The sequence below is a fragment of the Coturnix japonica genome, chromosome 13 (genome assembly GCF_001577835.2).
Source record: "Coturnix japonica isolate 7356 chromosome 13, Coturnix japonica 2.1, whole genome shotgun sequence".
Taxonomy (NCBI): Eukaryota; Metazoa; Chordata; class Aves; order Galliformes; family Phasianidae; genus Coturnix; species Coturnix japonica.
The window spans coordinates 2,844,056-2,905,003 of NC_029528.1; the positions used below are offsets into that span (position 1 = coordinate 2,844,056).

A 60,948-nucleotide genomic window follows, 5' to 3' on the forward strand; every position below is an offset into this window, starting at 1 on the left:
ATTTACTCTGTCACCAAGACCATTACCAAGATACCTTTCATATGATTCAGCTCTACTGCTCTATTTTTTGTACAGAACTAATGAGTGACTCATATCCCGCAAAAAGCATCACTACAGCGGGAAGAAGGCTCGGTTGTATTGTAGATGAAAGACCTATTAGCTCCTTTCTATTACAGTTTGGTTGTTTTCTGTAGTAACAGTCTAATAGAGCAAAGTGCAGCTACCTGGGGGAAAAAAAAGTGAATTGCCATTGCTTACTGTTCACCAATGATTTATTAAAATCAGCGTCAAGAACAAACCCTTCACACTTAAGCTTTACATATGCACATGATTATTCCTATGTCTGTTTTCAGGCTGCAACTGAAATGAGCAGTGATTCACAAGGAACGAGGTTTGAATTAATTAGATAATCCCCAGTATGTGATGGCCACGGCGTTCTCTGTGCATTTGATGGCTTTAAAAAGATAATGGTTATTGGCAACAGACAGCAGGTTTTTCCACTTGCTCTGGCAGCACACACTGTGTTGCAACACTGAGGAGTGTCAGAATATGGAGAAGCCCCAGGAATGCGGAGGGGATGTTTTTCATGATACAGTTCCCATCTTTTGGTTACTAATGGCAATTTTCAGCATAAACAGAGATATATCTGGAGCAGGGCTTGGCATGGTGGGAAGGGAAATCAGAGAACAGGAAAAACATTTGCAGCTCTATTGTTAGATACTCTTCCCTGTGCACATGCTATAATTCTCAGAGTGGCTGTCTTGCTAATAAACTAGCATTTAAAATAATATATAGGTATTTAATTAAACATGTCAATCAAACAGAAATGAGTTTTCCCTATCAGGAGGAACTGGATTTGATTTTGTCACTTGGAAACAGAGGTTAAAGACTCGTGTAGAGTAGAAGTTTAATTAAGAGAGGAGATTTGGATTAACATGTGAGGCAGACAGAGAAGGAAAGGTCCTTGAAGATCATCTGAGCATGACTCACAGGAGGAAAGGAACCTAAATATTTGAACAGATTTAATTCTTTTTACTTTTGAAGGAAACTATATGGTGCTGGAGCTCATGGATAGAAGTACTGTAGAGATTAGATTGATTTATTTATTTTATGAGGAGAGCATGTGTCTATTCAATCCACTTTCCTGCTCTTTATGTTCAGTTATTTCAGATATTCAAAGACAGGCCATAATGTGTCTACACTTGGGGCATTAGCAAATCTTGGGGATTTGGATGCTTAAGTCTCATTAATTTAGATGAAAGAGGAACAAGTGTCTGCTTTGGGAACCTGAAAAGGTCCTCTCTCTTTTCGTCACACAGAGGGTGTTGCCTGTGTGCAGCAGAGCCCCTGTCCTGTCCTATGACTGAGCCATTTCTGCCCAAACTGAAAGATATCCCCAAGGCTTGGGCACTCGGTGCAGAAAATGTTCAGTGCAAAAATCTGATGCTTGCAAATCATATAAACAACCAACAGAGAGCACAGCCATAGTGAGGAGAGAATGTCTTTAACCACTCTCTTCTCTGGTTTGCCCAACCAAACCCAAACCTACAGAGGCCTGTTGGTATTCTCTCCACTCACTATTGTAAATATGATTTTGCTGTTGAAATCCAGCAATAAGAGGTGCTGCAGAAAGCAGACAGCACCTGAGTATTCATCATGTTGAGGGTAGGCAGCTGACATGGTGCTTGAAAGAACTTGTATATGTTTTTCAGATTTCCCTTTGGAATTACAATGACACTTGGGATGAATTGTTGCAGGCTCGCTAAGTCAGGAGTACTTTGTGTAGCAGAAAAACCTCCAAAGTGTGTTGTTAAGTCAGAGAATTTACAGCTTTCTTGGAGAATCACTTATTTCTTTCTGAGTTCTGAAGAAAGTGAGATTCCCAGTGTGATGTGATGGGTTCACTGTTTTCACGGAATGGCAGAATAAACAGATGTGTAAAGCCCCGGCACCACAGACTGGGGATATGAAGGTTTTCCAAAAGCACCATCATTTTGCCTACTTAAAAAATAAAACATGGAACTCTGCAGCTCTGAGTGGGACAGAAATCAAGTGGGAACGTACATTGGATGTGTGATTAAACAGAAAATACAAGGTCTGTTTGTTGTCACCGAGATGTTTTCCTCCTGAATTCCCAGTGAATAAGTTTGTAGCAAGACGAATTACTTGGTTTCTCCAACAAAAAGTTTGCAAAGATTTTGCTGATAGCATTCACTTGGGCAGACTCTGTTTTTTGCTCCCTAGTCAGCAATTGCATTTGTGGGTGAGTGGCTGGAGAGGAGATGGGCTTGACACCAGGAAAGAAACAGTAAATTTTCATCATAAATGAAGTTTGATTAGTAGAAAAGATAACTGGATTATCTTCAAGAATTATTGCTTTGAGGCTTGGGGAAATTTGGTGAATCATCATCATCATCAGTAGTCCAGCAATGAATGTAGCAATGATTTCTACCTCCCTCACCCTCCAAGTTTCATTCTGTTCAGTTTCTTCTTGTGTAGGGAAGGTCAGAACCAATGACAGAGGGGCAGGGTTACACCTGGCGGAGCATTCAGCTCTTGTGTTCACTGGGTGTCGGAAACAAGAGTGAAGGTAGGGAGGTTCTGGCTGCAGGATGGTGCTTCATCTTGCTGTGTAGACTGGGGAACAGATCTGCTGTCAATCCCAAATTCCTGCAGCCGGGGGATGTTGAAATCTGTGTTCTGAATTCTTGGGTATTTCTACAGCCTGTCCAAAAATATACTTTTCCATGGAGAAAGCTGACAAATATCACAAGGCAAACCAAAATTTCATGAGAACCTACTGGATGGCCAATACTGATGGAAAAGTGCTTTATACTTTGCCAGAGATATTCTGGGGCAGAAAAAGATCCCAACTTTCCAACCAAATAATTTCTTATCCACTTATAATTCGTTAGTGCCTTCCACTGACAAATTACAGGACTCAGACACAACAAATATGATTAAACCCATATTAGTAATTTGGGAGAACTCTTAGATCATGCAATGTGTGCCACCCAGCACGTTGGATAGCATGAAACTGGTCTGAAAAGTTTTTGTTGGGCTGAGGGCTGCTTTTACCACCTTTCCTTGCAGTGCTCTTATGCTCAGTCATCTGTTTCTCCACTGAGTGAACTGCCAAAAAGAAAATCACATTTTTTTTCCTCATCTGTCTGCTTGGGCATGTTTTATGGATGTTTGTAATATATCACCTGTGATCAGAATGAAATTTGCTCATCAAAGAGCTACATAAAAAATTCACTTCTGTAGCTGAGAGAAATGTTTGCCATTTGTTGTAATCTATCCTGGGAGAAAGGTTTTTTTTCTCCCTCTACAGAAATTCCCCTTTAAAGCTGTCAAAACATTTTGAAGGTGTCTGTGGAGGCTTTAGCCCAGGCCTGCCCACATCGCTCACATCAGGAGAAACAGATTGCTCCTCAGTTCCCTCCAGCCAGAAGAGGTCCAGTTTAAGTATCAGAGATTTGGCTTTGCTTCTTTTGCTCGTACTACCCACAGTTCACCTTTCAGTTGGGATCTTTGGCAGTGCAGCAGGACAGGGGCAGCCTTCCTTTCCTTCTCAAGGCACACGTTGTTTATCTTTGATAATTGTTTTAGATGCATCTGTGTTTGCTTTAGGCTCCAGACTAGAGCTATGTGCTCCTCAGCAGACACTGGGGCTTATCCAGAGGTCTTCCATGTGTTGTTTTCATTAGCATCTTGGTTGCATCCTGCAGAAAGAAAATAAATCCAGTGCTGGAAATACCATGTGGCCAGCAGGATCCTACATTTGTGTTATACAAGCCAGCAGCAGGATTCCCCTTTTCTGGGAATTCTTTGTTCTGGAAAACCAGTGCCATGGCAGGGAGATTGATTTATGTCACCAATAGAAACCAAACACTCATCAAAACATTTCACAAACACAGAATGGCTCCAGGGGCCTTGGTGTGGAGGTGACTAATGCTGCCATCCCTGTGTCCCACAGCTCCCTCCCTCTGTGAGTGGCCAAGAGGAATGAGGCGTGGATGTGATGGGATGCTGTGCATGGGCTTTGTCACCATGTTGGGTTGATACGCTACATGGGAGCCTTCCTTTGGGGCCATTGCGCATGAAATGATCCCAAATGTCACTTGTTTCAGGGCAGCAAAGAAGTTTAGTTTGTTTTATGGAGCAAAGGAATGATGCAAAGCAACAAGTACAGAGTTTAAACAAAATTTTATATATATATATATATATATAAAACAATAATCTTCAAGCTGGGAAAGTAAACCAATGGGGCATAGGCTTGCCTTGTCCCAGTAGTCTGGTCTCTGTGGTCCTCAGATGTGCAGTGCTGGCTGCAGCTGGCCACAGACTCCTGGGACAGTTCCACCTTCCTTCTGGCCCACTATGGCCTTTCTTACATTTCTACATTAATCTGTTTGTCTTACTGCCAGCATGAGATACATTTTCCTCATCCTGGATGTTTAGTCTTCAGAGTCTTGCTGTTTTTATCCCCACGTTAGTCCCTAGTTTCCTGACCTATATGGTAAGACAAGATTACCATGTAAGACATTTGGTGTTTTCACCTCCCACCATCCTTCTCAATCCGCATACTTGGGAAAAAACTTATTTAGCAAGTCCAGCACGTCTGGACACACATTGCAGCAAATGGCTCTGCACCATGAGAGAGCCTCATAGCAAAGTTCACATCCTGGTCCAGGCGGCTCCTTCCCAAATTGCTGCTTGTGAGTGAACGCGCCGTCTATAGACATAAGCCTTACCTAATATGATCAAGATGTGATGTCTGCATTATGCATCTCTGAGAACACCATATGCATTTGCTCTATTTATAATGTCCACATCTTAATTTGTAATATTAGCGATCATAGTATTCCCCTGCTAGGTAATCAGAGGGCAGCACAGAGGAGCTGTTTACTCACGGGTTTCCGTTCCCTTTGCTCTGTTGTGCAGCCAGGCCAACACCCGCGCTCTTCTCTCAGCAGATGAAAGGGGAGGGCAGGGCCAGATGAAAGCCCTGCACAGATGTGCTGGAGCATCCCCAGCCAGCATGTGAGATCTGTCTGCCAGGAAGGGAAGCAGCCGAAAACCAGTCACTCCTTTCAGGAATCATGAAGATGCGCTGGAGATGGAAAACATAAGGATTACCCAACAGGTAGGGGCTGGGGAAGCGCTGTTTAATTGGAATTTCAGAACACAAAGAGGAGCCTTTTCTCTCTCAGCACTTATGTTTCAGTTTGTTCTTCAAGACATGTAATTCATGCAACATTTCTCTCTTGAAACAGCAGTTAAAGAATAGCACCTGGTCCATCAATTATGCTTGCTCTAAAGGTTAGGGAGGTGCCAGAACGTGGCGCAGCTCACTGGATGGTGGAACTTCCCAATTGTTGTGCTGTGTAATATAAGAAGTAGATGCAAGCTGTTAGCAGTTATAAAGGGCTAAATCCAGGGTCATTAATTAAGTGGATAATTTATACATTTTATTTCACAGATTCACAGAATCATTAAGCTTGAAAAAAGTCACTAAGATCAGCAGGTCCAACTGTCAACTCATCCCCACTGTGCCCACTAAAGCATGTTGCTCAATAAGGACACTTGTCATGTGGAAGAACATGCAGCCTTGAAACGAGATCCAGACCACCCAATGACGCTGGTTTGCACATCACTGCGCTGCCACTGGAGCTACGGTGGTGCACATCAATGGACAACCCAACACAGATGTGGGTGAATAAATGGGTGTGTGGTTGGATGTTGCAAGAGATGCATATTCAGCATTTCTGATAAAAAAACAGAGCTGCTTTTTTTTTTCTTACTTGCCAGCCTTAAAAAGATCGATTGGCTTTTGCAAAACTCTCACCAAGAAGCCTGCAGAGAGGAATCCAGCATGAGCGATCATCAGCTGAGGAACATCACAACCGTGTAAAAAGGAAACGGGAAAAGGAAAGTGTATCTCACCGCTGTTCACTTCTAACAGGAGTAGAAGTGTTACACCCTGAGGTATCAGATGCTTTTCTTCACTTCTGAAGCAGTAAACGAATGGTTTTAGTGTTCTCTGAAACTAATTAAAAATGTGTTAGAAGCTGAAAGTGACATTAGATGTTGGCCCTTAGAAATGTTTTCTGCCACAAACATAATTGTAATAAAAACTGAAGCACAGAAATAAGTGTTAGGACATTAAAAACCATAGGCTTCTGTGTTTCCACTTTTCTTCTGCAATAGATTAAAATTATGACAAATTTACCCAAAGACACAACCATTAAGAAATCATTTGGCAAATGACATTTTTTCAGACCCAGCTTCTCCAGACTGGGGAGAGCTCAGAAAAGGTCACAGCAGTGTGTCCCATGAGCGGCATCTCTACAAGCCTGAGGGATAAATCTATGGATTTGAAGCATTGTGTTGCTGGCCTGGGGAGGACATGGTTGTTGGAAATTTCCCCACTAGGCTTTGTGCCATATGAACTGTGCCCCATCACCATGTGTGTATGTGTCTTAGCTCAAGGAGGCCCCTGAGTTAGTGCTTAAATCTCATTTCAGAAGAGCGTGAGATCTGTCCTAAGATGCTCTCCTGAATGGGTGCCAGCAGTGGTGACAGGCGTCGCTGCACTGATTTGGATGGAGATGAGCACAGTGCGTGCTCCAGGACACCTGATATCACCTGCATGTCTGTCAGTACCTGTGCTTTGGGGGTGGACAGACCCTGCCCAGCAGGTCAGGAGGAGGCAGCAGGTTGTGTGTGCTGCCCTCCAGCATATGCAGCCTGTGGGTCACAGCATCAGCCTTGGCAAGCTTCCCTTCAGCAAGAGAAACTGGGGTATGCCAAGCAGACACAACAGAATGTTCAAGTCTTGCATTTGGCAAGTTACGTGCAGAGAGTGGAGCTCATCTTTAGGTAACTAATTTTACAAAAACCCATTATCTCTGTGTCTGCAGAAAGGCCCTCCTGTGTCAGTCCTCTGTATCACCGTCAAACTGTTCCTCTCTTACAATAGTGATGCAGCAATATAATTATTTCTACCTCTACTTCTTACAGGTGCCAAACTGAAGACCTGAGGGAGAATTATCTCGTACAAGATCAAGCAGGAATGCCTACTGCATGGTAAGAAGTCTGCCAGCCAGCCCTAAAGCTCTGCTCTCTGCCCCTTTCTCATAGCTGGTTTTCTGTTGCTGTTGCCAGATGTTAAAATACTGCTGTGATCTACCCTATTCAGAACTGGTATTCCTTGGTTAGAGTCCTAGAGACACATAAAGTTCTTGGTGTTAAGGGTTATTTTTTATAGAGAAATAATTAAGAGAAAATATGATGTGTCTGGCCACCAGGAAAATTATATGCCCATAAGGAGCAAGAATGGCCATTTCAAAGAAGTGTTTGCGTAACTTCGTATCATCCATAAAACCACACATTCTTAGTGAGAGGAGGGTGGAGTTGTAGTCCCCTTGAGAGGGACAAGTGTGGCCTTTCCATGACATGCGAATGCAGTTCCATATTTCCTAAAAGCCATCTGTTTCTCCATTTATGGCAAAATGTGAGCTGGAAGGAATGTTGTGATGGGCTGCTCTCCTCCCCGTGAATGTGCCTTGCTCTGCCTCATACCAAGGGAGGACCACCTCTGCTCAGCTGGGGTAGGGAGCTGGTGGGGGAGCACTGGGTGCCATCTCTGGTCATTGGGCAAAGCAGCAAGGTGGAAAGACCTTCCCGTAAGCTGGAAGTTTGAGCTTGGCCATCACCCCTGAAAGCCTCCTCTCCATCAGTAGGACACCAGTCTTGGCCAAATGAGATGTTGCCTCCTCATTGCCTGGCAAGGCCTCTCCCCTATTGCCTACACAGAAAAAAAAAAAAATAAGTAAAGCAATGATTTTTCATCTGGGCTGAAAACTGTTCCTCCCTGAAGGCAGAAAAGAAGTTTTTCAGCACTGCAGAAAATAGGTAGCACCTTTCAGGTCCAAAGATGCCTTTGATGAAACAAGGTGGAATCAAATGTCTGTGCAAAAGTAGAGCTCAATGATATTGGAAAGAAGGTGTCCATTCACACTACAGAAAGGATTTAAGTTCAGCCCAGGTCTTCTTCTGGGTCTCTAACTGTGCTGATTTCCACTCATGGAGAACAAATAATGCTTTGCTCATGTAAGAGGAGCCATGGCTGCATCTCTTTGTGAGTGACTTTGCCACAAATTAGCCAGAGGGAGAGAGCTGATGCTCATGATGGAAATAGCTCTCATCAAGAACAAGTGCTCCAGGGACATGGGACTGTTATTAGCTCTCTGTCAATGTTCAGAGCAGGAGAAACGTCTCTTTAAGAACCACACATTCCTTCAGAAGACACATTTGCTGGGCCTCTCCCTATTCTGTCTTCTCACCAACTGCTTTTCTTGAAGTGGTGAAGGAATGAGCAGTTGTAGGTGTTCTAAAGGTATGCACGTGGAGACAGCACACACAGAAGGTGTCACAGGTTTAAATGCAGCTCTTTTTGCACAGAGCCTGCACAGGCGATGCTCTGGCCAGGGAAGGAAACAGCAACTGGAGGATGGAGGGACTGTGAAATATCCCAGCAGTGGGCAGGTACTCACTTGACACCTCAGATGATTTGTTTTACAAAGGAAGTGAGTGTCTTCCTCAGACCAGCTGCTGCTGTGATGGCAGAGCCTTGTTTGTGCAGCAGGGCTGCAGCATCCCCTGAGCAGGAGCTCAGATTTTGGTGGAGCAAATCCAGAGCCAGATTCGACCGATAGTGATGGGAGCCAGGTGTGATGGAAAGAAAGAGTTTTAACTCTGTGCCACTGGGTTGGGGCATGTGTAGAACCACAATGAGGGATTTTCTGTAGCACCAGTAGGTAGGGAGAACCTGCTCAGTTGTTCAACTCTGCATTGATTTGTTTGCTGGCTGAAGATAAATCAAAAGGAGACCTGAGCCCCACCTGGGGCTTTGTGTACAGCTGAACACATTCCCCAGTGCTGATTTACAGCTGACCTTCAGCATTTCCTATTTGTCAGCTCAAGGACTGTGACATCGGGCTGCCAAATTTATGTTTAATTAATGATGAATCCTCCCCATTTCTGGCCAGCTGAGAGGACATGACTGTGCCCCAGGGACCAGGGCGCAATGTCTCCTCGCCGCATCTCTTAGAGCAGGATCTGGAAGACAAGGTTGAATTCCTTCGTGGCCTCCCATCCCACAGCCAGCTGTGTCTGCAGAAGGTCTTCTTTTTGCGCTGACCCCATATCCTCATCTCCTCTCAGCAGCAGGGCTTGGACATGTAGGAAATCCATCTTCACTAAATTTCCAGGGTGACCAGCAGGCAGCAAGGCAGACCTCTGGTTCCTGATGATGGAAAATAGAAGGAATGTGGAAACACGCTGGGGTAAGCCACCAAGTCTTTAAGATCCATTCAAACGCCACCAAAAAGTAACACAGGAGAAATGCGAGTCCCTGAGCCTGCCATGATGGGAGCACTGGGACTATGAGAGGAGGTGACCTGTGGCATGTCCCACCAATCCCCACACCAGGACCACAGTGCAAAGAGAATTGAAAACCCTTTGTGCCTTGGTAATTCACCTTTTTTCCCCTTCCTTTTTTTCTTGAATACTTCTCTGAGGGTCACACCCTTTCATCTGTTTATTTTTAACATCTAACATTTTCTGAACTTAAATGTCAGCTCAGCTGTAGTCCCAGATCTCAGTTCATTCTGGTTCTATAACCATCCTTTAATGCTTAAAGCACATATTTTGAATTAGTTAAATTAGATTTTGCTCTGTTGTCAGTGACTGTCAGTCGTGAGGCTTTTGACTTTGCAGGTTCAAGAGGCAGCACAGTAAGCTGATGTTGGAAGCATGAATTTGGTTTTTAGTAGGAAAAAATATTGCTAGGAAGATGAGGCTTATAAATGACTTCAGACATGCATCTATAATTACTACATGCATTTTTTTCTGTATACATATGTAGGGATTTTTAGGAAGCTAGTTGCTATGGTAACTTCTTTACTGCATGGTCCATATGTTTCTTAAGATATTCTTTTTTTCCCTAATGGAAAATTACACCCGTGGATACGGATGGCATTTGTAAATCTTCTAGAAAAGCAACAATTTCCCTTTTCTTCCTAAATGTCATCAGCTGTGCAATGGGTGCCTTTGAAGTTTAATTCTCCTCCATGTCAGCTCACCAAGCATGAGACGTGCGCTGCATCCAAACCTTCCTTCCTCTGCCTCAAAGCCTTTGCCTTGCTGGAGCTCACCTCTCCTTGCTGCCCTCAGTGCCTCCCTAAACATCGTGGCCATTGACTTATGAGCTTCCCTTCGCTTCCCCACTACTCTACGCTGTTCAAATTAGACAGGAGAATAATCTCAGCTCCAGATGCATGGACAGCTGAGAACATGATGTTCTCTTGGCTACTACTCCATGGTCTCAGGTTGGAAGGGGCAGAAAATCAGAGCCATCCATAGACACATCGGTACTTTTTGATGTGGTTTGTTGGCTTTGAATATTCTGTGTACTTTTAAGGCAATGGCAATTCACATCTACCGGGGCTGGAGAAAAGGAAAAGTAAACAAACAAGCCAACCCAACTCTTGCAGTATGGAAAACATTTGTTCTGCCTGGTTCAGTCCATTTTTGACAAGTCCATTTCAGTCCATTTAAGCCAAGGGACTAGAAATTCACAGTGGGAAGCTGGAGCATTGCAGCTGAGGAGCAGCTCCTTGAGCCGAGACCTGTACTGTAGTGTTCCTCTTCAGCATATCCAAGCTCATCCTGTACCTCAGCATTTTCTTTCTGCCATGGGCTAAGATTACACACGCATCTGTAAAATACAGATCTCAGTGTGGCTGGATTGGAGTGGATTTAACTCTGTGTATCTGAAGCTCACCAAAAACTCAGATCCATTAAGATGTATTCTTAACCTTATTTTTTCCAGCAGCTCTTACTAATGACTGCAGCTTGGAAGCTACTGCCTTTGTTACATCTAAAGAGACTGTGAACATTGGCTTTTCAGAAACCTTTCTTGAGGTCTTCCACAGCTGCACTTCTGTTTTACATTTGAAAGGTTTGACACCTTAGCAGTATAAAGTTATAGGTTTTATCCCTAAAACTTCCCAAATGCAGTTTCCATTATTAACACAGTTGCGACAGCCATAGTTTGTTTATATTGCTTCACCTGGGGCACATAAACTTAAAGGACTGAAAATACCTCCATGCAATAAAAGAATTTTATATAATTGCAACCTCTTGCTGTAAGGGACAGCTGGCCTTTGAAAATCGGGAACTCATTTACGTCATTGAAGTAAAATGTAAGCCTGGGCTTTAAATGGCTGTAATTTATGTTTCTGAAGCCCCAAACAAAAACATGGCTGTCCAAAGGGCAAATACCTTTCAAACACATTAATACTTATAATTCAGCTGAGGGCTGCGTGTGTCTACAGCTCCTTGATAGGAGGCTATTGGTGGCTGTGCAGGATTGCTGCATTTTCTTTGGATGTTTATTCTCATGTTATCTCTTGTTTGTTCAGATTTCCATGGGTGATTTCCTAATTCAACAGTTTTAAATGTTTCCTAACCTGCAGCCCCTGCTCAGTCAGTAGGGATGAGTCCCAAAGGTGCCACTCATCATCTCTGAGGCAGTTCATGCCCACCAGGTCAGTGTGGCAGTGGATCTGCGAGTCATATGTTTCTCATCACTGAGAAGAGTCAATTCCTTGTGGCTGGATGAAAACCAGTGTCTTGCGAGCAGAATAGTCAGAAATCACCCTGCAGTTCTTGTGCTGAGCATTTTTTTTGGTCCCTGTCTCTAAGCTTTTGTCTGGACACCATTTATACACTTTGGGTTTAGGGCTTGGTTCCAAACAGCTGTTGTTTGTTTAGCTTTCTTTTGCTAATTTTTTTTATTATTATCTTTTAATTTATAACACTGAAAATCCCTCTGGAATGGACTGACACCAAAAATGTTTGTTCTAGTCCTTGGATGAAGGCATCCACCCATGGTTCAAGCTTTTATGATTTGCAAATTCACCAACACTTATTATGGCATTGCAAAATCAACAGCAACAAAAGGAAACCCAACCACAGCTCCTGCAGAGTGAATTCCAGGCTCAGAGCATTGCTTCAAGCTCACCAACCCATCATCACAGGGGAGCCAGCACTGATTCTGAAGGTGTATCTGCAGATCTTAGCTTGACCATGGTCTGACTTGGCTCCTTCCAACAGTGCATGGTTTTGTCATTCACTTTTAATACAGATTCAGATGTATCTGCAACTGAAGAAAAATTAATCTCCTTTTCATAATACTCAGGAGTGTGCTGTTGCTGCCCTGCACGGCTCTCTGGAGTAGAGCAAACAGCAGATTTTCATAGTGCTGGATCATGGAAGTGTGAATATTGAAATGGGGTTTCTGGATCAAGGAAACTGTGCGAAGTGAATTCAAATTTCCCTTGAGCCTTGTGTGGGTGAACTCCACTTCTTTCCCTTAAGCCACCTCTTTGGGCAAACTCGGTCATAGGAGAACTGTGGATAAGTTTGGTCAAAGTCCATCAGGCAAAAGTAATGGTGGCTGTTGATGTCCCTCATGACAGCAAGCGGGAAGATATGGGTGCACACGTGGAGATCTCTTAAGAGTTTGCATGCTGACCCTTGCTTAAGGATTAATTTTCCTTCGGAATCGTACTGGAAGTATTAAGCAGGGAGTTTGGGAAAAACACAGAAGCGGCTTTAGCAAATGTGCTCTGAGCCCTGCTCCTGGGTGAGGAGGGGAGCCTGAAAGTCAGCCCAGTCTTTCCCTTCTCACACAGCTCTGGGAGGTGCTGTTAGGGCCTGGGAATGTGCTCCTGCACGTTACATCCTCCCCTGTAGGAGCACAAGGGATACTGGGGTTCTTGCAGAAGGACAAACACCAGAGGTCACTTACACTGAAATCTGGAGTAACTGAGCTGCTTGCAGACACTGCTGCAGTAAGTAGTGAATAGGGGTTGAGCATCTGTGTTAGAAACCCAAGCCTGAGATGATCCCAGAGGCACCATGGACAGTTGTGAACCTGTTTTCCAGCTCCACCATTGAGTTTGCTGGAGGAAAAAAGAGACAAAGTTTCAAGCAGACACAGTGCTACAGAGCTGCTACAAGTGTGAATGATTCCGTTCTACCCGGATGTTCAGAACTGAATGCCAAGTGGAGATATATTCCCTAAAACAAATGGAATGGCTGACTGGACCAGCATGAACAGAAGGTCCAACTTATGGTTCACAGCCCACCATGAGTGTGTGCGAGTGGAGGAGTGCTGGAACCCCAAGAACGTTTCCCTTTCTCCCTCCCTTTTCAAGGCCACAGGATGGACAGAAGTATAAGTTGTAATTTTCTAATGCTTCTAAGGATGCTGTACTGGGCAGGTTTGCAGGCAAGGAGGAGCCTGTCCCTTCCTGGGGATTAACTGATGGAGGGGTTGCTGTGCTCAGAGACTGCTCTCAGCGCAGTCCTGCCCTGTGTCACCAGAACCTTCTGTACCTGCTCCGAAACAGCTGCAGATACTGAGAATTTAAAGGCGAGTCCTTATGATCTATGGTGGCTGAAATGTCTATAAACACCTTGAGTCTCTCTAGAGTCTCTGTGCTTGCCAAACTCTGCAGCTTACTAGCATGTCTCATTATATGCTGTGCTTTCTGTTAAGTCACCCTCCCAGAGCCCGTAATTACCTTAGCCCTTAAGAATAGTCAGTTTAAAGACCTCAGTACATCTTCAGTGCTAACACAGAAAAAAAGTAGATGAAAAGACCCTAATTTAATTACAAAGTTGAAAGCCTTTAATAACATTTAAGACAGTCTCAAGATTTGGAGCCTACCTGTGGCTTTTTCTCCAGCCCTGGCAGTTATCAGAATTGAAATATTATCACAAAATACATACATAATATTTAAATATATTAGTAACCCAAGGCTATAGATCGCTCAGCTGAAATCTGCTGAACATTGATCACCAGATTCAGTGTCTTGTGGCTGAAATAAATCTGATCAGAAAATAAAACTAAACAAAGTCAGTAAAACTAGCAGCATGACTCACTGTATCTTCCTTGGCTGAAGTAGGATGCCTGCAGGAGTCTGATGTTGCTTTCAAGTAGAAATGTATATGTTGCAGAGATGATTTGGGTTTGCATGTCCTTTAAAATGGATCTATGATATTAGGTGTCCTCTGTGAGTGTATGTGTTAAGAGGATGGACAGTATACTTGATCTAGAAGAGCTATAAGACATCAAAGAGGCAGTGTTTTCTTGTGCTTTGATTTAAACAGAAATAGAAGTTTCATTTCCTTTTTGGAGGATACTGCAGGAGATGATGTGCTCCTGGCTCGCTCAAGTGCTTGGTCACTAATGGTCGGTCCATATTGGGACTGATCCCTCTGAAAACACGCAGTGTGGACACCCACTGCACAGATCTGTTTGCTAAAGCTAATGAAGATGTGTGTGCTCTGCTCACAAATACACTCAGCCTCAGAAAGCCCCCAGCTCATGGAATGTAGTTTTCATTTCTGAAGAAGTGTAATTTCTGTCAATACCAAACCAGAAGTGACACTTAAAAATGTTTGTGCCTTTCCACTCCTTTTCTTCTCATCCCCTCTCCTCCCTACAGGTGTATTGTTTGTGCAGTAACTTTTCTCCTGGGAAAGAACACGACTTTATGGCAGACAGGAATGCTGACCCACTTGCCTTCTGCTGCAGGCATCCATCAAACCTGGCCTCTGTTTCCCCTGGAGCCTTAATTTTCCTCTTGACAGCAAAGACAAATGACGGCCGCAGGGCTGTTTGCTTGTGTCTACTCAAGGTTTCCATAACATTTCTTAAAGATGACCTGTTTTTAAACACACATGGAGTTTTCTCTCTGCTGTCACCTACCAGCATGAAAGCAGAATCAGGTTTGTTATAAGAAAGCCTTACAGTGCCAATCCCCCATACACCTTCCCTCTCTTCTCTCTGTTTTAAGCTTCTTAGAGTTCCTATGTAGTGTCAGCTGTAATCCCTTTCCTCCTTTTGGGGCTGTCTTGATGATTCTGTGATGTGTTGTTTGTGGTGGAACAACAACAGAGTAAAAATAATTGGTTTTCTTGTTCTTACAGTCCCGTTTCATCCACCAGAGCAAGAAGAGATGTGTGAAGGTAAAACCAGAGTGTGCTTTCCTCTTGGGGATGGAGGTGAGGTCCTGACACCTCCATGAGGCTTAGAGGGTTAACAGGCATCTTGTTAATTACTTTCAGCTTTTTAATAGAGTTTAATTTCTGCAAATATTTCTGCAATCAAAAGTGTATGTCCCAAAGGCAACCTCTCTTCCAGTAATGCCATGTGTGAGCAGAGTGAAGCAGTGGTCACCTATCTGCAGACTCCCACCTGCTCAGAGACACCATATCCTTTGTGTAACAATGTCTTAAAGCCACTTCTCCCCATCCCCGTTGAAAATCCTGACCCAAGTGCCACAATCTTGCTGCAGAGCTGAGAAGGCAGGCGGAAAACACAAGGAAATAACTGGTTTTGTTATTAAAATCTGCAGTACGGAGCATGGGACAAAGCAATTTCAATTCCCCGATTCTCTAATTCCAGGGAGCTTTTCTTTGTAACTGAAATACAACTTTTTAATATAGTCCTTGGCAAAAAATGTGCTTCCTTTTATTTTCTTCCTTGTGGAAACTTAAGAAACCACTCTGTAACATCGCACACGGAGTAGCCTGCTCCTATGCTGGGAAACACCAACCGCTCTCATTTGGGAGGACCACTGCCAGCCCTGGCTATGATTAAAACCCCATAAAAATGAAGAGATTCTCTTGCCAGATACATCCTTGTGTTGACAGAAGAAAGCTATTGCCACTTTCCAGTTTCCTTTGGCGTGAGGGTTTTCCGATGAGCCAGGACATCCCAGGGAGGAAGGTTGGTGCTGGCCCACCTGCATGCTGCCTGTGCTCAGCACATCCCTCCTGGCACTGCATTCCCAAGCACTACTGAGCAGCCCTGGGGTTGCACAAAGTCTCTTTGGACTCTGGAATGAGCTCCTTGTTCACATGAAAACCACTCAATCCAGGCACACTGCAATACAAACCGTTCTTGCCTATTGAATGCTGTAATTATGTACTGCGTAGCTATGAGTAATTGTGCGTATGGAAAAGAGCTCTCAAGTCCACCGCTGGTGTGGTGTACATGGCTGATTTATACACATAGCATAATTTAAACAACCCACGGGCCATAACGTGCCTCCAAATGTTTAGCTGAGTGTCCTCAAATTTGTTTTGCACATTTATCCTTCCATTTGTTTGGAACTTTCATGTTCTTTGACTTTACCCTGTGCCATCCAGCGTTATTTCATGGAAATTCTAATTTCCTGCCCTGAAAGAAAGCCTGATGATAATGAGGAGCTTGAAGCTTTTCAAACAAAAAGGCAGTTTGAGTCAATTCTGCATTTTGCTTTTAATCAAAACTAGTCGTATGCATTTGCATCAACAACGAGCTCAGCCCACAATGCTCCATATGGGCTTGGCTGCTGGCATTCAGGGAAGGGCAGGGGCAGCTGAGAAAGCTCCCCAGTTCTCAAAGGTTTAAGGATGACCTTGCAGAAGTGTCGTTTGTCAAGTGTCAGATTTGCCAGAATGGCTGGATAATATCCCTGGAAACGTTCTGAGGAATCAAAGAGCCAAACTCTGCCATGACCAGAGCAGCACAGCAGCACTCACCTGCAGAGACAGAGGGGGAAATAAGGAACAGGAAGATTTTAATGGACCCTGAAGGATTTTTTCATGATGCTTTACCTCTTCTGCTGTAGCTGTGCCTCGTTTTTCAGCCATTTTTTATTGACTCTGTTTCAACTGAGCTTACAACAAATAAGAAAAACAAGCTTCGGTCCATTAATCCGGACACCTATTTGCAATTCTGGGGTGTCTACAACATGCGGAAACAGCCTTAAAACTTTTACTGCTCCCCAGTTCTGACCTGATCTCGCAGAAACCCCTTCACGCTAATTCCAAGGAGGTCACACCCAGGAGGGGGTGTCCATGTATGGGCAGTTTTAGCACCGGCTCTCTATTTGTGAGCAAATTAATAGCACCCAGAAGGGCTGCAGCACATGGACTGTGCAGGTCTGTTCTGCAGAGCGTGAACAATTAGGAGAAAAGGGGACGGCAAATCACACGGCATCCCTGGATGTTCTGCCATGAGGGGTTGTACAAGTTTTGCTTGGGAAGGATTTATTTCCACTCATTTTGGTCCTGTGGCTGTGAGAGGCTTGCAAAACCTTTCACCTTCTTTCCCTGGAGTCGTATATATTTTATGAGAAATTTAAGAATTACCTCTTATTAAAATGTGGATAGTGTAATTACCAATAAAAAGCAGATGTTGTGGCATGACTAATGCTTAAAAATGTGTATGTAGCAAGCACGACATAGCAGTACATCCAGGCTTTTCAGTAAGATAATAAAAGTTGTCTTTGTTGAATGAAACTGGCCAAGTCACAGAGGCCTGAAGTTGGAGGGAAGTTGTTATGGAAAACACTGGAAGGCTCCAAAAAAGGACAGCTTTCCTCCCACTGATCTCCGGAGCAAAGTCAGACTCCAGAAGGTAGAAATGCAAGGAGAAATGACCCTCTTCACCTTGCTCGCATCAGGAGGTGTATGAAAGGTGTCCTGCTCTGAGCACCATGACTTGCTGTGCCGAGAGCATCCTTCCCCTAGAAGACTTAATGAGCATAATTAGTGAACTCCTCGACACCTCAGGCACCTCCCAGGGGATCCATAACCCACCTGGAGCAGTCAAGATCATTCCCTTGGACCTATCCCAAGGATTCTGGCAAGGGGAATCTGGAACGATCTGCTTGGGCTGACTTTTGAAAGAGGAGTGCTCAGACATCGTGCAAATTGAGTTGTACAGCGAGCTCCTCCAGCAGTCCCTGCTTCACAAGCTTCAGCTGTGCTCACAGATTCCTCTCCCTTCCTTCCTGGCTGCTTTGGAAAGAAGCATTCCCAGCTCAGAAAGAGGGTCTCTTTTTCAGTGTGAGGGCATCTGTTTTGGAGCATAGGGAGGATCTGTGCCTTGCATGGGGGTGGGTGCAAGGGGAGCAGGGAGTGGAGCGCACCAAGGAGTGCAGAGGGGCTGGAATATCCCTTCGGGCAGCTCTGGTGCTCACCTTTGCCTCCTGCCATCACATCCCAGGCTCTTCTCTGGCCCAAAGCCCACGCCTTTCCCACACACTGGCAATTCAGAATAGAATCATAGAATCACAGAATCATTAAGGTTGGAAAAGACCTCTAAGATCCCCAAGTCCAAACCCAACCCACCCCACCGTGCCCCTGACTACGTCCCCAAATGTCACATCTCCACATTTTGAACACCTCCAGGGATGGAGACCCCCCCCCACCCTCCCCACCTCCCTGGGCAGCGTGTGCCAGTGCATCACCACCCTTTCTGAGAATACATTTTTCTTAATACCCAGCCTGGAACCTTCACTGATGCAACTTAAAGCCATTCCCTCTCATCCTCTCGCTGCTACCTGGGAAAAGAGGCCTAAAGTTGAGTGCGCTGGAGGCAGCAGGGATTCTCCATCTTTTCCTTAAGACCCTGCCCTGCTCTTCCTTAATTTTTTCCTTAATTCTCCCTTAATTTCCTCTGCAGAAAGATGCTACCTTTCAGTTAAAGACAAAGAAATCCTCAGCTTGCTTTGGACACAGCAGCAGCGCTGGCTCCTGGAGGAAGCTGCCAGGCTGAGGGATGAGCACATCCCATGGGCACGCGCTGCAAAGGATGCACCTGCAGGGATGGGAGCTCAGGGGCTGCTCCTTTCCCCTTTGATGTTTTTTTTCTGTTCACTTGTACCGGCGATAGCTCTGTCATTTTGGGAAATGGAACTAAGGCACATGCATAAGCAGCCCCTGACAGCAATTAGTTCTGGCAGTATTTTTGTGGTAATGAATTCCAATGAAGCCGGGGTTGTCGGTGCCCAAACACTTCATTAACTGCTGCTATATCACCGTGATGCAGTTGAGAAATCACATTATAATAAACCACGTTTTTCTGCAGGCAGCAACAAGGATAATAAATGGGACGAATAATAATTCAGGCTATTCACAATCATCCCTATGCTTTAGAGTTCTGGAATTTTTGGTAAGTAGATTGAATGGTATATGAGGATGAATCGTATTCTGAATTTCTCAGTGACTCAGTTATTTATGGGCTTTTTTTAATGTATTCTTAGAGAATGCGCTCCACTTTGTCACACTTGCCAGTTAAACACTGAAGTACACACACGCTGTTATGGCAATAAGGCAAGTCATCTGTCATTTAGCAGAAAGTAATTGCAATCTGAATGAAGGAAAGGAGATGATAACTATTTCGATGTGAAGTATCAGGAAGTCTTTGTGTGTTTCTATATATTTACAGGATATAGTAAGTACTTTTATGTAAGTATGGAAATACGCAGCTTTTGAAAATGCCTTGAAAGGCACAACTGAGGCATTCCCTTCTTCCTTTTGCATGTATCAGCTGAAGAGAGCGGCATTATTCTGTCACAGCAAAAGGAAATTAATACTGATCACTGCCTTTGCAGCGATTAGTATGTCAATGGGGAAAAAAAAAAAAAAAAAGCCTGAATCTGATGCTGTTTCTGTTGAAAAGCAGCCTTCCGTGTGAATCACTTTAGCTGCCCATTCATTGGGCATTGTGGGGCTGCAGAGAGCAGTAGAGGAGTGGTCCTGAAGAGCTGCTTGGTCACTGAAGGGATGGAGAGGACAGTTTTCATAGCCAGGGGGAACTGAAAACAAAAGCAACCCATTTTCAGAAGTCTCTATTTGGCACATTCCCTGGATAAAGTTCATACATGTACTGGCATAATACAAATTTCCTCTCAGATCAGACGTATGATTACTGTGCTCTGTGCTGGTGAAGTCACCCTGACTCACCATTCTTGGAACCTGGGAAAAAAACTGCTTGTTTCACTTTCAAGAGAACATGTGGAGAAAGCTCAGAACCACAATGAGCTCTCATCAGCCCCATCCACCCCTACCCAGCTAAGGGCTGATGGGTTTCACCAAGAGATGTAATCCTTGTGCAAAGCAATGAAATGCCCACACTGTCATCATTAGTGGTGGTTTAAAACGTGTGGGAGCTTTCAAGTGGAGCTTTTCCTCATTTTTCCCTCTTAGATGAGGGCTGTTCATCTAAGAATTTGAGCAGCAAGCAGTATGGCTTCTAAGCATGTATTGACTGTGTAAAACTGGGGATCTTGTAGGGTATCTCCTATCTCTTTCTAGTTATAGTTGATAACCACTTGACAAAGCCAAAACCATGGGAAAAAGACTAATAATGGAAAGAGCCAACCTGCTTCTAAAAGATGGGTTTTATGTGTATGACAAATGCAATACAGTCATAAATCCAAAATGATCATTTATAAGGGGTTATTTCCATAATTTATTTCCTCTCTGATATGGATAAAAGCAACCAGGAGTGGAACAACAGTCCCACTCACTTTGTGATGCTACCCTGGAACCCCATCACCAAGGGAACAAAACGGGTGTGGGATGATGCTCTCCCAACAGGCTTTCTCTTCTCTGATACTTCTTGGGTACGTAGTAACCATAAAAATACCCTCTGTCTCTCCCCTGGTAACCCTTGGGCTGCACTTGTGTTACCCAGATGTGTAGATTAAGACTCCTTTGAACTTGTCTATAGCCCTTGAACGTGGCTAGAATATGACCATATTTTTCAAGGAGATGAGGTCTTGTAATAGTGATTACTTGATAAATTGACTTTTCAAATGATAAAATGGGAGTTGATTTGAAACATCAAACCCAAGCTCAGTCAAGGCCTTGAATTGCACGTGCCTCTTTGGGTTGCATGGAAAATCCAAAAGGAAAATATCAGGAGGAAAAGAGGGTCGAACCAGCTTTTTTTAAGACTCTACTGAAATTTCAGTATTCTTCCATTTCCAGAACATTCAGGAGCACTGCTGATCTACCAAGATTTTCAAGAGACCATTAACCAAACTAAATCAACTGTGGGGGTGCCATGACTTTGGTTTGGAATCTGTCAAGGAAACGCACGCAATCAGTAAATTTAACCTCCAGTCAGGTACAAGTGCTGTCTCTGCAGGTCGTGGTTTGTGCTACGCCAAACAAGAGTAAAAAATCAAACAGGAAGGGTTGGAGATTGGGTTTTCATTTCCAAAGTCTACTCATTGTGACCCTTGATTAGGACAAAAAGAATGTGAAAGAGCCTGTGTCAGCTACTAAAGACTGCTTGAGAATACAGAGGCTAAGTTGTATTTGGATTTTGTTGAAAACTCTTCCTGGGAAACTGTTTCAGGGCTCAGAAGGAAAGAGCTGTCTTTTTTTCTTACATCATAACTGGTTTTTGAAACATAAGCTTTTAAACAAATTGCAAATATTTGCATTGCAAGTAGGCTCTTTTTCAGATGTTTCAACTGAAGACCCAATTTTCCATCACAAATGGCTTTGATGGGAAATTTCTGTTTATCTCAAGCAGACTGTGGCAGAGAGGTGGGAGGAGGAACTGGTCTTTATGGTCCCATCTTTCCTCTTTGCCTTGCAGATCAACCCAGAAACAGAAGAAAGCTTTGATGGCAGCGAGGTTTATTCTGAGAAGGAGGAGAATGTGAACTATTCAGCCATCTCCACAGGATATTTTCCATATTACAGATCAAATGAGGAGTACTTTGTCGAACCTCTCTTATATGACTTAAATGAAGAAGGAGAGAAGCCTGAAAACAAAGATGAAGGAGAAGGTGGATGTGTGGAGCTTGGTGGAGATGCTGAGAAGGTAAATTACAAGGGAAATTTCTCCCCGTGACTGTAGGTATCTATTGGGCAGCACTCCCAGGCATTCACAGGTGGCATCCATCCCTCCTTGAATGACACATAATTCTAACGATCATTCCCATGTGTCAGCCTCACTCTTCCATGTACCCATACCTCAGCTCCTGTATATGTTTGTTACAGACCGCCCACCCAGCTCTGGGGACAGAGAGGAAGCTGTGTTCTTCCATGGCCAATGTAGAGCCAACATCCCAGCAGCTCCCAGGAGGCAGCACCTTGGAAGGCTGCCTTCCATCCTTCTCCCTCCCCACCACACCGCCAGGCCTGAACCGGCCCTTTTCTTCCAGTGGATACTTCCCTTACTACAGAACAGAAGCAGAGCTCTGCATCGGCCCAGCAATGTGTGACAAGTTTCCCACCAGGACAGAAAATTTGGAGAATGAAGAGGGAAGATGGGTAGAAGACAAAAACACTTGGTATTCTGATGCCAGCTGCTTGGTGTCCTGAGAACAAAGCAGCAAGCTTGTCAGCAAAAGGCAGAGACTGGCTATAGCCACATGAACATCTGTATGAATATGGAATAAATATACTTCTCCCTTTGAATAAAACAGTAAATGAGAAGCTGGACTCTGTAATGACAGCAGAAAGCAGCAGGGAAATGTCTGACTTGGGAAAAACTTGCTCTAGAAAACATGATGAAGGAAGAGGGTGAAGTTCAGAACCATGTTTTTCTGTGGTTAACAGTAAAGGATGGAGGTTTGCTTGAGAACTTGCTCCCTTCCAGGCCCAGAGTAGAGGAACTCCCAGTACCTCTCGGTCAGAGTGAGCCCTCCCAGTAACACACAATTCCTCATGCTGGGCACAGAATGATGAGATGATCCCTAATTCTCTTGAAGAACCCATGTTCTGCCGTGCTGGTTGGGATCCATATACACATGTTGTGCAGCTGCATTCAAGACCAAGTGAAAGAGGTGACCACACAGATAAAGAAGAGCAAATTCCCATCTTTACAAAGATAGTAAATCTACTCACAATGCCAGCAAATAATCTGCAAATTGAAAATGTCCTTTTTACCTTTAATCCATACCTGCAGGTCCCCCAGTATGCCTTGTACAGGGCCAGTGATGATCTGTTGTTCATGGGAATGTGTGACAGCTGTGAAACGACAGTGCCAATGCAGAAGGGATGTGCAGCCATGGGAAACGGCCAGCGGGAAGAAATAAGAGTTATTTGAATCTAAGCTGCTTGGAGGAATTAAGTGGAGACGTAATTTCCAGTAGGAATTGGGAAATACATTTCCTCTCCCCTCCACTACAATCCTTCCATTGTATTAATGGCATCTGTTAGACAACAGTCGTACACAAGAGAAAAAAAGCATTTTTATTTAAAATCTTTGTCAGTAAAATTTTTTGAACACGTTTCCATTATGTCGGTCTTCATTTCACTTGCGCAGTCAGTAATGAAAATCTTCCTGATTACTTTAATATGTGCAACTATGGGCTTCCATAGTGTTGACTCTGGAAGACCTGACAACAGCATCCAGGAGCAACTTGACATTGGTGAAGCTTCGCTGATTTACACCAGATGAGGATCTGTCCAGAAAAGCATGGCTCAGTGTTTTCTTTGCAATTGAGAAACGTTGCAACACACTCTTCTTACTGCCAACTATGTCACCTCTTTCAGACACCACACAAGTTGATGAAACACGACTTTTCCCATTCCTGCTACGTGCGCAGACAACTTCTCTTCAAAGTAGTCCCACTTAGTCCAACTATTTAGTGCGTTTGTGAGTGCTTCTGTGATGGCTGCATGTCATTAGCTGCAATCTCAAACGGATCTCTTTGGTTGAGTTGGTGCCAACTCATCTCAGTGTCAGATGGCTGTGTTGGAAACATAGGTAAGACAACCAGTGTGGCTTCCTCATCCACAGTCCCTGCCTGGTGCTCACCACAGCATCGTCCCATCCAGCCACTGGTCCTCTTCAGCCATCACCTTCCCAATTAATAAGAACTCTGGCTGAACTGTGTCAGACTGTATGGAAGAGGTTTTAAATACAAAGGTTTATGTGTTGGGTGCGTTGAAAGAAGGTCATGCCAAATATGTGGGGTTTTCTGAATTGAACAGAACGGAGAAGGGAAGGAATTCTGCCTTGAAATTGGGTGTGATTTATTCTGAGAATATTAAATTCAGCTTTGCTATACATTCAGCATATTAAAATAGCTCGCACTATGTAATACCACATCCACAAATCTCTCTTATTTCCACTGTGTAGAAAATAACTGCTTTCTATTGGCTGTACGTGGTAATTTATGGGAACGACAAACATCTGAAATCAAGGATTTGGAAGATGAGAATATTATAAGCTTTACCCTTCTGGATCAGAAGAGTCTAGTTTTAAGCAAATGCCAGCAAATATCATATCATATGATGCCATCTGGAAAGCAGTGCTGAACTCTTGATTTTAATATATTTTCCATACAGCTTTGCTCCAAGGTAGAAAGGATGGGAGGCAGCGCTGGACGTTCCTGTGATTCTCTCTGAGGCTTACACCGCTTTATTACTTTTCCACATAGTTAACATCCTGTACACGGACAGCAAATGATTTGCCTCAAAGTGATTGGAGGATCGGATTGCTGCCTTCAAGAAGACATGGTGTACCTTTGCCCCAAGAGAGGTCCCAGTGTGCTGGAAACAACAAACCATTGGGTTCAGCCCAGCGTACCAACACCGTATTTCCTTTCATCTCTTTATTTGAAAAATTCATAATTATTGCCCTAAGCCCTCAGCACTTCAATATTACTGCTCTTCTGGAGTCTGCAAAAACAATCCGCAATTACTTTGATGCACACTGTGTAGTCTTCATTGATCCCATTTAAGCTTTTAATCTCGCGAATACACAAAGTTAATTCATGAAACAAAACAAACAAACCGCAGCAAAAGATGCGCTTTCATAACAAAAGCGGTGATGACCGTGACTGTGGGGATTTATTACAATGCAGGTTCTTCTTTCTCAATCGCTGATGTTGGATTTCGTTTGGAAAGGAGGAAATGGGACTCAGTCACAGTGTTTGTTAATCCGCGTGCCTTGGGGAAAAGCTGACTTCAAAGTCAGTGGAAAGGTTCACACGGACAGTGCAGGGTGTGGAATTTCTCTGAAATCAGCTAAAAGGTTCCTTCTCTAGTCAAGCATTTCAGCCCTTAATTTCTGGACCCAAAGCATCCTGAAGTCTTTGAGAACACTCTTTCATCCAGGTTGGGCCTGGGCTTCCAGTTTCTCCACCTGGTACATAGCGCATCTGGAATGTTCACTTGCTATAAACCTGAACCCCTCCAGATGCTGTTTTAGGGAGAAAATGATCTCACCACCATTCAGCTGTGTCAGTAGTGCCTCCTGCCCCAGCGGCTGTGTCTAGCTGAGCTCTGTTCCCTCTCCAAAACCTGATTATGTTGGCATATATAACTTAATGACTTGACTTGGAGCTCTGAGATGACACTTTTGACAAGGAGCAACTACCAGAGCGGAGCAGAGCCAGGCGTTAAACAAAGGGATGGAAATGACTCATGGACACGAAACAAGCTGGCTTCCATTCAGAACCTCTTTACAGGGAGCGCTGAGAGGATACCCTGAAGTAATAAAGGGACACATACCTCCCATACAGGAACAGGCACACGCACAATGTTGGCAACTGTTGTGTCCTGGCCCACAAACACAGATCTGTATCTGTCTAAACAGACAGATATCCATCTATCTAGATAGATGTTCTTTCAATTTTTGCTGGAATCCAAGTGAGGTCTCTGCCCAGAGCAATTATTACTCAGATATGAAAAGCAAAGCTGTGGTGAGATGAAGGCGCAGGCTGTCCTGCCTGTAATCCTTTCCTGGATAATGACACAGGTGGGAACAGATGAGGAGAGAACAAATAAGCCCATTGACCTCTGTGATCCCCATAAATCTACCTGTCCCTACCCCAGTGCTACCAATTCTCATTAACTCCCTCCAGCCTCCTGGGCTGCTTAGGGCACTTTGGCCTTTCCCAGGAATGAGTGCTGATGAGGTTTGCAGGTGTAGGGAAGGCAGAAATACCAGCACCTGATACCAGTTAGGCAGTCTTTATTTTGGCTTCTGCAGCAGCCATTATGGTATTACACATGGGAAAAAGAAAGTGTGAGCTGTGTATTTTAGTTAGCAGTGTTTTATCAAGGCTGGTGTCCTTGGGCAAGGTTCTGCTACTGGTGAATTTAAATGGAGACGTGAATTCCCCAGGACAGCCTTAGGGAGAAGATCTCCTGGTCTGTGGTGCTCTTCCAAGCTGGTGTTGGAGGAGTCATGTTGGGCAGTGCTTCACATCCATGGCATTCATGTGCAACTGCTATTGCATGGAACACAGCAGCATGCATGCTGACGGGGGAGAAAAGGATGCAAAGATATGGGAGGATTAACAAACCTTCTGCTATTGGACCAAGGTGCAAGTATGTTCCTCTTGGGCTAGTACTAACTCCAGCTGGAGCAAGGGGTGAGGGCAGGGGCACTGTGTCAGAGCAGAGGGAGTTTGATGTAGAGTGAGGAGATGGGGCTATGCTGCAGGAACAGACAGAGACCTGGCTGGGAGGCAGCGATCAATGCGGAGCTGCAGTCCCCTCTCCCACTCTGAAGCTCTGCAATGTTTGAGACATCAAAAAAGATTAAAAAAAACACACCTCAAACTCCAGCACAATCTGAGCCTGAACAATAGCGCTCTGACAGCTGCAGAGCATTTGAACAACGTGTCAGATGGGAAAGTTTGTGAAATCTCCCATATCCCACAGGAGGACAAGAGCTGCAGCTTTTCCTGGTTCCTCTGACCGTGATGTCTCCGTGGCATTGGGACCATCAGTGCGTGGGATGTGTGCAGGTCTGGGGGAGAGGGGAAAGCACTGGGGAATGGAGCTGGCAATGCACTGAATGAGGACATCACGCTGTGAGGCTGTGCCCCAGCTCCTCCCCTTCCCATACATCCTCCTGGGGACCCTGCACTTGGTCCCTGTGTAGGGTTTGCTCCCTAAGACATTGGGTAGCAGCGTGTTCATTGCTTCCTGAAGACCTCACTTCCTTCGAGCACCCTCATTGATGTACACAAGTGACAGCATCCCACCCTGAGCAGCTGCCCCGTTAGCACCTGAAACTGGGTAATAACAGTCCTTAATGAAGCTTCATCTTTCTGTCACAGTTCACTTTCATTAATACTTACATCTGGCAGATGTACCCCCACGGGGGAGCTGGAACTGTGAAGCATTCGGCTGTTGCATGCAGCTGGTATACACGCAGCAATTGGGGGACGTTCTTCTAAGCAGCACAGTATGTGCAATTTTATTTTCAACTCATTGTAAGTGCTGCCACGTGTCAGCCTGGAGAGTGGTGCTTATTTTAAGCCCGCTCATCTGGTGAAATAAATAACGGCAAAACAATAACAATATTTTCAGGACAAGAGGTCTGATGTAGAAGAATGGTTGAATGCTGCAACCACTGGCACGATCACAGGGGTCAAGCTCAGAGAAGGGTACACCACTGAGCTGCTAATTACAGCAGGGTGTAATTTAAGGCTTCTTTAGCAGCCAATGGTGTCAAACGCGTGCCATTTTCCAGTTGGATGTATGCATTCAGCTGCTAAGTCTTCCGCAGCACTTTTGGAAGAATAAACATTTAATTAAACAATCTCTTTGAGTCCTTATAATTAGGCTGAAGTCTGTTTATAATTAATTCATACAGAATCATTAACCGAATGTTTAATTGGTAATTACTCTATGAAAACAAATTAATCACCATACTTCCCAAGCCATGATCCTCTGCCTATGCAAGGCAGCAAGGCATTTGGCTCTGGTCTATCACTGTCTTAAGTTATTTCTGGTTATCCATTGAAGCCGTGGCTACTCAGTTTGGAGTGCTGGCACAGGAAGCCTAAAGCTGCTGAATGCAGAGCGGGGCAGAGCAGTGGCTCCTGTAGTAGCAACTGGAGCTCACTTTTGGGTTGCATCCCACCCTCTTGGTGTTGCTGATGGCCATGGCTTACACTGATCAGCCTGAGCATCCCTTGTTCATTTGGCCTCTGAGGAAATATTACAAAGTGTGTGCCTGCATGGCCATGCAAGAATTTGTGACCTGAGCCTGACAGGACCTATCCTGCAGGAAGGTCTCAATTAACCACGATTCATTGCTATCTGATGGGTGGATAACCAAAGAGCTCCACTTTACCTGAATCATATCCACCTGAAGCTTCTTGCTGAGTCCGATTTTGAGCACTCAGTTCCAGCTTCTGAGCAAATGAGAAGTGAATGGGATCAGCATAGCAGACAGAAAGTTGGTAACAGCCCCTCTCCCCAGGTGCTGGCACTGTGACAGCACTTTACTGGGCAATTTTTACCAAAAAGGAAGCCTACACCACTAAGTGACACAGTAGACGCTGAGTCCCTCATGCTCTAGGTATGAATCATAGCAGCTTTAGGCTCTTAACAGCGTAAGTAGCTTCACTGAAGCGCTAGAAATGAGGGTTGAGCCTGTTTTCCAGCTTGGATGCTCCAGGGACCCTGTGCTGATTGCCAGATTGCTTCCTGGATGAGAGCGTGACTCGGCCATCAAACATTTTTTTACCCTTTGTATTCGGTTTTATGTACCCAAAGCTGCTCCTAATGGGGTGCAGATGTTTCTCATACTCGGTTATCACGGAAAATGGACAGGAGAAGGAACTACTGAAAACTCCAGAGAAGCTGAGGGGAAACCACAGCACTCCTGACTCACCAACAGGCAAATGCTAATGGGCTTTTGATTTTTGCCTTTTCAAATATTGCTGCCGCTGTCCCACGGGGAAAAGAAGGGACAGAAATCAGGATGATGCTGCTTATCGAGGAAATCTGAAGTTTAATAAAACATGGAAACAAAGAGAAGAGATAGCAGTGGGGAGCCTGGCAGTGGCTCTGTGAAGGAGAGGAGCAGCCAGGGGTGCTACCAATATCAGTGCTGCTGGCACGGATTGCACTGAGTGCAGCTGCTGTGTTAATAGTGGTTGAAGTTCATTCCCTTTGGGCTCTCTTGTGCTGCATGACTGGGACAGCCCTGCTGATGGGGCTGAAGTTTCCATCAGTCCCCTTAGCCAGACACAGAACCTCCAGGTGCAGTTCCCAGGTCTGGGTTGCATGGGCTGGAGAGAGCACGGTGCAGTAGCAGCAGTTAGTGGGTAATAAAACAAGCTGACAGGTTCCTGTTTGCTTTTATGCACAGAGGTTGTGTAAGTCTCCTTTTTTGATATGATTTGCATGTTTTTCACCATTTTTCCATTGAGCAGCAGCAGCAGATGTAGTGGGATGATCCTGGGGCAGTTTGAGAAGTGGTCATCTGGTGTTTCATTCAAGTCCCTGTGAGCGTTTTTCACATTCTTGCTTCTCTTTTTCTGCCTTTTTGCAATCCAGATGCCACTGGAACACCAGGGACTACATGCCCTATCCAAGCAGTGCTGAGGATGGAAATGGGAACTTGCCTCCTCCCTGCACAGCTCAGCCTGCCTCTGGGAGGGTCCTCACTCAACACTGTCCATTCCTGCCCCAGTGCTCATGTAGCAGCCACCACAAATCTCAGTCAGCTTGGGGTTTACTCCTTGGACCAGATGATGTCAGTGGTCTTTTCCAACCTTAATGTCTCTGTGATTCTCTGATATTACTCTTCTTGATAGGGACAGGCAGAAAGCCACAGAAATGATGCTGAAAATAATATGAAAAGAAAATAATACAATCCAAAATAAGACTAACCAAGCAAAAACACCCTGAGAAGGTAACTGTGTTTCATATGTATCAGTGTCACAGTCCAGACTGGAAAGGGCATTCACCACCTTTGGCCCTTTCCAACCAGTCTGTCAGTGACATCTGCTATCTGGCACCTGGTGTACCCACCAAGGGGAAAATAATCACACGTGTTGCAAGGCGAGAGCTGGGAATCACAGTCCTAAGGGTGGTCTGCATCGCTGCTGGATGGCAGGATGAGAGGAGACCCAATAGCGTCAAGGAGTAAAACCATGGCAGGATTTGTAAGGTTAAGAGAACAGCTTTTTAAAACATCACGTGGCTGATGATGAGCAAGGCATATGCATCTGATGCTGGAATGAAATGGATTTGAAAGCTCTCACCAAGAAATGATCTCAGTGAGTGCTGTGAAAGCGCTTTCAGGGCACTATCGGCTGGAGAGGTGACTATGCTGAGCGCTACCTGTGTCTGCCCATGTCACCCTCCCTGTGAGCCTTGTGATGGCACGTCGTCCTGGTGGCTTTCTCTCCCGAATTAGGGAAAATCAAGGGTGAGCACAGCCTGGTTTTATCATTACTCAGTGCAAGAATGTGCCTGTGGAAGGAGATAAAGGTTTGGATTACAGTGAAGGAGGGAAGCACTCGTTCCTGCCTCCTGCCGAGCCGTGCTGCTGGAAGTGCAGCAGAGGAGCTCCCCCTGCAGCCCCGGAGCCCAATAACCCAGCATCAAGGAAATAGCGAATCCACCTTACCCCATGTAAGGAAACATCTCTTTGTGCTTCTAGATCAGAGAAAGTGGCAGCTGTGCTGTCAGCGCATCAGCAGGGAGGTCCATCTCCTTCTTAGCCCCAACAGAGAAGGGCCACACGTGATGCTCCTGTGGTCCCCTGTGCTGGAGAGCTGCATCCAGCAGTGAAGTCACATAAAACCAGCACAGTTTGGATCCCTAAGGCACCCCGATAGTTTTCATTTCCCCTTGGCAACACCTTCTCTGAAGAAAACTGAGTTAGTATTCCCATGAATCAGATGCATAAGGAACAAAGTTTTGCTTTGTGGGATGTGGAGGAATGTGCTTTTTTTAAACTCCTCAAAGGATACAGTTCCTCTGCGTTCAAATTTTAAAAGGATTTTAAAGGACTGTGTGGCCTGGGCTGAAAGCCCCTTAGCTGCTGGGCTAAAAGGAGGCTTTGCAGCAGGATGGCCCAACCTGTTTATTTCTCATCTCTGGTGCTTTGGGGCTATAATCGAGCTGATAGGGAACTAAGCAAAGACCTGTGGAGGTAGATTGTCATGGCAACAGCTCAAAAAGCACCAAAAGAAGACTTCTTTTTTCTTAGTTTGTTCTACATCCTTTTGGTGGCACTATCTGCCCAAATATTACCAGGTCACCAGCTACTGCCCTGGCTGAAGTCTCTCATGCCTTCCTCAGGTAACATAACACAGCCCTCCTTGTTGGTGGGAGTGCATTGCAGTGAACAGCTGCTGCTGCTCCCTCAGTGATTGGAGGAAAGGTGTGGATCAGGCACTGATTGCAGTTGGTAATTAGCTACAACTGCAGCAGCTATAAAGAGCCACTGGGCAAACCTATATGCACTGGTCCAGGCTGAGCTTGGGGTTTCTATATGTAACTTTCTTTATTTTAACAGTTATTTAACAGTTGTAGCTCTGTTTTGTTGCAGCTCAGCAGGAGGCCTGGCCCTGTGCAGCAGCGCATTGCCTTCCTTGGACATCCAGGCAGCAGAGGTGAGTGGTTCTCACATAGTCACGCATTGAGCACCAGCTGGGGTGAGAAGAGGGGGCTACACAGAGGTTGTTGGAGTCCATGGGGTTTCCCTTCTTTCATAGCTTATGGACCCTAAACATACAAGCAGGCATCCTGCCCAACTAACAGTGTAGCTTTATTTTATGCTTTTGTGGGGGACTTTGCAGTATTCCTGACTGATAAGGCCACATAACTGTCATAAAGAGGTTGGTGAGGGATGATTTCCTATCTTGGGCTGAGAAAGATGGCTTTCTGAACCCCCTCCCTTTTTTTTGCTTGTCTCAAATCTTGCATTGAGAGGCCTTTTTCGTGGTAAGACTCTAACTGATAACTGTGAATTATCAAGGAGGCAAATGGTGGGTGCCACTGTGCCATGGTACTTCTGCTTGTGATTGTAAAGATACCCAGAAGTGGGACAAACAGCCTTTTTTTAGCTGTATGGCTTGAAGGATCTGACCACTGCAATAGGTGCTTTCACTGGCAATGATGCTGTGAATCCCTTCAGTGAGGATGAAGGCAAATTCTTCCTAAAGTCACTGCAGTGAATTAATAGAGCTTAAATAGGGCATTGTGAGCAGGGAATGAGTGGGACTGAACACCAACAAAGGATGCTTTTCCATTAACATAAATGAGAGACCATCTCACTGTGCTTTAGTCAAACTGTTGCCCACAAAGAAGTGGTGTTTGCTTCTCTCACGTAAATTTTCCTGCAACTTTCAAGCCCTCTGATTGTTATTTGCAACTTGGAAGATCTCAGTTTAACTCTGTTTGCTGTTCTTCTTCTTGGCATTATTGATGGCAGAGATGTTGCCTGGCAGATGGCAGTGTTCACCTCTTGAAATTAGCCTGCTCTTCTTTCCCAGATGATGTTCTACTACCCTGGCCCAGAGGGGCTTGGCAGCATAACAAAATCCCTTTCCTAGAAGAGCATAATAGAAGCAGAAGGGTGGAAGGATGCTTGAAGGGGTGAACATGGAGGAAGCTATATTTAGCTGGAGACAATGCACACACAACGTTAAACTAAATATGAGGACTAAATGACTACAACTATTGAGAATTTCAAGGCTATGCCAAGCTCCAAGCAGGCATTAATTTTTCCAAAGAATTGGATATCCAACTCTCATCAGCAGGAAAGACTGTTTTATTCTTATTTTCAGATTGCCAGCGGGGCCTGCATGAGAAGCTGTGTGTTATGCTACACCAGTGTATATGCCAAGTACCACATCTGTACAGGAGCAGGAGGAAGGTGATCTCATCAAGCTGGAGCTCATCCCACCTGCTGGGTCTTCATCTGGTGGCTGGCACAACACAGGATATGGAAGCCAAGGATGGGAATTGACCTAAATGTGAATCTCTGTAATGCAGATATGTATGTGTGAATATAGGTTCCTGTTTGTCACAGCCACAGCTCACCCTAGGGGCAGGTACATGGATCAAGCAGGCTGCACTGCAGGGATGACTCTTTGCTTGCAGAGGCCACTAAGATCAGCAGCTCAGACACTGACAGCTGTGGGAGGGAAATGAGAAGTTAGAATGGACAAACCCTGCTCAAAGTGGTGAGATGATTCCTTTCCCCAGCCAGCCCTGCTGTGGCTCCTGTATTTCTAGTTTCCCTTTCTCCGTGCCCCAGTTCTCTCTGTGAGAGTGTGGAGGGCCCAACATGTAGGAGAGCAGCTCACGGGGGTCACCATTTCCAGGACAGAGACAGTTGGTCACTTCCCCATGACCATCACACTGTTGCACAGCCCACATTACTGAGGTCTGTGCTGGTTGAACATCAGCTGCTCTCTTGGCTTTTTCTTTGGCAGCACTCTGTTCTGCCTTGATGTTCTGCTGGTGGAAATGTCCCTCTATGAAGTGCTGTAGAGGCTGAGCAGGCGCCTGTTTGTTCTACAGTTAGAGCTCTGGAACTTGTGAATGCCTTTGAGTTAAGTGTTCCACTTAAGCTCATTAGCATTACACCAGCAGCATGCCTGTCTCTGCCAGGGGATCTTCCTGCTTTTACAGTCTTATCTGTGGCTGCAACATCCTGTTGGTCTAAGACATATCTTGTCCTTATGGACACCAGCTCCTCCTGATGTTTGTCAGAGACCTCCACTAGAGAGTAGAATAAGCCAATGGGTGATGAAAAGACTGAAGGCTTCCCTGCGCTGCCTAATTCCTCCTGGGAAAATATATATTTAGCAAGATGTACCGAGCTTGAAGGCAGGGAAAAGCTTTGCAGCCATCAATAGCAGAGCCTCCATGCCTACATCTGTTCTTTGCAATCCCTAATTTATCTTCTGCACACATTCCCATAGAAATGAGCTTGGTCAGTAGCTCCTGGACAGGACAGCTATGTCAGCTATGTGCTCCCTGACCTGTCTTCCTGCTGCCTGGATGTGTCTGGCAGATGCAGACCATGAAGCTGTCCCCTTATCACTCCTTGCCCTGGGGGTCTGCAGGCACTGCTTTCAGATCTGCTTGTGAATCTGCCATCAGACCCTGATGACCACAGAAAGGTTTCATGTTGTTTTACTTCTATCTTGCCTGGCAGTGTAAGCCACTATATGTCATTAAAAGGTTAATACTTCAAGGCAACGTGCCCTTGGATCAGCAGTATTTCCAGTGCAATTCATCACAGTCCAGAAATCCTTTATGATTGGGCAAGAAATGTGCAATCCCTTTTCATCTTTAGCATATTCTGTCTGTGCTGAGTTGCTTTTGATTTCCCATGAGTGGTTACATGTGGAGTGATTGTGATTTACCCAACTGCTTACCTCCAGGAACCACATCTGAGGTGTGGGGAAATCCTTGCTTTGTTCTCAAGCATTGGTACCTGTTGTGGAAAGCACATCAGTTGGGCAAAGGATTGCAGTGTTGTGCAAAGAAGTAGTTTTCTGGTTGGGGAGGAAGAAGGAAGAGTGACTTCCAGGATAACCCAACCTTCCCGCTCCCCCTCTTGGCAGGAGGCAGAAGATTCCTCATCCCTAACCCAAAACTACACTCATCCCCTTCCAACCAGTGTTCCTGTGAGCAGCTGCAGAGCCAGGCTGGGATTCAGAGCAGCAAAAATCTGCCTCCATTTGCAGCTCTCCATACAACAGTGCTGTCAGCACAAGCAGAGCCTGTGGCAGCTGTGAACTGCATGCACCGACCCTGATGCTGTCTGGTTGTGGACAGCCATGAGCTGCTCTGCTCACTGCTTGGCTGCAGCCTGCAATATCTTTGAGGACAAATATGCAGCTGCCAATTGTTTTAACAAGTGAATATCAAGCACTTTGAGCTTATGCACAAATGACTGTACATTTTAGGGCTGATTTATTGGGCTTTTTGGGTATTGCAAAGAGTTCAAATGCCCTGCAGGCTGCTGAGTCTGTTTGGAGGAACATCTTCCAGAGCATTGCTGTTTGCTCCCGGCATCCACCCCATCCTGCTCTTCCAGGCTGGGAGAGTTACTCTGAAGCCCTCATAACATTTGCTTTCAGTTAAGCTTTCAGCACAAAGATCATGTCCAGTGTTCTGCCTGAGATAGCAGATGTTCTGAATCTGGCGTGGAAACGTGTTGCTTGGTGTTAAAGAGAATTGCTGAGATTGATGATTAATGCTGCTGTGATCTGAATAATTAGCTCAGTCAGCCAGTTCTGGCTTTGTGAGAGAATGTGCATGGAAAAGGAGGATAACATCCTGTATAACTGCAAATATGGGATCCCATCTCTTCTCAAAGGAAGAAAGCAAAATCATCTGAAGAAACAAACAATGGATGAGTTTGTGTGTTGTCTCTGACATTTACATGGCCCAGAGCTGAGTGGGTGGATGGGGAGCAGCCCCTGCATGGGGGGCATGTGGTGCTCTGCACATTGATGCATCTCAGGTTTTGGGTGTAGACTGATCAGAGCTGACAACCACACACCTCATATTGAATCCCTTTAAGCAGTTTGTAGGCAAAAGCTCCCTTCAGCCAACCCAGCGATTGTGTTTCCAATGCACATGTACAGAAGGGAATGTTGTTGTAAGGACAGCTTGAATTGTTACGTATCTTTCTGTGGAAAATGATGATTATTCCAGTGCAGATTCACATATTAATTCTTTCACTGGCAGTTTCATTATATTTTATATAATATTATATTTTAAGGCACTATTTAGGTGTTCAGGAGTTCTTGTTTATGAACTACCCACCTATGTACCTATCAGAATATGCAGACAAAACACTTGTTGACAAAAACAATGTAATATTCCAGCAAGGCAATAGGAACCTGATACCATTCTTCTCAGGAAGCACCTAGGACTGATCCAAGGAGCTGCTATCTGTGGCAATCTGACTCCTGCAGAACAGAAAGCACTTCAGGCTGTCATAAATTACAGGTGAGACAGATGTGTACATAAGATGGGGAAGGTCCAAAGCATCTTTTGCAAGTCATTCTCCCTGCAGTCAAAGGAAGGAGAGCACAAGGATGATCTGGTTTAGAAGCAAGGGGATAGCAGAAGTGCTGCTGAGCATCTGGATGTTATTCTGGCATAAGACATGAGATTTTAATGACACAGGAGGTGAAATAGCCAGGCTGGGCTCCAAGTCAGGGATTCAGGAAGGAGAGTTCAGTCTTCAGTATCAGTCAAAGTTATGCCGGGAATGATCAGGGAAGGGTTTGAGATCAAAACACTAAAACCTGGTGTGTTCCTTCCATGGTTCTGTTGCACTGCTCAGGGAGATGTTGGGGGAGGGTGAGCTAAACTAGAGAGTGAAAATAACAGAGCTGGGCTCTGGAATCCAATGAAGGCAGGGCTGAGGGAGAATAGGGACCTAAGGAAATTGTGAATGCTGTGAAGAAAGAAGGAGCTGGGGAGAGATTCTTCAATGTTTCTCAAAGTAGGGAAGGGGGTGCATCTCCTGAAAAAACAGCAGGGAGATTTCAAAGGAACGGTAAACCAGCGAGAGATGCTCTTCACCATTGAAATCCATTAATTTGGGGGTATTTATAGAACAATCCCCCAACAATCTTTGGTTTTATCCTTCAAGAAACTCCCCTCAACTTCTGTCTGTTTCAAGAAGGAGCGATTCTGCTTTTTCGGCTCCCGGCCCTAACAGCTCCACCGTGAAAAGGAGAGCGCTGCATCTGACCCCGCTTAGCCGAGAGCGGACCGGCCCCAGCCCGGCCCCACCTCTCCCGGCCCTGGCAGCGGCACCGGAGCGGCCGCTCCCGACGGGACGGGCCCGTGGTAGGGCGGGGGCGGCCGCTCTGCGCCTTTAAGCCCCGGCCGTGATGTCACCGCCGCCGGGCTCCGCTCCGAGCCGTCCGCTCCGGCCCCGCCGGGACCCCCCCAGGGTCCCCTTCTACAGCGGCTCGATATGGGCAGCCTCCAGCTCCAGGACTTCGCCGCCGGCTGGGTGGGCGGTGAGTGCTGCTGGGCTGGGGGCGAGCAGACGTGGCATGTGGGAGCTGTGCGTCGGACCGGGGGTTGGGGGGAGGGGGGATGGAGTTGCGTGCTTTTTGCTCCCAAAGAACAAGTAATGAAGTTCAAGCAGCCGCAGCAGCATCTTGGCGGCGCACCGCTCTGCTCACCCTCAGGTGGGACACGGGGACACCGGTGCTGCCTCTACGCCGCTCCGTGGGCTGCGGTCCGGTGGTAGCAGCCCGTGCTCGGCCGGGTCCCGTCGCAGCCAACCCGCACTCCGCAGCCGCGCACACCCCTGGAGAGTGCCCCTCGGTGCCCCGGGGCTCCAGGTGCAGCAAACAGGCAGCGGGGAGGGACGGGGCAATGACCCGATTTGCAAAAAAAGAGAAAAAATGCTGATCGCAGCTGTCGGGAATAGAGATAAGAGAAAAGAAAGGAAAGGCAAAGGGCTGTCGGGACGGTCGCGCTGTGCTGTGTCTGAGAGTTCCGAACTTCACGTTCCTGCTGAATGTGACAGGTGGCAAAGCATGTGGGGATGGGCAGGGCGTGGGGCTGAGTGCTGCACTCACAGCAATTTGCAGCCTTGTGCTGACGCCAGGCTCAGGACAGGGGGGTGAGGTGGCTCACAGACCCCGAGCAGCCACACTGGGTTAAACAGGACAATCTAATACAACTAGAATCTCTGCCAGAATGCTCTGTGCTGGTCTTGTGCTGTTGATGTATACCCTAAGCACAGGGCAGGATATCACAGGTGAATGGCCACCAGCACTCAGCTGCCATTCAGGTTGGAAAAGACTTCTAAGATCCCCAAGTGTAACCCCAACCCATCCCACCATGCTCATTGACCATGTCCCCAGGTGTTGCATCTCTATGTTCCTGGAACACTCCCAGGAACAGAGAATCCCCAACCTCCCTGGGCAGCCTGTGCCACTGCATCACTGCTCTTTTGGAGATGCTTTTCCTAATATCCAGTGTGAGTTTTCATGTATAACACTGGGCTGAAGGTGGTCTCAGGTCAAGGTCTGGGACAGGGGGGATGCTTTAGTGTTTCATTCATCATTTCATAATGTGTTGACTAACAGCTTTGTGCTCTTTTTAGTCTGACCACCTTACAGGTGAGAAATTCCCAAGGTCACTAAAGGATTGATGTTAACCCAGCAAAGGGGATGTAGGTTTGCACTGAGACCTGCAGGTGTGGAGGCAGCACAAATTAGTCACCATCCAAGCCCATTGCTTCCTATCGCAGCGCAAAAAGTTCATCATCATCTTGCTTAATTCTCTGTTTTCATCCCCAGGAGCTGCCAGTGTGGTTGTGGGTCATCCCCTGGACACTGTCAAGGTAAAGCACTGATCCTTGCTCTCACATCACCACCCCAAAAGTCTCAGGTGGGGAGGTGGGCTCCTTTAGGGTGATGCTGCAAAGACCTTTGCTTTTCCCATTGCTGCAAGGCAGAACTTAGCCTGGGTAGAAAGGCTGTCATAGACCAGAGTGTTTTTCCTCTTTTCTTTTGGAGTGGCACAAAGGGCTGCCCTATACGTGTGCGGGTTCCTCAGGTGGGGGATTAATACAGAAAAGTAAAACTGGCCTTACATCATGTTGGGTTTACCAAACAGTTCTGCTAATGTTCAGTTGAACTTTGCCACCTGAAAAGCATTCAAGAGGTAGTGAGTGTGCTGTGTTTGTTTAGTTCCAGGCACATTTTCACATGTTTTCCTAGTGTGGGCAATGCTGTGAGAACAGAATGCTGAAATGGGAATCCCAGGCTATGACAGGTAGCATTCGCTGTTCTTGTAAGGAAAGCAGAGGGAAGGACTGAGAGAGAAAGAAGACACTGGCTAGATGGTTTGTCAACCCTGGTGAAGATGACTATGCAGACATTAACACTGCCTGCCCCAACCAAGCTTACTGCCATGCAGAGCCATGGAGGAGGATGGAAGGTGCCTTTCTTCTTCATTTCTCCTTCTTACAACATGCCAGGCATCTATGGACTCTCTCATTACTCTGCTCCCATGCTGGCATCCCCATCTCAGGCTTCACTGCCAGGCTGGGGGGAGTTTGGCACCATCCAATGGTGGATCCCATAGCCCTGCACTGTGTTTGTGGGTGCCAAGAGCCCATCCTTCACGCCTGTAAATGCAAGTGTCAGGCTGCATCTTGTGCACTCAGCTGGGCCATGGCTTGGGAATACCAAGTAGGCAGAATTGCTGTCTTTCCAAATGTAGGGGATGGGAAGTGGAGAGCCAACATCATTCTTTCCCAGCCTTGCAAAGCCTTGAGTAGTTTTACCTTTACTTGCTTTTCAACCTCCACTTTGCATTCATTTCCACAGGACTTTGTTCTATTTCTGGGTTTCACCCGAGAGCCTTTATGTGCTCATTAAAATGTAACAGAAAAGTGCATTTTCCCAAGGAACGCGCGTGCTGTTATCAGCTGACTTAGGGGTGCCAGCAGGGTTTCAGTGCCAGGTGCTCATGGCGTATCCAGGGGCACAGAAAACCTTGTCAGGACACTCAGTTGCCCTCAGTTATTCAAGAAATGTATTAACTTAAACCTCTGAATACCTGGTTACTGTGTAAAAGAAGAAAAATAGAAACAAGCCCATAGTGGCAAAATAGGAGCCTGTGGGCTGCATGCAGGTTTGGACTGTGCCCATTTGGCTCTGGACCAGGTTCAGTCACCCTGCTCTCCCCACACATGAGCTCCTTTGGGCTTTAAACACCCAAATAAGGCTCCTGTAAGCATTGTTCTGCAGGAAAAATAACCTCTGATCTCTGTGCAAAGGTTTAATGGGTGAAGCAACAGAATGGGGTTTCCATTTCCTCACACACCTCTGAGCCCCAAAATGCATCACCTACTGTAAGGATTATTTTATTGCAAACTTGTGAGCAAAAGAAGAGCTAAATATGTGTTTGTTTTGTGTTTATATATATATATATATACACATGAGAAGGGGGAGGGATGTTGAATGATACTGTGTCATTTCTCACAGCTGTTGTAGGCATGTTTTGGACAGCATGTAGCCATTGCTTTCCAGATACAAAATATCTTTGTTGGAAATGATGCGAAGATGTACTTTGGAGAGGAGCCCAAAGAATTTCTGAGATGGAGCTCCATTGATTTGGACCTGATTGGTTTTTCTGTGCCTTAAAATCAGCACCCTGGGAGTGTCCTATGGGAGCTCTCCTCTATCAATGCACCCCAGCCTCCACTCAGTGCCACATCACATCGTGTCCAAACTTCCCCATCAATCACAGACTTGCAGACAGCGGTGCTGCACACCACTGCCTTGCTGTGAGCACTGAGCTGGGATGGCTGTTCTGGGCTGGAGATTTGATAGTCATTGTTTCCAGATGTTGCAGGAAGCATCAGCCTTCTGCTGAGCCTGGCTTCTGGCAAAGTTCAAGGGGAGTGGATGCACATATATCTTGTTTTATTGCTCTGTTTTCTTTACAGCTCAGTGAGGATGCGCTCTCAAAGCAAAGTACGTGTTGTTTACACAGCACAAGCTTTCACCCAGCTGGAAGTGTGGTGTTTTAATTGCTTTTTCTGAATGTGTTTTGCAGACTCGCTTGCAAGCCGGACAAGGATATGGCAATACACTCAACTGTGTTCTTACTGTGTATAGAAATGAGTCTGTAAGTAGTTTATCTTGCTTAAAACATGTTGGTAAGAAATGCAGAAAGACGAGTAAATAAATACATGAAGTGATTATATAAAATCTGTGTTGATACCAATGGTTACATGAAGGCCAGTAAAGCTGCTGTGCTTCCATCCAATGCTGGATGAAGGAGGGGAGTCTGCAGCCTCCTCCTGCTGTCAGTTCTCTGCAGGGGACAGATGCGATGAATGACACTACCCACATCTCCATGTGGGTCAGGCTGTAATACCTGCATTGGTTTGGCTATGTGTGCTGGAAAAGCTGGTGGCATTTTGCTGATTTTGGGCTGCAAGCCATGCCAAGCTGCCCTCATACCTCCTGCTCCCTTCCCATCTAGGTGGCTGGCTTCTTCAAAGGCATGTCGTTCCCGCTGGCCAGCATTGCTGTTTACAGCTCAGTGGTGTTTGGTGTCTTCAGCAACACTCAGAGGCTGCTGGGCCAGTTGAGGCATGGGGATGCATCCCACACACCAGCACTGGTGGATGTGGCTCTTGCCAGCACAGTGGCTGGGTTCATCTCCGTCGGCATTGGAACACCTGTTGACCTGGTGAAGATCAGGCTCCAGATGCAAACACAGACATACAGCACAGGTAGGAAGGCGAGTGTTCCTTCTTCCTTGCTCTGCACGTCTTCTGTGTATTTGGGATCCTGATGTAGATTTGCCTTCCACAGCCACTGCTACCACATACAGGGCTGTGTGGGAATTGCAGCACCAATAGCTATGGCCAATTCCTTCTTCCTCAGGATGGTTTTCCTCTTTTTTTTTTTTTTTTTTTTTTTTTTTTGGTCATTTTTCACCTTCCCAGCTGATGAGTCTGTTGCTGCAGTTTCTTGTTTCTATGCAGATAGGGGGTATCTGAGGATGTATCTCTCAGAGATGCCAACTGCACTTCCCAGGGATGCTTGGCTCTCATGCAGGCTTCCCAGATCTGCCAGTATTACAACAGGCACCCTCTTCTATCCATGTCTCCCTTTGTAACTATGTTGCCTCTGTGGCTGCTCCCATTGCCCAGAGCTGTCAGGTCTCTTGGAGAGCCCACCAACATCACCGTGGCTGCTTTGATAAAATAACATGATGCCCATTTTTAAAGCTTCCTTGCAGTTTAGCAACCTAGTCCTTTTCCAAAAGCATCTCACTCCTCTGCATTGGAAGGGTCAGGTTCTGAAGAGGTTGAGGCTTTCAGAGGTGCATCTTGGCACCAGATGTGGAAACCTATGAAAATAAGGCACATAGCCTTCTAGTCATTTGGAAGTTCCACTGAATACATATGCATTGGGATGCATGAATTGCATCTAAGAAAAACTGTTCTGTTGCATCCAGACGTCTATGAAAACTAGACCTAAGTCTTCTTTCCAAAAGCTGATTTTCCCAGTGTAGTGATCCCAAAAGAGGATGGCAGTGATCTGTCTGTTGGGAAGCTTTTGCAAGGAACTGTAGTGATACAGATATTATATTATAAATGTTGTGTCTTTTTTAAAAAGCCTTTTTTTTTTTTCTTTTTTTTTTTTTTTTCCCTTCTTCTTCTCTTTTTTTAGCCAATGTTAAACTAAAGCCCACGGTTCCTGGCTTTCCTGTGTATCAAGGCCCTATTCACTGCTTTAAGACAGTGCTACAGAAAGAAGGGATAGCAGGGATATATCGAGGCATGGGAGCGATGCTGCTGAGGGATGTTCCTGGGTACTGCCTGTATTTCATCCCTTACACATTTTTCTGTGGTTGGATTACCCCTGATGAATGCATTTCCCCTAATCCTACTTCCATCTGGCTTGCAGGGGGTGTTGCAGGTAAGTGCCTTTTGCCCCACAGCATTGGCCAAACAAGGACAGGAGTGTCCCAGGGCTGGGATCCAGGGCTGGCTTGGGGCTGCCTGTCAGGAGGGGTCATGAGGCTGATGACCTTTCTCCCTTCAGGGCCAGGGACACCTGTGTACACCTGCCTGGATGGCTGCCATGTGCACCCTGCCATGCCCATGTGTGCTAGTTCACTTATAAGCTCCCTGCCCACTGATCAGCACTTTCTAAGTTGCAGATCCCTAAAGGCAGATTGATCTTTAGGTCAAGTAATGATTAAAACCCACTTTCACTGTTTTTACTGTAAATAAATGGAGCCGTGACCCATCTGGACAGCTTCTCTAATATGCCCCAACACTCATGTAGGTCCGGACTTGCTCTTGTCAGTCCAGCTGTGCCATATATTGCAGTCACATGCAAGGAAATTTCATAACCCAGGACATCTCTCTGCAAGGGAACAACGTGATGTGTCTGGGGAAGTGGGAACAACTGGAGATTATTTGCTGTACGTGTACAAGACTGACACGTAGCAGCTTTGTTCTGTTGGAAGCACCACTGAGCTGAGAGAGGCAGAATGTCCCATTTAACTGCAGGCTAATTGGTTTAAATTGAGGGTTTCTGTAGAGGAATGACAAGATAACTGTATGGATCCTATCCCTGGCTGTGTGGGAAGAAACAGCCTCTTATTCTCAACTCAAAATATTGTCTGAGGACTTCAGATTTCCTGACGTGGCCCCAGAGTGCAGCTGTCTGCAGTTCTGGTGGTCTGTTTCCACCAAACCATGTCCCTTTCTGCCTGCTGGGCTGCCTGCATTTGATTACCCACAAAACCCCCAAAATCTCAGTGCTGCTTTCTGCAACAGGGAACTTTGCTCCCAGAAATGAAGTCTCAGCACCTGGGCAGGGTGAATGCCCTGATGCCCCACCATGATGCAGCAGGTGAGGCATCACATTGCCATCTGCTGGCCTACAGCCAAGGAAATACTGAGAAGTTCATATACCATGTCATGGCCAAAGCCCAGGTGCATGTATTGGGATAAAGAAAGAATTTGCTTCTGTGTTCTTCTAGGAGCCATTTCCTGGGGGACTGCTACTCCAATGGATGTTGTGAAAAGTCGGCTCCAGGCTGATGGAGTTTATCTAAACAAATACAAGGGGGTTCTTGACTGCATCTTGCAGAGCTACCAGAACGAAGGCCTCAAAGTAAGTGCTGTTTGGAGGAAAATCTGGGTGTCAGATATCTGCTTGTTAGCTGGGAAATACAATGGCTGTTATAAAGCCATCTGCAGTGTTAAGAGACAGCTAAAGGCAGTTACTTGTCAGTTATAATAGTGGCAGTAGGTAATTATAGCATGGATTCTTTCCAAATCATAATAGCAAGAGTAATAATCTGTGTTGTAGATAGGGAAAAATGGGTGAGCAGGGGTCACGGTCCTTGGTGGTACTAAATTAAAGGAACACTGTTGTCATGGTTCTTAACTGCAGAAATGATTTGACTTCTTGTAATTCGGAGGTGGAAAATGCTCTTAAATCAGGATTGCTTCGGTTTCCAATATGAGGAAGAGCTGTGCGCCAAAAAGCACCATTCTTTTTCCAACTTTATCAAGTAGTGTAATAAAAGTTGTTTGTTCTGTCTGCAAACCTTGTCTCAATTAGATGTCAATGGCAGAGAACCAGAGATTGCAGCTTCGTTGCACCACCAATGTGTGCTTATGGGAAGTGGTGTCTTCTGATATTGAATTCCATCTGTATTTAAGTTGTCATCAAAACGTCATGTGGGCTCTCAGCTCCAAAGTGTTAGTTTTCATATGCTGAGTAAAGAGTGGCAAGTTGAAGAAAGGAAACTAACCTACAAAATCACAAGTGGGATTTCAGCATTTGACAGCATACATCTATGTTACGCCTGCTGTCAGAGGAGCTTGCAGCTTGGTTTGCTTTTGGCTGCTGCATGAAGGGAGTCACACTGCTGTAAAGCACAACACCTGGAGAGCTGCTAAGGAGTGTGCTTGGTCATCCTCACTTCCATGCTTGCTGTCCTGCCTGAATACTTAGAGTTATTTCAAGTGTTCAGTGTTCTTGCCTGGGGTCTGAGCAGCTGGTGGTTTGGCTTTTGTTGTTCCTGGCACCTGGACAGTATGTGCAGTGGGGCTGAGTGTGTGATAAGACCTTTCCATCATAAGAAAAAATCACTTTGTACTTTGGGAGATGGCAAACCCAGGCCTGAACATTTTTGTGCTGGGACTGAGGTGCAGCATTCTCAGTGTCACACAGAGAAACGTACATATAACAATTTTCTTTATAGCCGGGTGTGTACACTGTGATGAGAAAAAATTTACCCCTCTGGGCTTTTCTTCATAAATCTTCATTGTTACTTAACTTGGCTCTCTCACGTTACCGTATGGATACTAGAAACATATGAATTTCCTTCCAGAAAATTCTGTCTTTCCAGACCAAAAAACTCACTCCAGGAAAACCAGACAATAGCCCAAATATCCAAGCAGCACTATTTCACACTGAAAACTCCATCCTAAACAATGTGAACACGTTTAGATTCTGTCTCATGTGGGAGCTCTGAAGTCTGGATGGGAGATTGCCTTGCCAATGTAAATTCTCTTGTCTGGTGTTTGGGCTGCAGTGATTAGCCGGAATAGTTAATGGGGTGATTTTGTGAGAAGGACAAATTGTTCCTTTACTCCAAAGCCTCTGAATGGTGACGGCTCACACACTGTTCCTTCTCCAGTTCCCAAATGTCTTCATAGTATCATAGAATTGTTAGGCTTGGAAGGGACATCAAGGATCATCAAGCTCCTACTCAACCACTGCAGGCAGGGCCACCAGCCTCCACATTTAATGCTAGACTAGTGACCAGTATCTACTGAACTCCAAGATCCAATCCCAGAAACTTGAACATTTGTTATATAAAAGCAGCAGCTTTTTTGTTGTACCCTGGGGTCTACATGATCCCCTTCCCACCACCCCCCCATGCTTGTGTATGCAATGAGAGGAAGGAACTGTAGTAAGTTAGGAAGAACTTTGCTCTCCATCAATGGCATGAGGCCTCTAGCTCATGCTGGTAGATAGAGAAGGGGGTCTGTCTACAATGAATATGGAGCAGACTGATACCAAACCGGCCACTTTACCATTGCTTTTCAATCCTCCAGTTCATACTTCAGCAAAGAGTGGCAGATGAAGAATATATCCTGAGGAAACCACAGTTCTTCAGAAATCCACAATGATTTAGTTTATAGTTTTCTTCTTGTTATAGCCAGTGTATTCCTATGCTCTAACCTTTCTCCATCTCCCTACAGGTCTTTTTTAGGGGCATCACTATCAATGCAGTGCGAGGATTTCCAACGAGTTCAGCCATGTTTCTTGGCTATGAACTTTCTCTGAAAGCAATGAGAAGAGACCAAACTGAGACCAATCCTTGACTTCCAGGTCAGTGCATAAAGATCTTCTAGTTTTTACTAAAATTAGAGGACTGATCCTTTAATCAAATGGAATTGCAATTGTAGAGAACCTCTGGTAGTCAGGTAACTTACATGGCTACCTATCAGGATAGTCAAACATTATTCAGATTTGGGTCAGTGGGATTTGGAGTGCCAAAATCCATATCCATGGGATTTCGGTTTCATTCCAGATCTGCTGGAATGTTGTTGCAATCTATTCTGATTGTTGTGATTTTCTTGATTGGTGTGAATCAGAAAAGGTAATCTGAAAGCACAATATTGTCTAAGACTGTATGAGCTGTGAAATATCGTTCTGACTAAAGTATGTGCACAGTATCTTTTCCTCTCTTGATCCATCCACAAAGAGGTTAAGATAAGCCTTTCCAAAGCGTTTTGACTATCAGCTCACAGTCTTGCTTTCACTCCTAAACCCAGCCTTGATTAAAGGAGCAGCTTTAACAGTATCTCATTACAGACAAACTCCACATTATACTTGGCAGTCTACTATAATTTATGTCATACTTCATAAACCTCCTTTTCCTCTCATTTCTAAAGCATTGCCAAGAAGACCTGACCAGCATCCTCCTTTCCTGAGCCAAACCAACAGGTGGTGAGAGTTCACTGCTTTCACCAAAGACTCCTGGCACTACAGAAGCCCCCAGTGATGGCATCTGCTTTCCCTTCTGCTCGGCCTTGGGCCTTGGAGGGCTCCAAACCTACACCAGCTCAACCAAATCCAAAGACTACGAGTTTTAAATCTCTCACTCTGTTGTCTAGAGCACTTTAATTATTCCTGTAGCGTGCTGCACTTTTTTGCTAACGATGTTTTTCTCACTGAGCCAAAAGAACAACTTTCCTTACCTGCACAGATGAGATGCAACCAAAATGACCCCACGTGATATAAGTTGAGTTTGTGCCTTTTGCCTGATACTGTGCATAATGTTCTTCTCTGTGAATAAGGACCTCCTGCTCTGGAAAGAGAAGGGATGAGCACTTTGGGTGCATGGGTACGTTTTGTTTAGGAAGGTTTGGATTCCTATCAAATCCCGACTTGCTTTCAGGATCAAAGAATTGGGTGACTGTACTCATGTGAATGATTGCTCACAGAATTCCCCATTTGTACCAAAGCGTGATACATTATCTTGTAAAGATATGACTTACACTTTATTATCTAAGATGCAAATTAAATCGGGGAACACTGAGATATTAAATTCAGATTCTAAGCTGCTCCTCTTCTTCAGAAGGCAATAGGACTAGCCCTCACTTCACAAAGATGACTGCCTATTGATTGAACTTCTGCTGCATAGCTCTCCAGGGGCCTGCTAGAGGCACATGCAGGTACCTGACAGAGCACCTGAGTTTGCAGATGGGACAGTTCAACTGCCAAATCCTGGTGACTCTGCCTTGCTTTGCCTTCTCTAGCAGATACCACTAAAGGAAGTGTCTCTCTAAAGCATGCAAAGTCTGTCCCAAGCTGTATTCTCTCAAATACAAAGACCAGTTTTAGATGTCCAACTCTGCTGCAATCCCACGGAGATGACTGTGGCACCCAGGTCTCTCTTTGGTCTACCTCAGTCTTTCAGTTCATCTGAAGACCTTTTACATCATGATGATTTCTCCCCATGCTTGTGAATACCTCCACTCTTTATTTCCTAAGCATGGAGCCTCTGATGCCAAAAGAACAAGCAGAACTGATGGGCCAGGAGGACTCTAGTGGCAGTAGCAGGAGAGCTGAAGGACCTCAAGGGATGTGCAGCATGGTGGAATGCTCTGGAACAATACTGTCCTCTGGGAAGTGCATGGTTTTCCCCCACTCTCTGGAGCAGTGGATGAAGCCCAGCAGATGTTCATAAAAACAGCCATCTGGATTTCCTTCATCAAAGGAGAAGGAAGAAGCTTTCATGTCCCTGTCCCTCAGTGCATGGAGGACCTGGCCCACAGGACTTGTAGACCTCAACAGAAATTGCCTATGGCTTTAGGCCTGGAGCAGTGTTTGGAAATGGGCTCCCTGACCACCCAGAGCATCTTGGGCTCCTCTTTGCTGGGGCCTGAATTACAGCCCCAAGTGTGGCTTTACCCAGAAGCTGCCTGAAGAAGAGTGAGGAACGGCTGCTGGTTGCTTCATCTCGGACCTTGTAGGCAAAGAGCCACATAATGCCTTTCAGCTTGGCAAGAACACAAAGAACTGCTTTTGATAAACAATATATATAAAATTGATGAGCCTTCACCCAAGTATTTGTTGCAGGCTACGTTTAAGGAGTCAAGTTTTCCGTGCTACTTATTTTAATGTATATGCATGGAACTTGTTTTAGATGTGTAATGCCTTATGTCTCCAGGGATAATTCTTAGGGACCATATTTTCAGTGCAAAGAAAACTGTCAGTTATCTGCCTGTCTTATGTAAAATGGACTGTTGAATGAATTAAACTGATGAGGTTTGCTATGAGCTGTGTGCCTATACGACACTGCCCAGGTCTGAGGCTTTCAATGCCTCTGGACACTCGAGTGTGTTAGTGATGCTTAGCGATTTTTCCTTGATATCCTTCCTCCAGCAAAACCACCGTTGAAATGGGCACTCAGGATTTACCAATGCAAAGCTCTGAGGGTGACAGGCTGGAGCTGACAGAAAGAGCTTGAGTTGAAATGAAAGCAAGAAACGCTTTATACGAGGTGGGAAGTAAGCAACTGCATTTGGCCACTTGATGGCATTCTCGTCCAACGCAGGAGCCAGATTGGGCTCGTCCCGTGTCCGTTCAGCCCCTGGCTGCTGCCAGATCAATGCACGCAGTCCACAAATGCTTTATTTTTGTGAGATAATATTGATATCGTCCACTGAAAGAGAACTTAGAGAATTTCTAAGGGATTCTTTTAGCTGTTTCACATCCCATGCCTGAGCACCAATTGCATGTTTTGGTGTGTTTGTCCCTGAATTACCAGCCATGCACCTGCTCTTCTGCCAGCACTGGTGGCACGTCCCCCAGCCCACGCAGGCTGTAGAAGACATTTCCTCTGCTTGGCAGCTCATGCACAGAGCCTTCCAGAGCCCCACATTGCTATCACAAAAGCAGTTAAGTACTGAACATGGTAAAAAGAAAATGGGAAGGGAGAAAGGAGGGACCAGGGATATCTATTTCTGTGCTTTTCTTGCCTGGAATACAGAATACTCAGACCTGTCATACTTTAAATGTGTCTGTATTTGCTTAATTTTCTTGTTGCTGGTGGTGTTCCATCTCTTACAACACCATGTATTACTTAACAAGGTGCAAGCTGTTCAGCTGCTTTTCCTAGTTCATATGCTACTCAATGCAATGGGAAGAAAAGGTAACAATAGTTTATCCTCTCCAATCCTTTCCCTCCCCCCACTCTCCTTTTTATTAATTTCCCTGAGTGAGGCCATTTTAATGGCCACCAGCCCTAGGCTGCAGGACGGTCTTGAGTGCGGGGTGAAGCTCCATGGTGCCCATGAGGTATGAGATGGGATCAGGCTCAGGTGGGGGGGAAGCAGAGGGCCACCTCCTCTTGTGTCCCCTGGTTCTGTGTCCAACAGCTGCTGGGGACAGTAGATACTATCATCTACCTACTTGCTTTAGCTGAGGTTTTCTTTTGTAGTAGGGGTTGGTATGGTAAAGATTTTTCTCCCATCCCATCAAATTAGTGGAAGAAAGGAAGGTCAGTGCTTTTCTTGTGCCATTGAAGGAAATATAAAATGTGGGTTTAGGGAAAAAAATGTGAGAACCAAAGAGATGAGTGTGGAAAAAGTTCAAACTGCTCAATATTGACTGCACAGGAACCGCTTCCTTTCTCTAAAGCCACCTTCTTCCTATGGATCTTCCTATAGGAACACATTGATGGCTTGCTACCAACTTAGATAAGTCATATGGAAAGTCTACATTGAGAGGTGGCATCTGGAGAGAATTAAACCATGCAGTGAGGAAATTTAAGCAGTTATGGTGATTTCCAAAACAGTTTTGCTAAACAGGGTGACCCACAACAGCTCCAGAGTCAAACAAACCTGAAAGAGCCATAGATATACAACAGAGTGAAAGTGTCTTCTAAGGAGCCTTCAAAGTCCCCACGTGAACTTTTGTAACAGTGGATGTAAGACACTGAATGAAACAAGAAATCCTGACTTAGCATAGCTGGAATTCTAAGGCTACAGTGTGGCAAAGCACCAAATCTCTGGAAAGAATATGAAGCTCCACTTGAGTTATTAAAAAAGGGATAATTTGGGATTATGAAGAGAATGGTTTGGAGAAGCAAGAATCTTGCAGCCGGGGCTGTCCTTGCTGTCCTGCTGCCAGCAGCTGGTGCTTTGAGGTTGGCACCCACCTGCAGCCACATCTGCTGTAAGAACACCAGGACAACTCATCTTCATGGATTGCACTGGTCTGTTCTCCCATGTTTCAAAACATATTAATGTAAAATATTTTGCCCATAGTATAGAAAATCCTGCCAACTGCTGTGGAAGAGGGCCAGCCTATCCTTACGCAACTAGGTGTGACCCAGCAGCTGTGTTGACTTCTTTATTAAGTTGTGATTGCAGCCTTTCTATCAAGCAGACTGCAGGTGGTTTTTAAATGCTTCCAGTGTGGAAAGGAAGCTGTAATGCAGGTAGAGGGCTCCTATGCAGGCATGGAGTGAAGCCCTGTGCTAGGCATTCCTCCAAGCAAAACCCAGCTGTGGAACGTGCAAGGAAGGGTGAGTAAGATTATGATATGAGAGCTCTGCCATGTTTCTCTGTCTTGGAATGAGGATGCTGAAACTTTAAAATACAGAGATCTGGTGACATTTGTTGACTGTTCCTGCTTTCCTCTGCTTGCTGCTGGTTGTGAGATGCAATTGCCTTAAGCACCACGCCCAGCACAGCTGGCATGCTGCTCTTTGGGCTTTCTGCTTTTAGATGCCTCAGCTCTTGGTAAACACTGTTGCAGCACAGGACGCTTGGCTCCCTTTGTTAGAAAGCCCTGGAAAGTGCTGGTGGCTGTATTATTGCATGAGACATGGAAGGTTTACAGCTCTCAGCATCCTTTGTGGGTGTGCCCCAGCATGTTTGCTCCTCACTCTCACAGCTCCTGAGCATCATGTGTTGTTTTGGTTAGTTAATTTCAACAGTTTCAAATTAATTGAGGAATAGAGGTTCATTTGCCCGCAGGAGCTAATGTGTGTCCTGAGGGCATCCCAGAGTTGAGTGTGTGGCTCTCAGGAGATGCTGCTGCCTCCCTCCAGCTGATACTTTGAAGTGTTCCCTGAGTTCATCTGGGCTTTTACATCTCTTTGTCATAGGTAATCTTGGTATTACTAAAGCAGGGTTTGCACTTTCACTGGGGAATTGAAATGACCTCGATTTAGCTTTTGTTTTCTCCAACAGCAATATGTCATCATTATAAAAAGAAAGGGGAAAAAACCACCTCCAAAGCAGCTCGTCTCTGGAAAATGAAACTGTTCATTGCATCTTTTCATTTGTGGTCTTTGCAAGATCTTACATCTTGATCAGCGTGCACAGCAAATGTAAAATACGCTCATGTGTTATCTTAGTGTTTTACATTTACAAGGAATCTTCTATTCACATAAAAAAAGAATTACCAAACCAACTCCTCCCCATGTCCCCTGCACAGGGTTTCTTGGAAACACTACAGTGGGCTACAAATTCTCTCATGAGAATTCAAAAGGTCTGGAGGTTGATGAATGTCAAGCTGAAATATTAGTGTGAAATTGGTGATCCGTGTGGTGTTTCCAGTCAATCTACCCACCCTCAAAAGAGGTGCATCAGAAGAGAATATACCCCAAGGTATCTGTGCATCAACAAGAGGCTTACCACTCTGGTTTCCCAATGGTGATGTAGGAGATGTCTTTATGGGTTAACGCACCTTTGACCTCAGTTCTTCTTTCGGTTTGAATTTTGAAGCCAGAAAGCTTCAAAGGAAAAACAAAAAGCTTCATAAAGGCCAGACTTAACTGTGGTGGCTCTCCCTTTTGGCTATGGGCCATCTGAGGGTTACAGTCTGTGGTTCCTCGCAGGGAAGTGGTCTCAATAGTCACCTTTCTGCTTACTGCTGTTTGAGGTTAGCGTTCTGGCTACCGCTTTCTTCCCATATTTCTCTCTTTCTTTCTTTTTTCATTTATTTTGCAAAACAATCTGAATTTTCTCTCTGCTTTTTATTTTTCTGTATCAATTAAAGAGAAATTAAAGGGTAGGAACAGTGGGAGATCAGCCACCAAGACAACAAGTAAACTGCTGACTGCATTTAACATTCAAATGACAATATGTATATGAAAATTCATTGCCATAGCTGAAGAACTTTAAAATATCAAAGCAAAATAAGAAATGGAAAGTAATGCATGGAAAATTGTGTCTAGCAAACCTTGTCCTTTTGCTGGGATGGCAGCAAATATTAATTACCAGGTGTCATGAGTTTGGCTAGAACAGAGTTTGATGTTTGTTTGTCTTTTCATAGAGGCACATACGATGCCGTGTTTTGGATTTCTGATGAAAACGGTGGTGAGACTGCACAAGGACCGGGGAGGGGACACAGCCAGGACAGCTGTTCCAGAGTGACCACAGAGCTATTCATGAAGTGTCATGAGTGTCATGCTCAGCAGTAAAAGCTGGGGAAAGAAGAAGGGAGGAAGGATGTCTGGAGCAATGCCATCACTGTTAATTGTGATGAGCCCTGCTTTCCTGGCAATGAATATCTTTCAGTTGATAGGAAGCAGCACATGAATTCTTTGTTCTGCTTTGCTTGCACGCACAGCTTTTGCTTTACCTAAAACCCAGCAAGCTGTCTTTATCTTGACCTATAAACTCTCTAATTCTCTTCCCCCATCCCAACTGGGCAGTGAGTTAGAGGCTGCGCAGTGCAGAGCTGCTGCTGGGTTAAACCACAGCACCACAGACTTCACAGCACTTGAGCTCTCTCAAGAGAAGCCACCATCAGTACCAGCCACTCGTGTGCCCAGTCCACTATGGCTACAGTCATGACATGCAAAGATCTTTCTATGCCAGGTCAATCCCAGTGATTTCTGACTCACTGCAGCTACAGCTTCCCTGGTGACCTGTTTTCCCTGGAGCACCAGCAGCATGATCCAGATCTCAATAAGCAATCAGATGGGGAGATGTAGAGATGCAGAGATAGCGCTGGCACTGCTACCAGCTGTGGACTGCAAGGAGAATAAGTTTGGCTAGCAGCTCCAGAGTAGTCCTGGAGTTCAGTGTGATTTAGAGGGAATTACAGTTTTCCTCTCAGTTCAAAATTAGCAGTTCTCTTATGTGGCCACACTACTCAGTATGGCTGAATTATGGCCTTTTTTCATAGATGAAGTCTGACCTGAGAGCAAATCCAAAAAGAATATAGTTGAGTTCCCCACCATGTGAAACGTTCAAGAATAGAAGGTGCATTAGCTTTAGTGAAATGTGCATGAAGAAATTCCTAGATTTTGTCCTTAAACTTCTGCTGTATTAAGGAGATGGATCCCAGATGTCTCCTCTCATTTCCTGGAGTTTTCATTTTGACCCAGCAGCACACACACACACACACACACACGCCTTGTCCTCCTGCACTCTGGGCCTGGGAAGAAGCTGTCTTATCAGTTGGCTGTTTAGCAAACGTAATTACAACTGATGGAGGGAAAGGTCTTAATTATATATCTTGCATATCGTGTATGACACCAATGATTTTCGCTTACGGGGCATGGCAGCTGTATTGCAATATTGTTCCTCAGGCAAAGAGCCTCATCAGTGGGCCCTGCAAAGTGTACCAGCTTTGTAAAATCCTTCCCAATACTGAATGTATCCTCTACAGGAAAAAATGTGATTTCTAATGGATGCATTTTCCTTAAAACCGAGAAGCAGTAGCAATACTTGGCTGTTAGGAGACCTCACTCCTCACCCTGTTCTCCCCATATCCCTTGCACAGCTTTGCCTTAATCAGAGATGCTTGTGAATTCTGCCCTTGAAACTATGAAAAATAGTGTTTCCAGCCATCTGAGATACTAAAGATCCCAGAAATATTATGCAGTGTTTATTTTGCATTGAGCTTTATGCGTTGAACCAATTGTTCCCATTCTTGCCATGGGGTTTCACTGGCCAAAGAACCAGAGAGCAGCATGCCCATTGCCTGAAGGAAAGCCTAACCCTGCTCAAACAGCCCGTTGCCTTGCAGTACCCCATGTACACCCTCTGTTCCTGCAGTATACTTTTGTGCAACAAGTAGAGCACTGCCAGATTTAATGCATTTTCTAGGCAATCCCCAGATCCGCTTGAAAGCTGGAGCTGCCAAGCGGGATGTATACTTTTCACCTTTCACCACCTAAGGTTGAACATCAAAGCAAGGCAGTGGGGTTGGGAAGAGGCATGGAGACAGTAACTGGTTTTAGTATTTATTTCCTTTCTTTTTTCTTTTTTTCTCCTTTTATTTTTTTGCCCATTCCAGGATATTTTCCAGAGAAAGCGGCACTCATCTTTCAGCCCAACTGAGCAGCTCAAGGCTGAGGCTTTTGGAGAAGATGGAAGTGTAATAGGAGGGAGGTTTTACAACCAGAACCACAAATAAGAAGAAAATCGAAGGGCTGCCATACACTCTTGGGATAAGAAGACCCCTGCAGCCACAGAAAGTTCTAGGAGTCATCCAGCCGGGTTTGAAGACTGAAAGTCTCAAATCTGTCACCTCTTTCTGCTTAAAAGGAAAAGGGAAAGAGGCAGCACATCAGTGCATAGGTGGACCCTGTTAAGGGCTGTCAGATATAGCAGCTGATATTTGGAATGACAGCTTCTGCAGGCATTGCTGCACAGCTCCAGTGGTTCCTCTGTCTGGCTGACAAATTCCTGCAGCATTAGCAGCTTCCTTTGGGACAGTCCTGCCTTGAACTCTGGAGAGAGCCAACTTGCAGGCTGCCCATTTTTCTCAGGAACACTGGCAATGCGGAACATTGTTGTTTCTTTGCTTTCATGGAACCACGATTTACATAAATACAAGAGGCAAAAGCCACATCTGAGGAAAAAAATGCTTTCGTAGATTTTTAACCATTGTTTCCTGTTGGGGTGTGATATCACTGTGTTCAAATTTATCACTTCTGAGGAGCATTGGTGAATTTCCACAGTACTAAAGAACAGTCACTAACAGTAGGTGACTCAATTCCACGTTTGACTTTTCTAAAATGCAGTCCAAGCTAATGGGAAAAAAAGGTGGGCACCTGGTATCACTTTTATAATTGGGTTTTTCCATGAGAATGGGAATTTTGTGAAGACTTGATTAAAAGGAGTGGCCTCCTGTTCTCCTGCCACCCATCAGTCTGACTTGCACATGAATGCCAGCATGCTGTCATACATTCTCCTCTCTTGTGTGCTGCTCTCTGTGCAAGCACAGAATTGCCAAGTCAGCGAAATTATCCGCAATACAAGGAGTCTGCTTGTAAGTAGCTGCTAAACACCTTCATTCTGCAAAGACTTGTGCTTGCAGAGCATGTGATAATACATACTGATTTCTCTCTTGTTATCTTTTTTTTTTTTCAGAACAAAACTCAAGGATGTTGCCCATGTAGGGAGACAGCTGCCATTGTGAGTACATTGGATTTGAGAATATCATGAAGCTAAATGAAAATGTATCTGCATGCTGAATGCTAGCAGTGCAGAATTGTAATGCTCACTCTTTTCATTTTCAGCCTTGTTCATGTCTTCCCATCCCTGAGGTAAGTCTGGTTTCTAAGCTACTGTATGTGTCTAATACAGTACCAACTGTGGTTACCACTGGATTTAGTTATTCTCTTTCCTCTTATTTACTTCTGCTTTCATTAATTGGGACAGTATTTAACACACTGGCTGTGGCTGAGCACAGAATTTGCTGGATAGTGGTGGGGAAGCTGCCAGGTGTCCTCTCAGCATTGCTGCAGCCAGACGCAAACATCAGGCCAAAGTCCTGCGTGGGCTCACAGACCCAAAGATACGGGTGCTTGCTTTGGAAATCTCCCACAGACATTGCGCTTTGATTAGGTGCCAGAACACTTTGCAGACCTGTAGGGCAGGGACGCTGGGCACAGGTGGCAGCTCTGGGTCTCTCCCAGCCCCATTCTACTCCTGTAAGCCTCACTGCACACATTATGATTGGGTGTTTTACAGCCACACAGATTTCTTCTATCAGTTTTCAGGATAACCCAGAGCATGCCACATTGCTTTGCAGTGTGTTGCCATGTAAAGAAGTACACATTTCTTCTTGCTATAGATAAGCACCAAATGCATTCTAGCCACTTCCTTTCTCTATTTCTAATATGTTCTTCATTTAACAGCCTGGCCACGAGCTGGCATGCTTTGTGGAAGGAACTGAGCACATGTTGGAGCACAACATGACTTCAAACACAAAACTTCTTCTGCTTAATCAATCCTTCCAGATGCAACGGGATAGAAACCTCTGTGAAGTAAGCCATTTCTTGTTTTTCTATATGTCTTTGTCTTCCCTTCTGCAAGAGAAAGGGTTCTTATAGCTTGAGTATTTTGCAGCTGTTTAAGTCAAAATGTGTTTAAAATACTTTATTTGTTTGTTTGTTTTAATGCAGGAGGTAGATGTAGTAGCTGGGACTGGCATGAGGTGATAGAAAGCTGTTAACATTGGCATGGGAAACAAGGACGTGGTCTTTGTGCCACTGTGTCCTCTTTCCTTCTCCAAACCATGTTAGCATCAGCACCTTTAATCACAGAACTATGGGAAAGGGGCTTGCTTTAAATTGCTTTTTCTGTTCTTCTCAGAAGATACAACTACACTAAATTATCATAGAATCATAGAATGGTTTGAGTTACAAGGAACCTCAAGGATCATGAAGTTCCAACTCCCCTGCTGCCTGCATAATATAGGCACAATAGGCAGCGCCAATAACCTCCACATTTAATACTAGACCAGGCTGCCCAGGGCCCCATCCAACCTGACCCTGAACCCTTCAGGGATGGGGCATCCACAACCTCTCTGGGCAGCTGTTTCAGCACCTCACCACTCTCATAGTAAAGAACTTCCCCCTGGGTAATATTGATGTAGAAGTGTGGAATAAATGTGCAGAAGCAGCAAGGCAGGCAGGCAGGGACAACCTTCTTCTCTGGAGCATTAGTTCTACCTGAAGCTGCAATTTCCTCAGGGATGTTTGAGCACCGAACACTGCTCCGACCTGCGGCATCCTTGAACTTGAGATGATGCTCAGAAAGGCTCCTGGATCCACAGGGTTCTTTTCAGAGGCAGTGAAGCATCCTTTATTTACATTCTGAGTGAAACAGTGATTCAGTGAGACAGGGGAGAGAGTGATGCTGCAGCTCCTTGAAGCCAGCACTGAGCTCAGCAAAGGGAATGCTATCAGAGCCGTACAGCAGCCACAGGGCTCTGCTCTCTCCCAGCTCTGCACCCTGCTGTTTCATCTAAGTACTTCATCTCTTTGTGTACAACCTTTCATAACCCAGATATTATTTTTCCTTGTACCACAGAGTCTGACACGTGGAAAAAAATGCGAGTACAAGACCAAGGGAACCGTGAGGACATTTCTGGAAAAAATCCTGAAAACCTATCAGGAAATCCATAAATCTAGAATTTAATTGTTTTAAAGAAAAGTTAAATAAGGTGAAATTCCGCAATAAATAGAGGGGAGGGAAATATTATTTATTGTATTTATTGCCCATCTGAAAATTCAAAGGTAGAAATAACAACTGTTAAAATCAATAAAGCTGCTTATGCGAGCAACAGCGGTATTCAGGAGTCTTCGTTTTAAGTGTTTCATACTTGGTCAAAGGTTTGAACATCTGAGTTTGTGTCAGAGGGTTTTGCAGTGCTTCTGCAAAGCTCCAGTACAACTATTTAATTCACGTGTGATAGAACAGCAAAATGCATTTGTGTTTCTGATGAACTTGAGCTGGTGCCCATTTCCCTCCCTGTCCCAAGTACTTCATTGTTGCAGAACTCCAAGGCTTCCATTTGTGCATGTTAATGTTCTCATGAGCCATTTTTATTTCATTCTAATCATTGTATAGCATCCAAAATATTTGAGGACTTCTGATGTTAACAGAAGTTCTGTGCTTTCTTTTCACATCAGTTTTACTATTAGATATGATCTATGCACCATGAGTAAGCAGCTTATCTTCTTTCTGGCAATGCTGCAGTCTTTCCTGCCCATATCTGCTTCATTATTTCATTCAAGCAGTGAAGAACTTGTGAATATCTTAACATACAAAGCAAGAGGATTACCTATGGTGAATCACAAGCTCTTAATGGGCTCACGTGTTTGTTTGGAACTTGTGGCTCGGTGTTTCTTTCTCAGGACATACTTAGTGCTGGCTTTGGAGATCTTTCTAACATCATGAGCTCAGATATGCTTCTCCACCACCCAGCTCAACCAAATTGAGGCCAAAAGGTAAATCAATGTCCAGTCAAAACATTTCTGCAGTATGGCAATGGGAAACTCTCACAAAGAATTTAAAAAGCCAAGCCAAAATATCAGAAGATGCAGAATGCCTACTCCGGCTCAGCTCCTCTCTGCTCCAAGTTCAGATGCCTGCAGGCCTCTTCTCCCACTCTTTCTCATTTGGTTTGTGACAGAGATGTGAAACTGCCAGATAAAAACAAAAGAAAACAGATCAATTGAGGTACTTAATTACTGTAACAAATAGCTTTTTCTGTTATCTCAATGATCTCTGTCTGACAGCTCTCTAGCAGGCTGTGTTGTACTACTCTCTCTGATAGAAAGGAAGTGACATGGGGACAGCGGAGGTGAAGAGGGTCAGGGGTTTGATATACAAGATTTGCAAGATAAATTACATTGTGGAATAGTTTTACAATGGGAAATCAATAATCAACCCTGATTTTAGGAATGAACCCTTCATCCAATTAACAGTTCAAACCCGTCCAGGTGCCCATAGCAAAGAGCATGCTCATTTTTGAACATGTGCAGATCAGTGTTTGCCTTGCTTCCATGTCTCACTATCAGTTTCCAGTTTGATTTAGGATTTCTGAGACAGAAGCCCTAGAATCCTGAGGATCCAGGAGCAGGAGTGCCTGCCTTATCTGTGCACATACTACATCTTCCTTCTGGCATCTCTGTCTTACTAGAGTTAACTGTTGGCAATGTACAAACCAATTCCTTACTCCAGACTGCCAAAACCTGTTTTGAAAGCACTTAATTCTCCTGCAAGGAGTAATCCTGCAGTCCCATGATACCAGTCAGTGCACAACACTTTCTTCGAAAGGTTTTGTTGTTGACAGCAGTCAGCCAGATACCCATTCACAAGATCCACAGTGCCATGGCTGTAATTTCTGCCTTAATTTGGGTATTCATGTAGTAGCATGGTTGTTTCAAAACTTCTGTGCTGTCTTCAGTGTCCTACCCTCTACAGAGCACCACGATCTGCTGCCAGACAAGTCCAAGACACTAGCAGTGTCAAAGACCTAATAAGCTGTCTCCAATGGCAAAACATAGGAGAACATAGCTTTAGAAGGTACTTTTGGGGAGGCTTGATCTAAGCCTCTTGCACCCCTGTAGGAACAAGTCCAGTATATGTAGTAGCATGGGAAGGAGGGGCACTGGGCTGCCATTCAAGGGCTTACCTGCAATAGATTACATAGCATTTAAAAGCAGTTTTGTGTATTTGTATGATTTGTTTTCTCAATTTAGAATGGAAGATTCCCAGGGGTTTTATATGCATCTCCCATGGAAACAACATAGTCACTGTCTACAAAGTACAGCATCTTCATGGACATGTGCTCCAGGCTGTAAGCTGCACAACACGAGTCAGTTCAAACCACAGTCTTTTGTCTGACACAAACATCTGCAGGTACTCCTGAATGCTCATAGTACTATTCAGAGATAATAGATAAATAGTGTTCCTGTTGGGGCACAGAATGGTCTATAGTTCAGCATCTGCATGGCTCAGCACCCAAAGGGATGGAAGGGCTGGAAAGAGAGGCCAAATGCTTCCATAACTCAACACCTGGACTGACACAATGGCTTTTCTTCCTGATTCAAATATTGCCCTTAAAAATTGAAGATGTTTACAAATGAGTAATGGGTCTGAATTATTTCCACTATCTTGAATCTAGCAGTGTAGTAATACATGAGAAAACAGTTGGACTGGGTGATCTTGTAGGTCCTTTCCAACCTTGTGATCCTATGAACATTCAACACTTACACTAGGCTACAGTGTAGAATAAAGTGACAGCAAATAAGAAAGTATTAAAAAAGATCTGTGTAAAATATATGTGAGATTCCTTTTTAGTCATATCAGAATCATAGTCCTCATTGAGAAGCTTCACAAGAAAACAGATGTCTTAGATTTATTTACTGCATTCATATCTTTGGCTTTTCTTCTGATAACTTTCAGAGTGAATAACTATTTTCCAGGAGTAATAGGTCAATGAAATGCCCAGGAGTGAGGGGAGTTTCCCCTGACTCCCCACAAAACTGGAATTGTAAAATAGCAAAGGAAGAGGCAAATCATGACTTAAGAGATGCAGATAATGATCAGCCTACTTCTGACTTTGCGAGCAGCCTGTGGGAGAGATTTTCTGTATGACACCGACTTCAGGCAGGATATCAATCAGCCATTTAGATACATAACTGTTCCATAGTAGAAAAAGTGTCTCAGCCTCATTGTTCTGCTCTCCTATACATTTGACATCACAATACTTAGTAAAATGCAAGAGAAAGGAAAACACAAAGACCTAAAACATTCCTGTTGATACAGAGTATTTTTGCCATACATGTCGCAATATTGCGATTAGAAATAAAGACTGTGGTGTTTGCAAGAGAGGAAAAGTGCAAAAATGCATTTGATCGTCATGAACTACTTAGAGGCCCAAACCCCTAAAGACCAGGAGCTCTGGTGAATCTCGGGATATTTTATGCTTGTCTTTGAGGCAATCCTTGGACAGATTGGGAGAGCAGGAGATTCTAATGACTGCTGTGTATTATGTCCTCTATCAGCTGTCTCCGAGAAAGGTCCAGGAGCTGGAAAGGTCTTTGACACAAGGACAACCTTGCTGTGGGGAACTTGGAACCAGAGTTTCCCAAGTAGTTAACTGAGAAATCCCCTCGCATGAAAGGAAACTACCAGCAAAGTGGAGCAGTGTGGGTGAAACGGGGGCAAGAGCTGCATGTGCATTGCAGGAATGCACTGCTGCCAGCCTCACGGATGCAGACAGTAGGGCAATGATTTTATCTGGTACTTACTTGATACAAGGATTTAAGAAATGCCTCTGTTCTTCATTAAGGAATGAAGAATGCCTCTATTTGAATGTATGAGGGATGCACCTTCAGGTGTTCAGTAGAACTACACTAAAGCCCTGTCTGGCAGGTTTTTGGTGTTAGAAATGTTTTATAATAGTGACATGTCCTATCAGAGATAATTTTCTTAAACACAGATAGCTTCAGCAATTG

General features: G+C 45.0%; 2 protein-coding genes across 6 annotated transcripts; one reads left to right on the forward strand and one right to left on the reverse strand.

Annotated features, from left to right (window-relative positions):
- Window positions 1-21,531: 21,531 nt before the first annotated feature.
- On the reverse strand, window positions 21,532-28,147 carry LOC116654041. The gene is made up of 2 exons (XM_032447390.1): window positions 27,986-28,147; window positions 21,532-27,174 (listed from the first exon to the last, which is right to left on the reverse strand). The coding sequence occupies exon 2, from the start codon at window positions 22,951-22,953 to the stop codon at window positions 21,934-21,936; it is 1,020 nt and encodes a 339-aa protein (XP_032303281.1). The 5' UTR covers window positions 22,954-27,174; window positions 27,986-28,147; the 3' UTR covers window positions 21,532-21,933.
- A 7,389-nt stretch (window positions 28,148-35,536) lies between these two features.
- On the forward strand, window positions 35,537-57,023 carry SLC25A48 (solute carrier family 25 member 48). 5 transcript variants are annotated; one of them, XM_032447392.1, is made up of 12 exons: window positions 38,346-38,595; window positions 40,222-40,293; window positions 40,654-40,906; window positions 41,853-42,101; window positions 43,177-43,310; window positions 45,416-45,545; window positions 46,112-50,253; window positions 53,985-54,962; window positions 55,064-55,108; window positions 55,213-55,239; window positions 55,834-55,962; window positions 57,011-57,023. In XM_032447392.1, exons 1-6 carry the CDS (start codon window positions 38,521-38,523, stop codon window positions 45,536-45,538), a joined length of 906 nt encoding a protein of 301 aa, XP_032303283.1. In that variant the 5' UTR covers window positions 38,346-38,520; the 3' UTR covers window positions 45,539-45,545; window positions 46,112-50,253; window positions 53,985-54,962; window positions 55,064-55,108; window positions 55,213-55,239; window positions 55,834-55,962; window positions 57,011-57,023. The 5 variants fall into 5 exon arrangements, with proteins under 5 accessions (XP_032303282.1, XP_015731296.1, XP_015731297.1 ...); XM_032447391.1 differs by lacking the exons at window positions 38,346-38,595; window positions 55,064-55,108; window positions 55,213-55,239; window positions 55,834-55,962; window positions 57,011-57,023 and adding exons at window positions 35,537-35,628; window positions 36,311-36,656; window positions 37,953-37,996; XM_015875810.2 differs by lacking the exons at window positions 38,346-38,595; window positions 55,064-55,108; window positions 55,213-55,239; window positions 55,834-55,962; window positions 57,011-57,023 and adding exons at window positions 35,588-36,656; window positions 37,953-37,996.
- Window positions 57,024-60,948: the final 3,925 nt, after the last annotated feature.

Coding starts and splice junctions, on each gene's coding strand:
- LOC116654041 (XM_032447390.1), bottom strand. CDS start 22,953: ATGGCTGCACATCCCTTCTGCATTGGCACTGTCGTTTCACAGCTGTCA.
- SLC25A48 (XM_032447391.1), top strand. CDS start 36,611: ATGGGCAGCCTCCAGCTCCAGGACTTCGCCGCCGGCTGGGTGGGCG. Junction 36,657..37,952: donor CGCCGCCGGCTGGGTGGGCG/GTGAGTGCTGCT, acceptor TTTCATCCCCAG/GAGCTGCCAGTGTGGTTGTG. Junction 37,997..40,221: donor ATCCCCTGGACACTGTCAAG/GTAAAGCACTGA, acceptor TGTGTTTTGCAG/ACTCGCTTGCAAGCCGGACA.